Genomic DNA, 72089 nt, shown 5'->3' with positions numbered 1-72089 from the left:
ATGTGTAACGCGCTGGAATTCTTCAGGGCGTCCTTGGCTTTTGGTATGGCTGATTTTTCGCTATCTGCAAAGCCCTTTGGGACCTGGAACAAGAAAGTAGTAATCTAGTGGATGTCAGTTTCCAGCTTAAAACTGCTGTGCAGAGAAATAAGCTCAGTATTGGAATTCTATGTTGTGTTCGTTTTCTTTGCTTATGCAATTTATCCACAACTACATATGCATCCATACCTCTTCAACTTTTCTGTGGTTGTCTGCATAATAGTTTGCAACTGAAATCCACGTTCCCCACCTCGTCAAGACCAGTTCAGGTGGCAGAGGACAGTCACCATGAGCAGTCTTGAAAGCTCTCTCTCTTTGCCAAGGTTATACGGCTGTTGACCTCTGGCAATGACCTCTTCAGCGACTCGATGAACGCCATGAACCAGACACGTTAGATGAATAATTTTAGGGTAAAACACCCAGAGACATTCTGCGGCCTGTAGCATATATGCGGCACTATCTGTCACAATGGCCAAAACCTTGTTCTCCCCACGTTTCTGATCTTCACTTCTCTATAGCACACCTGATAGAAAATCAAAGGATTTTACACATTTTTTTTATTATTCGCTCAGGACATGATGTGAAAATCTAATTATTGGCTCAGGATATGATGTGTAAAACTGCACTCTTATATTACCTATAATATATTTTAAACTATTTATTATTGGTGAAACTTACACAATGGTTTCAGCACTGTGCATGCAATCGTGGCGTGTGTCATTCGTTCCAGTTCTTTGCATGGTATGAGGTGTCCTCATCAGCAGAGAGTTTTCCAACTATGACATGCACCATATACCGACCGCAAGAATCAGTGGTTTCGATATCAGATGGACAGACTGAAGAATCGCCAATGTCTTTCCTAATATTCTACAATTTCTGTAACAGAGAAACTAAATTAAAAACTACACATAAACATGTGGACAGTATTAGGAGACATACACACGAAAACAAACTATATCCAGTTTAGCACCTACCTATATTTTCACTATTTTCTTATTTATATACATTGACCAAAATAATAGCCATTTAATTCGTACAAAAAATTATATTCTTTAAAAATAAATTTACTTCCTTTTTTGCAGTGAACGTTTCGAGACAATCTGTCTCCTTCTCAAGTCCTTTCTTCATTGGTCTTTTCGTTTCTTGAAAAACTTCACTCACTTTAAATTATGTTTCTTTCTTTTTTTTATGCTCGAGTAACAATGTTCATTTTACAAAAATAAACATTCAAACATAATTTAACTATATTGGCCTGTATATATACCAAATTATATCCATTGACTTTCACTTACCTATGTTGATAAAAATTACCGAAAAACATTACCTTTTCATACATTGGGTCACATAGTGCTTTCTGAGCATTGACTCATGAGGAATATCTTTCCCTGTGTATTTTTTCAAGAAGGTCCTTAATCCTTCATTCTCCAGAATATTCAAGGGGATGCTTGCTTTTTTTAAAGCCTCGCAAAGATCTTCATTGAACTCTTTTTTGTCGTTCACATGCTTCGAAAATGACGAGATCAATGATTGCAGTGAAGTTTTTAACCGTGTCTTGGTTATGTTGTTCTGGTGCTGAGATGTCTTTTTATGCTGATCCAGTTGAAATTTTTTCTCAACCCTGACCTAAAGCATTGGAGAAGTGAATAAATATCAATAAGTACATACAATTGTACAACAACGTAAGAGAACAGCGTGTACCCATGAAATGGTCACTCAGAAAAGTGAATTAAGACTACAAATAAGTTTCTAAAAATTGGAACTTTCATCGCCTTACAACATTTAACAATTTTTTTTAATTTGTAAGAACGCCAAAGCTAATTCCTAAAGGTTTCTTTGCTCCTTCTCATTCATACATAGAAAACATGCACGCAAATTTACAAATGAATTTAATAATTGTTTTAATTTCTTGGAAAAATTATCGAAAAAGAAAAACACAAAATTAAACTTATCTCTTTTTCTCATAGTTGACAGAATATTATTTTTCCATCCCTTGTGAAAGCACAATCGCTCTCAATCCATTTCCATACATTATTGGTTTGTGCCTGGGCATATTCGTAATTTGAAGAAGGTAGCAAAGAGTCGATGTGAACAGCACTGAAACACACGCAGTAATGATTCATATTCTGAAAAGCCACCAATAACTAGTAGGGCATTGTTGACGCACTGCAGAGATCAGGTTAGCGACCTGAACACATATTAACTGCGGGCAACAAATTCTGAAGCATGTTTCTACTTTGATAATCCATCTTGCAACAGTGAACTATCACAGGTCCTTAGCATCCTTATCCAAGATACTACCTAAGTGGAAAAACAAGACTATGTCCCTCCATAAGCTACCGACGTTTACCTGAAAGACTTTTATTCTGATGGCTCATCCTGTATTAACTCATTTTGGAAATTTATTGGCCTAATATTCTGGAAGGTTCTTAGGTAGACAGAGAACAAAATGAACCTTAATATGACCTCTAAATTACAAAATATGCATCTTTACGGCGATTTCCTCGAAGTATGACAATAATATGCCCAAACGCCAAAAATATGCAAATATATGCATTTTAAATTTGAATTTAAAGTAGCCTAGCACCTCCAAAATAACACAATTCGTAAAGATAACACCAGGTACCATAAAAAAATGATATGCAAAATCCTGAACTCTGCTGATAAGTAATGAAATCATAAGAGGATGGAAGAAAAGGCAACAAAACAGCAGAGATATTTGGTAAAAATCTATGAAACACTGTGCTTATTCTGGTTTTATGAAATATGATGAAAGTAAATTGGTATTACGTTTAAAGAATTTATCAAACAATTAAGGTAAACAGAAAATGAAAGGTGTCAGCATATATGGAGGAGGAGATGCAGATTATCGGAAAACTGTAACATCTGAATTAATCAGCTTCATGTGTGAAGTTAATATAATTTGGTGCAGCAGTACAGGTATTATGCAGTAAAAACCATCCCGAGTACTAGGTCTTAATATTAATATTGGTATACTAGAAGTGTTGGTGTTCAGTGCAATGAGTATATGGAGATAAGTATCCACCTATAGAAGTGTCATTGTACAGCCTCATCTAACATTAATGAAATACAACTTTAAACATAGTTGTCTGGAGTAATGTGTGAGGAAAGACTTAGCAAGATTTGTATGTATATCGCCCTTCAGGCCAGAATATCAAGAAATTTGATGGAATGCAGTGAAACAACAGTTTTTCTGGGTGATAATTTTGTCTAATCAGTAATGAGAGTTAAGTTTGCCTTAGCATAAGCATCTGCTACTGTGGAGTGTTTTCACTAGAATCAATTTTGTATTGGATAAGTAGAGCAGGTGTTTAAATTGGATAATGATGCACTAATGGAACAATAAAATGATGAATAATGTTAGGGTCTTAATGGTTAGGGAGCCTGTCTCTGTAGTAGGGATATTTTTTGAGAATGCACTCCACTAGCTAACGAGGTAAGAAACGTATGTAAAGTAATTGAGTTGACAGACAAGACTGAGTAATGAAAAAGATAACTGTATATGAATAAATGTGGTGATGAATTTTTGAACTAGGCTGCATTGGGTACTGTGTATATTGCGCAATTCGTGACACTGCAGCTGGGAATGAGAGCTTAACAGAAACAGCAATGCTTTAGTGAGGTAGAAGTCATATAATGCAGCATTATCAGGTCTATAAGTTACCTGAAAACTTTTGTTTGTGATCTGAGGAATTATGAGCTTAAAGTGGCACTACTGGAACGAAGAAAAGTAATATTGCTGCCTAATTGATAGCTGTGGTGTTAGAGTGATGTGAATATTCTGACACATCAACAATTTGGTAACATTTTGTCAGGATTGAATTTTCTGGTTGAATGAGAGTAGAGCTCAGAGTTGAGTGGAGAAGTAGGGCAGTGATTTGGTATGACTTCCATCCCCTTAATTTTGATTTGAGTAATAATTAAGTTATGTTATGCTGACAACTTTTTTCCTTAATGTATTGATCAATAAATCTATGCTATGCACATCTTGAGTTTTTGCTAGAGGTAATATACATATTTTGGACATTAAGGAGATATGAGTCCATAAATCATGTGAATTTCAAACCAGAATTTGGAATTTTAGTGATTTTGTAAATGGAAAAGAAACCCAAATCTTTCAAGTTTAACTAGTTTGAGACAGAATTATGACTTCGTGTAATGTGCACTTGATTTTAAATTTTACTAGTCCCCACCTTTCGTAATATAGGCAGTTTTAGTGTTAATTATTGTGATGTTATGAAAACTATTTATGTATCTATTTATGAAGTAATGACTATTTTTTGCCATTAGTGTGAAACATTTTTCCCTATACTTAGTTAGAAGTGAAAGTGAGTGTACTAAAGGGGGGATATTTTGTCTACTTTTTTCATGTACTGTGGCTGAAGAGAACCACCTCCAAGGGAACTTATAGCAGTGCATTTCCTTACAAACTGCCACTTGGACCTGTTGAAGGTGTGGACAACTTGGTGAGAAAGTGTGCTAAAGCTGTTTAACATATTGAAGATGCTTGTGCAAAATACTAAACATTAAAAAATGAAATTTTGTCTAAAAATGAACTGCAATGTGCAGTGTAATTTAACTTTTGCAACCCATGATCATTTATTCTTCGACGCAATACAGGACTTATATAAAGTGATATGTGTCTTAGAATGTAATCCTTGTTTATCCATAAAGGACTTGTGATAAAGATGCCTAATCTTTATTAAAAATATAACTTGTTGATATTTTGTGCCATTGTACAATATACTACATGTAAATATTTTGTACAAGGAATTTCATATGGACAGTTCATATAAGTAGAAATTTGAAAAGTATATGAACTGTAGTTTCTGATAAGGAGATTTCTTATCTGATATGATTTTGTGTGTAGAATGTTAAACCCACTTTCTGGCGTTACATGTGGTCATTGAGTTGCCCAGTTAGCTATTTCCAATATCTATCTGGTCAATCCAATAAGGAGGTAATGTGTCGAAGCAAGCTGGGATCTTTTTACTTGCTACCTTGTTTTGCCACCTGCCTCCTTAAATTCATTTTTTCGGTTCTTGACTAATTACCATTAACATATATTAGTATAATCTGCATTTTCATAAAAGAGAAAGGTCGGCCCTCAGTCTTAAGTAATATACCACCAGATTTAATTTTGTGCTTAGTTTTAAGAAGGTATGTAATTTATTGATTTATTTTTGGCTATTCCTAGTTAATATCCGTTGTTATAGGGTGAAATCTGTAATTGTTTCGTGATTTAAATTCTATTGTTGACTTATAGGCAAATATAAATTCTGTACCAACTATGAATATTTGGAAGAAGAGCCAGAAGCATTCTTAAAGTATTCATTTGGCTCTGTTCGAAAATATATTAGCAAAGTCAGACCTTAATTAATTCCAAAGTAATTACCAGATTTGTCAAAAGTATTGTTTGTATAACTGTATCTGTTATTTCATCATTTATACAAATAATTCAGCCTAACCCTCTTAGTAGAAGAAACTGTTAAAAAGGAGGAATTTTTCTATATATTCAGCAAATTTCATGAGTTCTGTTTTAATTGTAATTTCTGTAAATTAAACATTGGACAATGCATAGTTTCAGTACCTGTTATTGTGAGGATATATAAAAGGCCGATTTTTTGTCCCGAGTCAATAAGTCCATGACCGATTTTCAGATCAGAAACCTGTATTGGTTAGGTCAACAACAATGCATCAACTTAACCATGAAGTATGTGTAACACAAATAGGTCATGTGTTGAAATAATGACCTGTTCAATAGTGCCACAGGTACCATATTATTCTGCAAGAACTGTGTGGTTATGTTTTTGTCTGCTCATAGATGTTCGATGGCAAACTGTTGTAGCAGTATGCTGACGTTTGTCTGCAAACGATTAATGAGGTTTATAAAAAGTCAACCAATAGTGAACTTGCCATATTAACTGCATAATAGTGGCGGGTTGTGAACAACGAAACTAAAGAACTGTAAAATGCAACTGTGCAACTGTTGGCTACATCATTTACAGTAGTCAGTGTTGAACTTCCACCCCCCCGTTTTTCAGTCAGTATAACAATGCAGTACGTCAACACCATGTACTATCAATGAAGAAATAAAGCAGGCGAATGTCACAAACTGATAATTTAAAAAAATTTATATTAAAATCAAAATTATATTGGATTATAAGGCTTCTGCCTATGTTTAAATGTGTAATTAGATTTGGGAACTAGCTCATGATTTTATAACATAAAATATAAAAAGGTTTGTGTTTCTTTTTATCCCAGAGAGAGTGGTGAAGAGAAACAGTACTCAGGATCTTTTTATTTTTTCATTTATTGGTATTTGAAGTGGACAGGGACATGTCTCAATCTGGTTTGGATCTAGGAAAAAAAAGAGAATTCATCTGGTTCAACAAAGTTTTTATTCAAAGCAAAAACTAAAAATATTGTATGAATTGTAGTTTTTTATTCTGTTTTCCAAATAACAAGAGTTGTATTACTAATTACTTTATTATAACATTAATTTGATGAACTTGGTTTGCCTGTTAATACATAACTCACTGACATCATATTTAAAAAGTCTTTGAATCTGTGTTGTATTCCCAGAAGTAGCAAAGAGCTTTCGCAAAATTCTCCTTGATTAAGAAATGATTCCACGCTGTTAAACAAAACATGACTGATGGATTTGATTTAACAAATAAAAATGAAGGAAATTCTTGTTCTTTGGCATAGGACACTTATGATTGCTGTCTCTGTTCACCCTGCAGTTTCCAAAAACACAATAGTTCATTTTCAGTTAACATAAACACAAGTCATATTAAAGTATACTTTAAAACCGAACATCTGGTTAATGAAATGGGACTGCAAATTTGCTTACCATGTATCCAAATTAAAACAACATAATTTAGATTATCACAAAGTTTAAAGTAAGCAATACCAGCACTACATCCGATGTTGATCCTAGAGTGAAAAAAACATTAGCCGACAGTGTCACCAATAAGTAAATTCACAATTTTCCTGTTAGACTGGTTCACTATCAACTGAATCAAATAAATCTTTGAATACTCCCATTTGTCTTCTGATAAGATAGTGTATAACTTTTTTTTGAAGTTTCGTTTCTCTTCATCCCATTGCTTTTCTTCATCCCATTTTATGGAATTGCATTTTTGCTTGAACACCATCAGTTCATACTTTGAATATTCCTGGTGGTGAGTTATCACGTGTTTATGTGGTCAGTGTGAATATATTCTACATCTGTTGGCTGAAGATGGGTGTTGTGCACTAGGAACTCCTCTCTGGAGGTGTGTCCAAAGCAGCTGTTATTTGTTGCCAACAACTGAGATACCTTTTGGTCACAATGTAAGAAAAACAACAGACAATACAGCATTGTGTGTTGCTACTATACGCACTCTGCTGATTTGAAAAACAAAACTATCCAGGAGGTTGTTGGGAAGCCATCCATCACACACTAATCATTCTGAAATGTTCATCTCTCCCACCCCTTATCGAACACCCTTTTATCGAACACTGCGAAAAAATTCGTTTCTGGACATAAAGCACATACCACTTTGTTTGACATCTTTAACTCAGAACCAGTAGGTTTCTGCAGGCAGAAATCGTTTACCTGAGTATTGCCAGACTGTTTTAGATAATCTGAGAGAATATATTTTGCTGATTGACTAATGTTTACTTTTGTGTTCAATAAATTAAAGGAAAAACCGTTAAAATATGCACTGTAGTAACACAGACGAAATACAACTTACTTACCTCAGCAAACTTAGGATGAAAGTCAACAGTAATAAAACGGGAAGTATCTGTAACACGAGTGTGCCTATATCAGCATAAATAAGTAAACTATTATTCACTTTAGCCTTTGAAACGGCCATATTTACTTGCTGTCCTATGCCATACTCAAGTAATATGGAAATACAGAATTTCATAAATTGTGTATTCATAACAATCAAAAGTTATGTCGGCAGATGCAGGATGCTTTATCAGTAGTACAGTGCCATAAGTTTTTCGCTCTTACGCTGTGAGGTACTGGAAGTTGCGAGATGATATTTGATGGAGAAGTTTCCTTAAGATTTCCTTATCGATCTTCAATGTGATTGATTGTAACTACGTAACAGAACGCTTAAAAATTTAGACTCCAGTAAGACTGGAACTACAAGCCAACACAGCCTTCATTTGACAGGTGACCATGTTACCCCAGAACTAGGCAAGACCTACAGTATCTCTTTCTGACTTACTGCTCCAGTAGTGACTAGGGCAGATAAATGACAATGTGAAGGATGAGATTAGTTGCAATTTCCATGTGGAATGATTTCCTGGACTGAAAACTATAAACTGATAATCTTACATCTCATCTTGATATAAATGACAAATATTATTGAATGACAATCACACGTAAAAACAAGAAAATTTACCAGGACAATTCTGTACCATCCAGGAAGTAACTCGTTGGTCACAGAGTTGCCATACTTACTCTGCGTTGTTTCCAAGGTTTAATTATATTAACAGCTGAAACAATACCACTCAATGTGTGTCTTGAGCAAGCTCAGAAGTGATTACAGCTTATGTCTCAAAGATCTGGCTGTTGAGGGTCAGAATACTGAAAGTATATGTCACAGAGTTTTACTGCCATTTCCATAGTTAGCACAGGGGTGCCCAACCCGCGCCCTGTGTGCGGCATGCAGCCCAAAGCAAGTGCCAGTGTTTCCCAGGAACTGATCATGTATCACAAAAATCTCTCTCTCTCTCCCTCACACACACACACACACACACACACACAAGATGAGTCAAGAGGACGTAGTAACATTAGTGAGTCTGAGCAAAAAACTTGATGTGGATATATTCCTTATTCCGAATAGTTTCCGAGATAGAACACTTTTAATATACAAGGGTCGTCCACAAAGTAAGTTCCGTGGTTCCGTGTCTATTTCTATCCGCGGCAGCGCTACGATCGCAGTTCTGAGCATGCGCGGCAGTTACACTAACTCAAGGAGAAGATATGTACGCCATTTTCAGGTCACTACTGCCAACGTGTGCTTTGTAGTGCTTCTTTATAATTTCAGCCGTAATTGAAAATGCCGGCGCATGAGAAATCAGATCTGTGATTAGTTTTCTAAATGCAAAGAAAGTTAAACCAAAGGAAATTCATCATCAAATCTGCGAGGTTTATGGACAAAATGCTATGAGTGATGAAGTGCACGATGAAGAAAAAATGGACGCCCACCTGTGGTTACTGATGAACTGGTTCACACAATTGAAGAGAAGATTAAGCACAACCATAAATATACACTTAGTGCCCTTGCTATGTAAGTTCCGCAAATCGCAAATTCATGAAACTGTAATTGGAAAACTGAAATTTCGAAAAGTTTGCTTACGTTGAGTACCCAAAATTCTTACTGAACAACATAAAAAACAACGAATGGGCAGTGCACTTCAGTTTTTGACACGCTGCAATGAAGAAGGCGATGGTTTTCTTCCTCGGATTGACTATCCAAAAACTTGGGTATCGTACGACACCCCTGAAACAAAACAGCAATCAATGGAATGAAGGCACACTTCATCCCCAACGAAGGTTACGCCTAAGCCCATCTTGACACCTCGAAAAGTCATGTGCACCGTTTTTTGGGACAGAAAAGGTATTTTGCTGACCGATTTTTTACCATGAGGCCAATCAATCAATGCACATGGTTACAGCGAGACTATTAAGAAGCTGCGCCGCGCGGCGGCATTTTCAATTACGGCTGACATTATAAAGAAACATTACAAAGCACACGTTGGCAGTAGCGATCTGAAAATGGCGTACATTTCTTCTCCTTGAGTCAGAGTAACTGCCGCGCATGCTCGGAACTGCGATCATAGCACTGCCGCGGATAGAAATAGAAACGGAACTTACTTTGTGGATGACCCTTGTACATTTCTATTTATTTTCTGTATTATTCATTGTCATTGTTTACAACGTACCACAGTAATACAGAGGAAGTTGAGACGAACATTTTGATACAGGGCGATTGTTGTCTACCTCAAACTGGCCTACGAAAAGTACCTATGCTACAGCACACGCGCGTCGCGCGAGAGGTCCAATATTCTCGCGTTCTCTCCGCGCAATCTTAAGTGCTAGACCAAAAACAAATAGGACCTTTTTTGTAGCAAATTTAATTTAGTTTAATTGTGTACTGAAACAGGTTTTCGTCGGAGTGTGCGGTTCTCGATTTATTAAAGAAAAACGTACAAAAGTGATATGAAACGTGTTCTATCTCGGAAACCATACGCTATGTCCGAAAAAGCAGTCTTCAAAATGAGTGGCGAAAATTAAACCAGCTAACATGAAAAGAGAAGCACTCGTCACCAGAAGGTGGAACAAGGAACACAGTATTCTTGGCAGTAAAGTCCAGAATAAGTCATCCTTAAGTAGAACAATCAGCTAGTCTATAAATACTAAAAGATCGACAAACGTCATCTACTTGTAATTACCACTTCTTATGATTTGTCAATAAAAGCGAAAAGTGTTAATGTAGCAGTACTCTTAACACAAAAAGAATCTGAAATAACAACTGGTTCACCAAGCTTCATGAACGTGTTGTTATTATTCACTCTGTTATAAGGGGAGTTGGACGCACTATCATGACAATATTAAATTTAATGACTTGGCTTCCCTGTGTTTCAGGGACCACTGTAGCCATTGACTTGAAACTTTTACAAGACATTAAACTGTATGTTCTGAGGCTACGACGATAGTCGCATTTCAGCTGCTGCTTTCAGATATAAATTTTTTTACTTACACAGTTACAATTTTGTGTACTTTTTTGTAAATTATCCAAAATAATTTTAATTACACGTTACATTATGTTGTTCTTTTAGTTCAGTAGACACAGGATATGTATGTCATTACTCCAAGAAAATTTGTATACTCTACTCGAAGTGGTTTCTGAGATTTAGGGGCAAATGTAACCGAAAATGTAAATTTTCGGGAACGGTTTCTAAAGTTTCAAAAGACTGTAATTCACTTAATATATACTTAATTTTTTATTTTCAGTCACTCAGTAGCACCCTGCACCATACTGTATGTCATCCTCTTGATTCTTTCTCTTCTTTTCTTATTTCTGGACTCCCTAGTGGCTAACTGTGCTGCATACTCTGTTTTATCAATGTGAACCTTGTCCACCCATTTAACTTCTCTGATGCAGTTTGCTCCAGGTATAATTCCCATATGCTGTAGCACTTTTACCCTACCAATGTTGCCATCATTAAAAGCAATAACAGCATCACTGCCCCCCACCCTCCCCCCACTTTAGTGCCTTCATCCCAACAAAACATTTTTTGGTAAGCGAGTCCATATAAGATTATTGAACGACTCATTGGGATTTTGAGTCTGACCATGCAGACACTTCTTCAGTTATGCAGGATTTACCAGGTCTCTGTAAATTGGTTCTACAATATCCATGACTTCTGCTGGGATGGAATGTTCATAGCTGTATGAACTGTTTGAGTACTGGTACAGGAGGGCAGAGGTGGTGTATTGGTTTTTCATCAGTCTTTGACAGTCTGTGGAAGGAGGTAGCACATACTGCCTTCTTCATTTTCATCAAATACTCAGTATTATTTCTAATGTCCATCCCATAATACTGCTGTAGTTCATCAATAATTTTGTTTGTCAGCCTGCCTCCAGAAAGTTCCTTGTCTCTCAAACTTTGTTTCAACTTCCTCAACCTGTGCCCATCCTCTTCTGGACATGAACAACACTGTTAACCTTTATAACACAGCCTTCTATATAAAAAATTGCCGATTTTATTAGATCTTGAAGTAAATGCACATAAAAATTTTAATATTTTCAACCGGTGTATATTATATATAAAAAATAAAATAAAATACTTCCCATGTGAGCTTATAAGCGATATATATATATCATTTTATACCGAAGACTGCAAATTTTATAATGAGATAAAAATCCAAAAAAGTGTAATAATTTATTCCATTCTAATTCCTCTTAAGTGTACTGCATGTTAAAAAGCCTTCAACATAGACACTTTCCGCTTTCATTGACAACCAGCTCTACCTGGCTGTGGTTTGCTGTGACTCTGTCTGCTTGAATGGAAAAGAAAGAAAAGAGAAAGCACACTTATGTAATATGTATGGGTATTGAATACAAGTCCTGATCTCCTTCTCCCCCCTCTCTCTGTCCATATCCCCCTTCCCCTCTCTCTGTGCATCTCCCCCTTCGCCTCTCTCTCTCCATGTTCACCTCCCCCCAATCTCTCCATCTCCTCTGCCCCCATCTCTGCCAATCTCCTTCTTCCTGTCTTCTATGACCATTTCCTCCCATCCCTCTGTCCATCCCTCTTCGCCCTCTCTCTAACCTTGAGCCTTGTTTGTAGTTTTTGCACAGTCAGATACTATAGTAGTATTCTGATCATAAACTAATAAACAATAAATCAATAAATACAACTTTCTTGTTTGCTAACAACATTTCACACACACACACACACACACACACACACACACACACACACACACACACACACACACACACATACTGCTTCAATTCAGTGGCAGAATTCTTAAACAATGTGAAGTACAGTAAGACATGAAGCAAGAATATCCAAAAACTACTACTGCTGCTAAAGTAAGATCAGCTATAATGAATTTATTGCACTATAAAAATAAATTTTGAAGTTTTACGTAAACTGTGTGTGTGCGTGTGTGTGTGTGTGTGTGTGGAGATTTACTGGATGAATAAATAACATATAATATAAACACACACATACACACACACACACACACACACAGGGTTTAACAGAAATGTATGGCACAAATCGCAGGACACATTCCTGACACATGGACGAAGAAATTATGTTACTACGAATGTTGGTCTGGAAGTGCATTATTTCAATGTTGCAACTAATTTTCTCCAACTTATTAAACATAAAAAACACAAATAACAGAACGTTACAATCATGGGGAACATGCACTCTTGGTGACGTCTGATTCCATTGTGCACCACAACTATTTTGTTTTACATGTTCCTGTTGCCATGTGACGTACACCAGTGCTTGTTTACAGGAATTAATCAACAAGCTGTTGTCAATAAATAAACAAGAAGACAAATACGCCATTAAACATTATCTGACAAGTTTTGGCAGCAAGTAGCAAATACAAAGAAGCTTCTAAACACATTGAAGCAATTATAAATATAGAGTACTCCTGATTAGTCATGTGCTTGCTATTTGGTTTGCAGATTATTCATACAAAAAAAGATATGCAATATATTTATCTAGTAAACAGCAATAAACAATCTGTCATGTGACAACAAATGCCATTTGCACTGTTTAACCAACTCCCGTGTGCTTACAGTGTACTCAGTCAACTTCTTCCATGTAAATCGAAAACAAACTCAGTTTTCTGCTGTTAATCTGCATTTAAGTGTCAACAAAGCAAGTTAAAAGAAGTCTGTAAAAGAGATGATGGAGAAACAAAAGAAACATGTTGACATTAACACAAAAATTAGAGTTAACTGAAAGATATGAGAATGGGGAAGCTACTGAAAAGCTAAGTGATGATTATTGTACTGGATTGCAGGGCATGATGGGTGCTGGAAAAGTTCAATTTTTCATGAATCTCTAGAGTTAAAGGGAGAATTTAATGCTTCATCTGGCTGGCAAACAAGATTCAAACATCATCATGGGATTCACGAACTTACTGTTCAAGGAGAATGGCTTAGTTGAAATGTTGCAGCAGCTGGTACCTTCCAGGACGAGTTCCATAAATTTATAGAAAGGAGAATTTCACACCAGACAAAAATTTTAATGGAGATGAAAGTAGTCTGTATTGGAAACACCTACAAACCAGAGCCCTTACTTTTAAGAGAGAGGTTCATGCTCCAGGATATAAGTTGCCTAAAGAACACATTACATTTTTGTGCACTGCTAATGATTCTGGGAACCACAAAGAGAAACTACTAGTGGTTGGAAAATCAAAAAACACCGAGCATTCAAGGATTCAGAGCTAAGGATCTCCCTGTGCATTATTACACCAAAAGAAGAATGGATGAATAATGAAATTTTCAAAAACTGGTTGCACACACATTTTGTACCACAAGTTCGGCGATTTCTGAAAGAGAAAGTTTGTCACAGCAGGCTACTCTTGTGCCTGATAATGCCCCTTCACATCATGATGAGAGGATTCCCATTTCTGATGATGGTCCCATCATAACTAAGTTTTAAACCTCGTAGTGCTATTATACAGCCAATGGATCAAGGGGTACCTGCATTGGTAAAACAGAGCTACCAGATAGGTCTACTAAGAATGCCATTTGATGAGGATGATTTGGTGGTATTCTGAAAGTACAATGACATTACTGATTCGAAAGTCATGTGAAAAAAGTCCAATCCTCTCAGAAGCAGATCAACATCACAGACTATTTTAAGAAATAAATATGTCTACAGAACGAAGAATACATGTTTGAAAATATCTCGATTATTCGTGCACCCTCTTCCCCACATTATCCTGAGTAATTGGGAGTATACTATAGTCACCAAGTAGAAATTAATCAAAAGTTGTTCATGGAAAGTAAACACATAAGATTTGCGTGCATTACGAGTTCATCGAATGTAAGCTGAATCTGTGAGACGAATAGGTCAAGAAGGCAACAAGAGTATGGAGTAAACATGCTCTGCTAAGTTAACAATGACTGGCAGTATGCATTTCAGTTCAACAACTACTAACAACATGGTGTAGACGAAGTGATCGCCGGCAACTACACTACGAGCCTGACAACTGCAGATGACGATTCATATGTGGTATACACTACGTTTATATCGGCTCTCAAAACCGGATTTCGTAAACCAATTTCCCAATACTGCTTTTGGTTGGTCATGTAAACACTCCAAAACCGTTTCTGAAACGTGCTTAGGCTGTCAGCCTACGATTTGTTTTAAAAAATTTTGGCTAATTACAGACGAAGTGACTTTTTGCACAGTTCAGGAGAAATAGAAATATCATACTGAGCATGATTCTGTATTCTTCCAATATTTAACTGAAGATAAATAGCTATTATGGCGACTAAATCAGAAACTGGAGCAGTTGATTTCCAGACACCATATTTGACTGGGCTAGCAAATCCGCTTCAGGTCTTAACATGTAAATGTGACAGTGAAAAACGGTTTCCAAAATTCAGTTTTCGTCTTCCAGAAGATGTGTCCCATATAAACATAGTGTGTGACTATGCAGCGCAATCCAATCTATAGAAACACCATGGGTTCTTTTCCTTTTAGATAAGATGAACTGTGGAGTGATGTCTTAATTGTAACCGTTTTTGTCAGTTGATAGTGTGAAATGATTAGGCATAGAACCGGTTACAAAGTCAATTTGTCAAACAATCTTCAATTTAGAAAGAAAACTAGTTGGGGGAATATAGTTCATTACAGAAAGATACAAACAAAAGAAAATTAAATAATTTTTTGTCAGTTAGTTTACAGTAGCACTTTTGTGACTTATTACATTAATATTAGTCAGAAGATTGATGAAATGGCTCTTGTAGAGGGAAATATTACTTCAGAAATAATTATGCAGATGACTGCACAGCAGTCAACAGAATCGATGCAGGCAGTTTTAAATAGATGAACAGAAATAAAAGCAGATTTGAACATAGGAATTTTTAAAATGAATGAAGATTTGATCAAATAGATGAAAAATTTTGTCAAACTGATAACACATTGGTCTTAATTGAAATGAAAACTATCTCACACAGATGATAAACTTGTACATGAGTACATGATTGTTTAGATGTAGTGGAAGAAAAGATTGAAAACAATGTTGAACAGGCAGATAATATCAGTTCAGAAGAGGCTGTTCCAGTGACTGATGGGCAAATGTTAGAAGGAGACTTGTTTGAAACAACTTATAATTTGGAACAAATTTCAGCTAATAATGTAGAAACTGTTACAGTATTTACAGATGAAGTGGAACCACTTATTAGAGAGTAGGATCTAGTGTGAACTGCTCTGATAATGAAGGAACTGATCATATTACAGATGTTATAGTCATATCCAGTTCAATGAAATTCATTATCATCCATTTATCAAATACATGATATAGGATTTGCCATTTAGAAAGAGAGAGAGAGCGCAATTTACATTCTTAACAAAGGAAAAAACATTTTTTAATTACATTTTACACATTTGCACAAAATTGTTGTGTTCCTTACACATATAGGTAGAATAATTATAGTTCACAAAAATAAATCAAATCATAAAACCAGTATGTTTTGATGACAAAGAAATGCATGAACACCATAGTAAATGTTAATTAACAATAATTTCTTTAATTCTTATTTAAACTTATGTAAGTTGTTTGATTTCTTTAAGGAAAGCATTGAACATTATTTTTGGAACACACATCACACTATTATGGTATAGGGCTACTGAATTAATGTCTATGAAAATCTTGCCTGATTCTGCTTTCATAGTTATGTACTTCACTGTTTAGAATAGAGAATTCTTGCTGTAACATAAGAAAACATATTTATAAATGAATAAACTAGTGAGGGTCAAAGTTTTTAATTCCTTAACGAGCTTTCTACATGGCTCTCTGTGAGAATTTGAATGGCTCTCTTTTGGAGCTTAAACAATTTTTTGAAAATTCTGTGGTCCCTCAGAATGTAATACCATACCTTATAAGGCTATGTATATAAGAGTAGTAAGCACAGAATTGCAGTATTCTTTAACTTTTCTTAACATATAACAGCATTTACTAATTTTTTATTCACTAATTCAACATTTCTTTCCCATCTTAAATTTTCGTCCAATCATACATCTAAAAATTTTGTGAAGTATGTTTCTTCTGTCATACAATTCCTTGTTTCTATTTGTCTATTCATATGTTATTTTTTACTTTGTACTTATGTGCCTAAAATTCATCCACGTGTTTTTTGTCATTTATAACCAAACAGTTATCCCTGAACCATTCTGCTGCCTCATTTGTTGTTGCAGTTTTTTTCTTGTATGTCAGCTTCACTCTATCCTTTGATAAAGAGGGTCGTATTGTCTACAAAAAGTATTGATTCAGCTCTTGTTAGATGGTTTGGAAAGTCTATAGAAAAACCAAGAAGAGCAGGGAGCCTAAAATGGAGCCTTGGGGTACGCTATAGTCATTATTCTTGTATGCTGAGTAACATTTTCTGCCACTATGAGTAATTTCAACGCTTTGATACCTGTTACACAGATGTGATTCAAACCAATTGTATGCTTTTCCATCAGCATCATAACAATTCAGCTTCTCTAGCGATATGTCATGGTTAATGAGGTCAAATGCCTTGGATAGATCTAAAAATATTCCACAGTTTAAGTCACCATTATCTATTGCAATTAAAACCTGTTCTAGGAAGTGATACACAGCTGTAATAGTAGACCTGTTTTTCCGGAAACCATTCTGTGCATTGGTAAGAATTTTACATGTGTTCAGGATACTCAACAGTCTCTCATACATTATCCTATCAATAAATTTTGCAAAGCCTGATACTGGTGACAATGGTCTGTAATTTTGTACATTATATGTATAGTAGTTTGTATAATGTGGGTTCATTAATGATTTCTTTAAGCGCAGAAGGGAATTCACAAGTTTTAAAGGATACATTAATAATACCACTTAGTTCAGTTACTATTTTGTCTGAACTATGTTTTATGACACTCTTTCATTTATAGGAATATTTATATTTGTAACTTTTCAGTTGCCTGAGTTTGTGGAAGATTTTGAGGATTTTAATACATAGTCATTAAATATATTAGCAATATTTTTATTGTCTTTTAACATCTTTTCCTTCCTTTTTTATAATGGGAATTTTGTTTGTCAATTTGTATTTACCTGTGTGATAGTTTATGGCATTCCAAATGGATCTGGTTTTATTGCTACCTTTTCTGATACTTAAATCATTAATCAAAATATCCACAGGTATGCTGCCGGTCTATAGTGTCCAACGGGCACAATATTTCGGCGATTATACATGTCGCCATCATCAGGTGAACTGACGGACTGAGCTCCTGTGAACGTGCTGGAACGGAGATCCGTACGCTATGGCTGCTCAGAGGAAACTGGGTTCGGTCGCGGCGGCGGCCGATTTAAATACCCTCCGCCCGCGGCGCGCTACCTCCGCCGTCCGCGCCCCACGCCACGGTCGCGCGGTGGAACAGATTTGAACAGATTGCCGGCACGTTCACAGGAGCTCAGTCCGTCAGTTCACCTGATGATGGCGACATGTATGATCGCCGAAATATTGTGCCCGTTGGACACTATAGACCAGCAGCACACCCATGGATATTTCGATTATCAAATACGCCGGGAGAAACTCAAGAATCACACTTAAATCATTGTTCAGCTTTTTTACTGAATTTATAACCTTTCTATCGACTTTTCTGTGGCATCTAAGATGAGGCTTTAGCTCTGCACTGTAGTTTGTAAGCCTTCTGAGATTCCAAAGATCGCCTGTAGATTTCCTAATTCCTGCAGTTAGCCATGAATTATATTTGGGAGGTAACTGTTTTTCTATGAGGGAAGGCAACATCAAAGTAGTATTTTTATTTTGTGAAAAATGAATCATATTTAGTATCTATAGTTTTGTTTGAGATTACGTCCCATTTAACACTCTGCAAGGGGTTGTGAAAAATCATATGGCTACTTTCTTAATACGTCTCATTTCTATATATTTCACACTGGCATGTTTTTTATCTGCTACTTCAACATCAGAATTACAGGTCTGTTTATTAATAAACATCTTGTAACGCCGGAAATGCATATCCTCTTATTTCCATCTATTGTACTATTATTTTTTTCCTTGTTTTGTTACCTCAAGATATGACATTTCTGTCTCTTTATATATTGTAATTGCTTTACTGTTTGTATATATATTTATGCATTTATGTCGATGTATAATTGGTTTGTTTCGTAAATATTATTTGTATTTTTACGCTGGGTCTTGCCTAGGGAAAACTGCTATCGAACGATTACATCGATAGGTCGTGTGAAGACTCAAAGTGTGTAGGATCTTTGGTAGTGTTAACTCTGCCGCGTGGAGCGCGGGCAGAGCAGTGAGAGTCTGGCTGGAGTAGCGAGTGGAGCAAGTGTGTTGTGTGACGCTCCCGCGAGTTGCCGCGCTTTCGGGGTTTGGCAGCATGTAATTGCGCTCGACTCGCGATGATAGTTTCTGACATGGTGTCGCGGACGGGAAGCATTAGCTGGCGCACATCAAGAGCCCGTTTCGCCTGGTGACCGTGTCGAGAAGAAGGCGCGCCAACATCCAGCTTCTGCAACAGCGACGGCCGACAATGAGTGACTGTCGCCACCTCCTCGATCGACGGCTTCAAACCTTCAATCAACCAACAAGGAAGACTAAAAGCACGTAAAGTTTCAGAACTGTATGGCAGACCTCAGCTTTTCAAATTGTTCCATTTGCCTCGCAAAATTACAGCAACTTAGCATGAACCTTTGTTGCTCATTGTCCCAATTGCATTGCCAAGCAGGGTCCCTTCCTTTTCCGAAATGAACCCGAGTGTCGTTGAAATTCAAACGCCAGCATTAAAATAATATAATTAGATTTCACTGCTTTAATTTCAAAGTTCGGTAGCTGGCTACAATATTTAGGTTACACGAGCACAAATTTAGAGTGCGAGTTTTGTTAGCATATTTTAGCTTACCTGTGACTGCAGCTCAGCTTGGTACGTACTAAATTTTACTATTGTTAATAGTTCAGAATCATTTAATTCAAGTTCAAAGTAAAATCTCTTGTTTCTAAATTGCGTAGAGTCAAGTTGCTTTTGAAATGATTGTTGAGGTAGTCCAAGACTAACCGTATTTTACTGGATTTCGATGTGCTTCAGAAAGAAAGCTCACTATTAACTTCAGTCACTAAATTAACTTTCGATTTTCCGGTTTTATTAATTCTTTTGCTAAATTAAGTCAGAGTGTAGCGAAATTTATTACTTCTGACAAACTTTCAGTTTTCACACTACACGTGTCAACCTTCAGTTGCCACGCTTCTAGTGTTAATTATATGTGTAATAACCTTTCTTTTTCAGTTACTATAGTAATTATCCTTAGGACTGGCGACCGTGATTTCCCCCAAATCTCAAATATCTAATTACCGCTAGTTAATTGTTAACGTAACGGCCGCACATTTACTTTCTTTATTAACTTTACCCCTTTTCAAAATTAATTTCCACCAGTTTCATTTGCATTTTTCCTTTCATTTAGATGTAACCCTTTCCTCCCTCTTTACCGATAGATTAACTTCGGTGACGATTGCTTTTTCCCAAATTTCCATTAGGTACACGCGGTTTAATTTTTCACTGTCATTAAGGTCGATAAGTGAGGGGGGAGGTTACACGTGGCGACCGTGACAGGACAATCTTCAGATTTGAGGTTGTTCTGGACACGAATTTTGCATTGTGCAAATCTCGTAACAAAGTACTGGTTACGAAATGGTCGATACGTCGGCGAGAATATTAGTGTGAGGAATCCTAATTAGATTTGAGATTTGGCATTTATATTGAAAAATATTAAAATGAGTGAAGGCAACAATTGCCAAAATTTGGTAGACTTGGATACGGAACAATCGGTCGAACAGTGGGAAATGCGCACCACGGTACCCATTGTTCAGGGGCAGGCGGCTAGCATGAAAGACGCGACCGCCGAAACGCAACAAAGAGCAGAAATGGAATTCCAAACTTTAGAAATTGTTTCGGAATCGGAAGTGAAAATCGAATCTGAATCCCTTGATGAAGAATACGGGGGGACAATTAAAGAGGAAGCCGCTGCGGAAGTAAAACCGGTAGTTTCCGGGAATTTAACTGATTTATTGAATGTTTTGATTAACGAAATCAAGAGTCAATCGGTCAAGCAAGAAGATCAGGCTGCCAAACAAGAAGCTCAGGCTGCCAAGCAAGAAGCTCAGTCTGAAAAATTTGAACGGATGCTAGACAATCAGAACAAAGCTATTAACGTTGTTATCAACAATGTTGGAGTTGTTAACACAAAAGTTGATAAAATCAAAGAAGATATTGTTGTAATTAATACCGAAATCGGTAATCTTAAACAGGAAATGATAGGCGTTCAGGCGGAAATTGCGAGCATAAATACTCGTTTTAATTCTGAAATTAGCAGAATCGAGAAAAGTGTAGGAGAATCAGTTGCTCCGATCATCGAGAATAAGGTGACGGAACAAATTCAATTAGTGAAAAAAGAGGATCAAAAGAAGGTGGAAACTTTAAAGGCTTTAGTATCCGAAGTAGATACCAAAGTGACGAAGCAGGCTAATACCTGCGAAGAACAAAAAAAGGAAGTAGAAACGCTTGCGACAACCACTTGCCAAGTAATTACGAGAGTGTCGGAATTAGAAAAGAAACTTGACGAAAAACAGAGCTATGTGCCAATCTGTGCACATAGTTCGGAATTGTTGACGAAAGAGGAGCGGTTCGACCCCTTGAAAAAAGGCGGTATACATGCGACGGATTTCATTAAGAATTGTGAAAGAGTTTTACCCAGATCATGGACTAATGAGAGAAAAATTAATGCGGTTATTGATGTGTTGGCTGGTGATGCCAAGCGTTGGGGCTTAAACCTCGACATTACGAACCTGACTTTTGACGAGTTTAAAAATTTGTTTCTGGCTGAATACTGGTCAGAGCAGAAACAGCAAGGTGTCTGGCGCGAATTTGTCGTATCGAGGCCTTTCGATGCGAATTCGCGCGTTTCGATGAAGGAGTTTTGTGAGGGCTGGATCCGCAAGTTGGAATATTTGCGTGATCGCCGCACGGAATCCGAAATAGTCTGGGAACTCTACAAGAAGCTTCCAGATGATACAAAACGCTATGTAGGAAGCAATTACAGGACAATCAATGATTTCCTGGAAAGAGTTGAGGACGAGGACAATTGGCGCAATAATCGCGACAGTGGTGGAGGCCGTGGTAACAACAACAGGAACCACAACAACGATAACTATGGGAATAATGCATACCGCAATCTTGGCAGTAATAACAATAATGGTTCGGGCCGTAATGACAATCGGTACAATGCAAATAATAACCGGAATGACGGAAACCAGTATCATACTAGCGTGATACGGGCTGCGCAGAATAGTAATAACGCCAGAGGATGTGACCAGCCGCCTCAGCAGTATCCGGGGAGCGTATCTGCTGGGACGAGACAGGGAAACCATTAGCCGCGCCGGTGAGGGGCCGACCGGGCGTAGAGAAATTTTGGCGGCCCAATAACAGGAGAAAACCCAGGTGTCGTCGTTATGAAAATTCCGTATGGAATAATCAACGGCGGGAGAGTGTGCCAGTATTAGGAGAAAGGAGTGCGCCCACAAGTAGTAGATCAGCTGTATACACGGCAGTAGAAAATACATTCACTGTCAGTGAGAACAATGTAAGTAGTGTTCCGGAAATAGATTATAAAGTGGCAGCTGTAACACCCACAGTGGAACTGGAGATTGAGTTTAAGAATGATTCGCAATTGTTGAGAGAAGATCAGATGTCGGATAAAACGTCCGTCATCGAGCGAGGGGATGCAGAGAGGGATGAGGTCTGGTTAAGGCAGTTCGGTCGCTTATACGACGAACTAAGAGATTATAGGGGTCTGTATGGGAGAAGTGTTTATGGGGAGCGCGTGCAGTATTTGCCGCGTCTCGTCCCACAGGAAGATAGTATTTGTGAAGTGATTGAAAGTTCTGGCCCTAACCGGCAGACTTTACCAGAAATAGTTGATGTTAATGGGGAGCACGAGCAAGATTCGTCGTGTTTCGTCCCGCAGGAGCTAGATGTTGAAGGAGTAACGGAAAGTTCTGGCCCTAACCGGCAGACTTTACCGAAAGTTATAGTGGTAGAAGTAGCCGACCCATCCGACGCAAACCTCCAGTTTAAACATTGCGAGAGTATTAAGGGGAAAGATTACGAAAATTTTAGTGATAGCCGGACACAATTGGTAGAAAAGCACATAGATTTCAGCGTGTATGAGGTTAGAGCTGACGTTATGCGGTCAGACGGTAGCAGTGTGGGTTGCGCAGATCTAGAGGAAGTAATTGCAGATACTACTGGGCACATGTCTCCAGGTAGATTGGCAGATGAGATCAATCTGATTAAAGAGGAGTCAACGAAGGTGACAATTAGTGAATTGATAGCAAAGCAACACTCACTAGTTGACGAGTTACAGGAAAAGGTTTCGGTATTGGAGGCGACGCTACAGACTAAGCCTCAGGACAAACGTGTTGAAATTAAAACTGTATGTGAACAGAGGCTGAAAAAGCCGCCAGATAAACCGGATTTAGGATCAAAGCCGGATGGTTTTTTCTGGAATGACCTGGATATAGACGAGGATTTACTGTGGGAAAATAAAGAAACAATCGAGGACAAGTGTAGACAGATAGTAGTGTCTGTTAATATGCACGACCTACAACTAAACGTGTTGATTGACACCGGTGCAGAACTGAGTGCTGTATCTGGCAAAATATTTGAGTTACTGAAAGACAGACCTGGCATCGTAGTTATGTCAGTAACAGGAGTGAAAATTATCGGTGCTACTGGGAAGGCCAGTAAACCGGTCACAAAACAGATTTTTGTCAACTTCGAGATATGTGGGGCACAATTTGAGCAAGAGTTTGTCGTCGTGCCAGACTTAACTACGGAAGTAATTATCGGGTTAGATTGGCTATTAAAGTACCGTGCAGTGATTAATTGTGAAAGCAAAACTTTGACATGTACGTCCCAAGATAAAACAATAGTAGTTAGTTTTGACGAGGCAGGAGACGGTGTGCATAGGCAATACCAGCCTATTCGCATTGTTAACTGGCCCAATGGTATTGACGTAGGTATGAATTTGAATTACTGTAATGTGAGGAATCTCGGCATTGACAATAGTATAGAAAGTGAATTGGAAATTCTTGTAGACGGTGTGTCAAACGTAACACACGAACAAAGACGAGGCCTGTATGAAGTAGTAATGAGGAATAAGAGTGTGTTTTCAGACAAACCGGGACTAGTGGAAGAGAGAATCAAATTCCCTCCACGGATTGACATTAGTATTGGTGTGAAAAAGGATCGTTTGCGAGAAGTAATGAAGCTAAAAGCCGATGCTCGCATGCGTCGTCATGACGCTAAAGTGCGTTTTGCTAAGTTTGCAATCGGAGACTTAGTACTTGTAAAAGCTCATGAGAAATCGAACGAGATAGACAGTGAAATCTCTAAATTTAAGTTTGTTTATAAGGGACCATGTAAAGTCATTGGTATACCTCACAGAAATGCTTATTGCTTAGAGTATCCAAGCTCTGGAAAACGATTAGGTATACGGAATATAGTAGACTTGAAATTGTACCAACCTAGAATCGATTAATACCACACAATGCGTAATTTGTACAATATGTAAATATAGAGTGTAAGATTTAAGGTTTGCTAGATTGCCATGCTTTTGCCTGACCAAGAGGACATTAAAGAAGATGTAATTAATAAGTAATTAATCTTGACTAAATGATTTAAGAGAAAGTGATTATTTATCAATTGAAAAATCCAAGCTGCTAGTTTAAGTTTTCAGCTGAGTCACAGTAGATTAAGGAATGTAAATATGATTTTGTAAATAGCTGTAAGATTCCATGAATATGTGTTCTACTAGTCATTGCCGATGTACTTGGACGCTGTTCTAAGTTTCAGGCTAGTACATGGGTGTGATGATGGACAGTGTTGAGTTATCCACTGTGATAGTGTTTATGGACTCCTTGAGATTACTCGGGAGTGAGTTTTACCGAAAGAATTCAGTGAAACGGACGTTCTGGAAATGCCGTTACACAGGCGAGTGAGATCAAGCGTGCCGCACAGGCGGGCGCAACAATACTGGCGAGGCGGTGCCGCTGTCGGCTCTTGTGCCGCTGTCGGCATTCTTTGTACTTGCGAGTACGGAAGGCGGAAGTGTTTTTCTTCCCGGACAGATGATGTGAAAGAATTCTGCTGTCAATACTTATGTTTTTTTCGATCTACTGAATATTATTTTCTTGTTTAGCATTAAGTGGACTCTCATGGCAAGCGTATTAATTACGAAAAGGTTATATAAAATGTGTATCCTATGTAATTAATAATTAATTTGCATATTTTGATCTACCTGTTTTTATGACCATGCAATCTAATTAATTTTGCAAATAGTATTCCATTTCTCATAGTGTTACGAATTTTAATGATTTTGGAATAGCTAAACCATTTTCTATATTTTCTATGAATTTTAATATGTTGTCAACCTGTTTTATTTTGTGCAAGGTGACAGAGTGGAATAAGATTAGGACTGTCTCCACTCAATTATTATGGTCTAAAAATTGATTTATGCTTAATTAGACGAATGCTAAATTTTGTTGATGTTTTGAGCATATGCATTTCCGCTGTTTCTTTTTTGGGACATTTTCTGAGTCTGTTTACGTTACACGAACATCCTCAGACAATGTGGGGCACGTGTAACGCCGGAAATGCATATCCTCTTATTTCCATCTATTGTACTATTATTTTTTTCCTTGTTTTGTTACCTCAAGATATGACATTTCTGTCTCTTTATATATTGTAATTGCTTTACTGTTTGTATATATATTTATGCATTTATGTCGATGTATAATTGGTTTGTTTCGTAAATATTATTTGTATTTTTACGCTGGGTCTTGCCTAGGGAAAACTGCTATCGAACGATTACATCGATAGGTCGTGTGAAGACTCAAAGTGTGTAGGATCTTTGGTAGTGTTAACTCTGCCGCGTGGAGCGCGGGCAGAGCAGTGAGAGTCTGGCTGGAGTAGCGAGTGGAGCAAGTGTGTTGTGTGACGCTCCCGCGAGTTGCCGCGCTTTCGGGGTTTGGCAGCATGTAATTGCGCTCGACTCGCGATGATAGTTTCTGACATGGTGTCGCGGACGGGAAGCATTAGCTGGCGCACATCAAGAGCCCGTTTCGCCTGGTGACCGTGTCGAGAAGAAGGCGCGCCAACATCCAGCTTCTGCAACAGCGACGGCCGACAATGAGTGACTGTCGCCACCTCCTCGATCGACGGCTTCAAACCTTCAATCAACCAACAAGGAAGACTAAAAGCACGTAAAGTTTCAGAACTGTATGGCAGACCTCAGCTTTTCAAATTGTTCCATTTGCCTCGCAAAATTACAGCAACTTAGCATGAACCTTTGTTGCTCATTGTCCCAATTGCATTGCCAAGCAGGGTCCCTTCCTTTTCCGAAATGAACCCGAGTGTCGTTGAAATTCAAACGCCAGCATTAAAATAATATAATTAGATTTCACTGCTTTAATTTCAAAGTTCGGTAGCTGGCTACAATATTTAGGTTACACGAGCACAAATTTAGAGTGCGAGTTTTGTTAGCATATTTTAGCTTACCTGTGACTGCAGCTCAGCTTGGTACGTACTAAATTTTACTATTGTTAATAGTTCAGAATCATTTAATTCAAGTTCAAAGTAAAATCTCTTGTTTCTAAATTGCGTAGAGTCAAGTTGCTTTTGAAATGATTGTTGAGGTAGTCCAAGACTAACCGTATTTTACTGGATTTCGATGTGCTTCAGAAAGAAAGCTCACTATTAACTTCAGTCACTAAATTAACTTTCGATTTTCCGGTTTTATTAATTCTTTTGCTAAATTAAGTCAGAGTGTAGCGAAATTTATTACTTCTGACAAACTTTCAGTTTTCACACTACACGTGTCAACCTTCAGTTGCCACGCTTCTAGTGTTAATTATATGTGTAATAACCTTTCTTTTTCAGTTACTATAGTAATTGTCCTTAGGACTGGCGACCGTGATTTCCCCCAAATCTCAAATATCTAATTACCGCTAGTTAATTGTTAACGTAACGGCCGCACATTTACTTTCTTTATTAACTTTACCCCTTTTCAAAATTAATTTCCACCAGTTTCATTTGCATTTTTCCTTTCATTTAGATGTAACCCTTTCCTCCCTCTTTACCGATAGATTAACTTCGGTGACGATTGCTTTTTCCCAAATTTCCATTAGGTACACGCGGTTTAATTTTTCACTGTCATTAAGGTCGATAAGTGAGGGGGGAGGTTACAATCTGATGAGATATTGTCTCGCACCCATCTCCATACATGGTGATATTGGCTACTGTAGCTTCGAGATTATATGAGGTAAAGAGATTTAGTAACTTGTCCTTTTGTGTACTATTATTAATTCCAAAGTTGATGTTGAAATCCCCCAGCACAATTGTGCATTTTGACCTGTTTCTCAATTTATTCATTAGATCCTCTATATTTAAAAAAAATAAGGGGATATTTCCAGAGGGTGACCTATTTAAGCACAAAATTATAAGACCACAGTCTGTCATTTCACAGACATAATATTCAAATTCCTTTTCTAGCACTTAACATTGCTTAGCTTCATTTTAGAACTGAGATTTTCTCTTACATAAATATTCAGACCTCGACATTTGTGCTTTTCTTTGCAAAAGTTACTAATGGTTTTAAAACTGGGAAGAGGTGCTGTACATATTTGTGATTCATGTAACTAACGTTTACTTACGCAAATAACAGATGTTTGCAGAATGAAATTTTCACTCTGCAGTGGAGTGTGCACTGATATGAAACTTCCTGGCAGATTAAAACTGTGGTCAGATCGAGACTCGAACTTGGGACCTTTGCCTTTTGTGAGCAAGTTTCATATCACCACACATTCTGCTGCAGAGTGAAAATTCCTTTCTGGAAACATCCGGCAGGCTGTGGCTAAGCCATATCTCCACAACATCCTTTCTTCCAAAAGTGCTGGTCCCTCAAGTTTCGCAGGAGATCTTCTGGGAAGTTTGGAAGATTAGATTAGATTAGATTTACTTTCATTCCAATTGATCCGTAGTGAGGAGGTCCTCCAGGATGTGGAACAGGTCAGAAGAACAACAATACATCACAAATATTTACAACTAAAACAAATAAGCTAATGTACCATTCCACAGGTCCCAAGTGGAATGATCGTCATTTTTAATGAACACTAAATGAAAGAGTCATTTTACAAATACTAATGCACTGAACTTAAAATAAAAAAGTTTTATACTTATTTATAAGGTAATTAAACATGTAATACAACTACTATAATACTTATTTACAATGAACACATTACTGCACTGAAATAATTTCATTACAGAATAAATATTTTGGGAAGCAGTAGTTAGTATCCCTAGTTCCCTAAACAGGCTTCTGCAGGATGTTCTTGAGTTCACACCACATGTAACTCTTACTGCACGTTTTTGTGCCCGGAAAACTTTAGCTTCGCTTGATGAATTACCCCAAAAAATAATCGCATATGACATTATGGAATGAAAGTAAACATAGTACGCCAGCTTTTTCATTTTTATATCCCCTATGTCTGACAAAATTTGCATTGCAAACAGAGATTTGTTAAGACGCTTCAGCAGTTCTGTGGTGTGCTCCTCCCAGTTGAATTTATTATCAAGCTGTAATCCCAAGAATTTAACACTGTCCACTTCTTCTATCTTCTTATCATCGTATGTTAGACATATACTCGTGGGACACCCCTTACAAGTTCTGAACTGTATGAAGTGCGTTTTTTCAAAGTTTAGTGACAAAGAATTGGCTAGGAACCAGTGATTAATGTCCACAAATATTTTATTGGCTGATCTTTCTAAGACTGCACTTGATTTGCTATTTATTGCAATGTTTGTGTCATTGGCAAACAAAACGAACTTGGCATCTGGTAATGTTACTGATGAAAGGTCATTGATATACACAAGAAAAAGTAAGGGCCCTAAAATGGAACCATGTGGGACCACACATGTAATTAGTTCCCAGTTGGATTATGCCAGATAGCTTGATACATGTCTCTTTCCTAACGACACTCTTTGTTTTCTGCCAGAGATATAAGATTTGAACCATTTTGCAGCATTTCCTGTTACGCTATAATATTCTAATTTACTTAAAAGGATATTGCGATTTACACAGTCAAATGCCTTTGACAAATCACAAAATATACCAGTTGCCTGCAATTTTTTTCTGATGAATTAAGCACATTTTCACTGTAAGTGTAGATAGCCTTCTCAATATCAGAACCTTTTAGAAATCGAAACTGTGACTCTGACAGTATGTTATTTGAGATAAGATGGTTATAAAGCCGACTGTACATTACTTTTTCGAAAATTTTTGAGAATGCGGGCAACAGTGAAATTGGACGGAAATTTGATGCTATTTCTTTATCTCCCTTCTTAAACAGTGGCTTAACTTCAGCATATTTCAGCCATTCAGGAAATATTCCACTGATAAACGACTGGTTACACAGATAGCTTAATATGTTACTTAGCTCAGAATCACATTCTTTAATTAACTTTGTTGATATTTCATCATACTCACTAGATGTTTTTGATTTTAAAAATTTTATGATGGACATTTTTTCTGTTGGGGTAGTGAGGGTCAAATTCATATTATGGAAGTTACTTGAAATGTCTGGTCTGAGGTATTCCATAGCAGCATCTACCGAACCTGAAAACCCCATCTTTTCCGTAACAGTTATAAAATGTTTGTTAAAAAGTTTTGCAACACTATACACATCTGTCACCAATGTATCTTTTACTCTTAATGCTAATAATGGAAATAATTGCCCAAGAAAGGCAAAGATCACGAGTTCGAATCTCAGTCTGGCACACAGTTTTCCTTTGACAGGAAGTGTCATCATATATTTGACTTAGACTGTCACTTAACAAGACATCTAGTTCACCTAGCTTACTACGTGAGCCCTGTAAATTTTGATATAACATTGTTAATTGATTATGAGTGAACACATACTTGTCTGTTTTCCTGAGGTTGTTTGGCATCATTGCGTGCAAGGTGTGTGGGATCCTCTGTTTGGCACTACAAAGTCTTTGAGGTAACTTGATTGCTGATGGGGTGGCTGGAGCTGAATTTACAGTTGATTATGTTGTTAAAGGAATAACTTCTGCTGTTGTCGGTGCTGTTTTTTGATTGGGTAACACTGCTATTGCTGGGCATGTTGCAGTTAGTGGAGAGCTGAATGCTGAAATGTGTGAAGGTTACTGGGAAGCTGGTGTTGACTGTCTTGGTGCTGGGTTAATTATTGATTTTCTTGCTGGGTTATTTGTTGTTGGTGTTGCTGATGTTGTTTGAGCTGTTATTTTCTCCTGCTGGATTATTGTTATTGCTGTTGTTTGAGCTCTTATTGGACTGTTTACTGCTGATATTCTTGTGATTGTTTCTGATTCATGAGAGCGCATTGCTGATTCTGGGGAATTATCTTCTGGTGCCATGAGTGATACTATTGGCGCAGGCATTGGTGTTGTGGTTGCTTTTCTGATGGAGTGTTAGATTTTGTTGTTGAATCTGCTGCAACTGATTGACTAATTTCAATGTTTTTAGTTGATACAGTGGCCGACATATGTTTACTTGTGCACATAAATTCAATTATTTGATTAATCTTACAGTAGAGGAGTTCTTTTCCACGAATAATTAAGTTCATGCGCCATCTTTTGAAGCATTGATTATTCAGGAATCCCACACCAAGAAAGTTTATTTTCCTGTGTGCTTTACATAATTCACAAAGCTGACTGTTTGCTCTGACAATTTCGCAGTTTACACGAGAAGACGGTATTATACCGTATCTACATCTACTACATCTACATTTATACTCCGCAAGCCACCCAACGGTGTGTGGCGGAGGGCACTTCACGTGCCACTGTCATTACCTCCCTTTCCTGTTCCAGTCGCGTATGGTTCGCGGGAAGAACGACTGTCTGAAAGCCTCCGTGCGCGCTCTAATCTCTCTAATTTTACATTCGTGATCTCCTCGGGAGGTATAAGTAGGGGGAAGCAATATATTCGATACCTCATCCAGAAACGCACCCTCTCGAAACCTGGAAGGTAAGCTACACCGCGATGCAGAGCGCCTCTCTTGCAGAGTCTGCCACTTGAGTTTATTAAACATCTCTGTAACGCTATCACGGTTACCAAATAACCCTGTGACGAAACGCGCCGCTCTTCTTTGGATCTTCTCTATCTCCTCTGTCAGACCGATCTGGTACGGATCCCACACTGATGAGCAATACTCAAGTATAGGTCGAACGAGTGTTTTGTAAGCCACCTCCTTTGTTGATGGACTACATTTTCTAAGCACTCTCCCAATGAATCTCAACCTGGTACCCGCCTTACCAACAATTAATTTTATATGATCATTCCACTTCAAATCGTTCCACACGCATACTCCCAGATATTTTACAGAAGTAACTGCTACCAGTGTTTGTTCCGCTATCATATAATCATACAATAAAAGATCCTTCTTTCTATGTATTCGCAATACATTACATTTGTCTATGTTAAGGGTCAGTTGCCACTCCCTGCACCAAGTGCCTATCCGCTGCAGATCTTCCTGCATTTCGCTACAATTTTCTAATGCTGCAACTTCTCTGTATACTACAGCATCATCCGCGAAAAGCCGCATGGAACTTCTGACACTATCTACTAGGTCATTTATATACATTGTGAAAAGCAATGGTCCCATAACACTCCCCTGTGGCACACCAGAGGTTACTTTAGCGTCTGTAGATGTCTCTCCATTGATAACAACATGCTGTGTTCTGTTTGCTAAAAACTCTTCAATCCAGCCACACAGCTGGTCTGATATTCCGTAGGCTCTTACTTTGTTTATCAGGCGACAGTGCGGAACTGTATCGAACGCCTTCCGGAAGTCAAGAAAAATAGCATCTACCTGGGAGCCTGTATCTAATATTTTCTGGGTCTCATGAACAAATAAAGCGAGTTGGGTCTCACACGATCGCTGTTTCCGGAATCCATGTTGATTCCTACATAGTAGATTCTGGGTTTCCAAAAACGACATGATACTCGAGCAAAAAACATGTTCTAAAATTCTACAACAGATCGACGTCAGAGATATAGGTCTATAGTTTTGCGCATCTGCTCGACGACCCTTCTTGAAGACTGGGACTATCTGTGCTCTTTTCCAATCATTTGGAACCCTCCATTCCTCTAGAGACTTGCGGTACACGGCTGTTAGAAGGGGGGCAAGTTCTTTCGCGTACTCTGTGTAGAATCGAATTGGTATCCCGTCAGGTCCAGTGGACTTTCCTCTATTGAGTATCTGTGAAGTGTTCCTATAATAATTACACTTTCGTTGTTTACTGTATGCAGTGCATCCTTCAATCTGTTAACAGCAATGTTCAATTCATTGCCATAAACATAACTAGCACCACGAATTGTAACATGACACTGGGTATCTGGTTTAGCGCTTTTGTCACAATTTAACTTCTTAACAATTTCATACATGAGTGTCCCTGGTTTTATGTTAGAAATGACATTTAAATTGTGATAATTTAGTGGAAAGTCAGTGAGTCCATGTCCATGGTTGTCGCATAGACGCTTATTTTGGCTGTTTTACGATGCACACTTAAAACCATGTGTTTATCTTCTGCTTTCTGCTGCAGACGTTTATGATTGACCATCCTCTGTGTCAAATTATCGAATACTACATTACTGCATAATGGAGATTTACACTGCTTAACCCTCTAGTACCCCTAGTTATATATATATATAACATAAGTTTTACATGGGTGTTACTGGTCTTTAGCCAGTTCTAGTTCACCAGTGCCCACTGTTACACATTTGTACAAGCCATGCTGCGCATTTTGTGAGGAAAAATTGGAACTACTACAGAAATATTATCTTTGAGCATTTTTGTAGCTTCTCAGGTGCTCCAGGGCAGAAGTTGGCCGGCCATCATTTCGTGCAAGGTATGTGTGATCCTCTCTTTGAGTGGAAAATATGTTCTTAATCAGTATATATTAAATAGTAGGAATCCTTGGGTAATACAAGAAATATTGAATTTAATTGATGAAAGGAGAAAATATAAAAATGCAGTAAATGAAGCAGGCAAAAAGGAACACAAACGTCTCAAAAATGAGATCGGCAGGAAGTGCAAAATGGCTAAGCAGGGATGGCTAGAGGACAAATGTAAGGATGTAGAGACTTATCTCACTAGGGGTAAGATAGATACTGCCTACAGAAAAATTAAAGAGACCTTTGGAGAAAAGAGAACCACTTGTATGAATATCAAGAGCTCAAATGGAAACCCAGTTCTAAGCAAAGAAGGGAAAGCAGAAAGGTGGAAGGAGTATATAGAGGGTCTATACAAGGGCGATGTACTTGAGGACAATATTATGGAAATGGAAGAGGATGTATATGAAGATGAAATGGGAGATACGATACCGCGTGAAGAGTTTGACAGAGCACTGAACGACCTGAGTCGAAACAAGGGCCTGGGTGTAGACAATATTCCATTAGAACTACTGATGGCCTTGGGAGAGCCAGTCCTGATAAAACTCAACCATCTGGTGAGCAAGATGTATGAGACAGGCGAAATACCCTCAGACTTCAAGAAGAATATAATAATTCCAATCCCAAACAAAGCAGGCGTTGACAGATGTGAAAATTACCGAACTATCAGTTTAATAAGTCACAGCTGCAAAATACTAACACGAATTCTTTCCAGACGAATGGAAAAACTGGTAGAAGCCGACCTTGGGTAAGATCAGTTTGAATTCCGTAGAAATATTGGAACACGTGAGACAATACTGACCTTACGACTTATCTTAGAAGAAAGATTAAGGAAAGGCAAACCTACGTTTCTAGCATTTGTAGACTTAGAGAAAGCTTTTGACAATGTTGACTGGAATACTCTCTTTCAAACTCTGAAGGTGGCAGGGGTAAAATACAGGGAGCGAAAGGCTATTTACAATTTGTACAGAAACCATGTGGCAGTTATAAGAGTTGAGGGGCATGAAAGGGAAGCAGTGGTTGGGAAGGGAGTGAGACAGGGTTGTAGCCTCTCCCCAATGTTATTCAATCTGTATATTGAGCGAGCAGTAAAGGAAACAAAAGAAAAATTTGGAGTAGGTATTAAAATCCTCAGAGAAGAAATAAAAACTTTGAGGTTCGCTGATGACATTGACAGAGACAGCAAAGGACTTGGAAGAGCAGTTGAACGGAATGGACAGTGCCTTGAAAGGAGGATATAAGATGAACATCAACAAAAGCAAAACGAGGATAATGGAATGTAGTCGAATTAAGATCCTGAGGGAATTAGATTAGGAAATGAGACACTTAAAGTAGTAAAGGAGTTTTGCTATTTGGGGAGCAAAATAACTGATGATGGTCGAAGTAGAGAAGATATAAAATGTAGACTGGCAATGGGAAGGAAAGCGTTTCTGAAGAGTATAGATTTAAGTGTCAGGAAGTCGTTTCTGAAAGTATTTGTATGGAGTGTAGCCATGTATGGAAGTGAAACATGGACGATAAATAGTTTAGACAAGAAGAGAATAGAAGCTTTCGAAATGTGGTGTCACAGAAGAATGCTGAAGATTAGATGGGTAGATCACATAACTAATAAGGAGGTGTTGCAGAGGATTGGGGAGAAGGGAAGTTTGTGGCACAACTTGACTAGAGGAAGGGATCGGTTGGTAGGACATGTTCTGAGGCATCAAGGGATCACCAATTTAGTGTTGGAGGGCAGTGTGGAGGGTAAAAATCGTAGAGGGAGACCAAGAGATGAATACACCAAGCAGATTCAGAAGGATGTAGGTTGCAGTAGGTACTGGGAGATGAAGAAGCTTGCACAGGATAGAGTAGCATGGAGAGCTGCATCAAACCAGTCTCAGGACTGAGGGCCACAACAACATTATTTCAGTTTTAACAGCACTTTGTCACAACAGCACTTTGTCACAACAGAATGCTGAAGATTAGATGGGTAGATCACATAAATAATGATGATGTATTGAATAGAATTTGGGAGAAGAGGAGTTTGTGGCATAGCTTGACAAAAAGAAGGGACCGGTTAGTAGGACATGTTCTGAGGCATCAAGGGATCACAAATTTAGCTTTGGAGGGCAGCATGGAGGGTGAAAATCGTAGAGGGAGACCAATAGATGAATACACTAAGCAGATTCAGAAGGATGTAGGTTGCAGTAAGTACTGGGAGATGAAGAAGCTTGCACAGGATAGGGTAGCATGGAGAGCTACATCAAACCAGTCTCAGGACTGAAGACCACAACAACAACATTAAATAGTTTCTCTTTATAAGTGCTAGTGAACCAATTCTATGTATTCTTTTGGTTTTGCGTGTTGAAATGAACTCATGCCATGTATATGTAACAATGACCATTTAGGGTTATCTTTATGAATGTTCGTATTGTGACATGTAGGCATTTTCTTTTACTTCCAGTAGCGATTGATGACATTCTTGAGGTTCTAAATAATCCTGATGAGAATGTTGTTTTTGAACTTGATGATGAGGATGATGATGATGAAATTCCGACTAATGGTAGCACGTATCATGACAGCAGACAAACTTCTACTTCACAGGTGTTACAAGAATCAGCTGTTTTTAATTCAGTAAATCCTGAGGATGTTCCAGAAGATACAGAGTTGTCGTGGATCAATGGTGACTTCACTCCAGAAATTCATCCATTTGTACAGCTTCCAGAAGACGAACCCAAAGAAGTGTTGACCAATTTGCAGTACTTCAGATCTCTTGTGACACATGAAATACTGCCACTCATGTGTTCAACAAAATAATATTTACAGTGCTCAAAAATTGGGTACGGCTATTAACATTATCATAGCAGAGCTGGAGCTGATTTTAGTTATTTATTTGTGAATGGGCTTAGCTCAAATCCCTAGTGTGCGATGTTAATGGACAAAACACATGGCATATAATCTAGTTTCTGATATAATGGCTCAAAGCCGCTTTCAGAAACTAGTATCTCTGTTGCATTTCCAGGACAATCTTATATTTATTGAACTAACACAGAAAGAAGATAAGCTACAGAAAATTCACCCTTGGCTTACTTTGTTCTCACAAGCTTGCCTGAGAAACCTGCCTGAACAGAATCAGTGTGTTGACAAAGTAACGATCCCTTTCAAAGGGTGCAGTAGTCTTTCACAATATATACAAAACAAGTCAACAAGAAGGGGATTCAAAATGTGAGCTAGAGCTGGTTCCTCAGGATATCTGTATGATTTTGATGTTTACCAATATGCAGCTTTCAAGGCAACAAAGCACATACTTGGGAAAGGTCTTGGTTGCAATGTTGTGATGAAGCTAACTGCAGCATTGGAAGACAAAGGCTTTTTTAGGATTTATGCAGACAATTTCTTCACATTGTATCATGTTGCTGAGAGCCTACTGAAGAGGGGTATTTATTATACAGCCACAATAAGAGCTGGAAGATTCAAGCAATGTACCCTTCCTGACGAAAAGCAGATGAAAGCAGAAGGACACAGTACTACAGCTTCACAAGTTCACACAACAGGCAAGTTCGTCGTTGTGAAATGGTGTGATAACCTATGTGTTACATTGTTATCTTCACTAACAGATGCAGAGCTAAAGGACATGGCAAAAAGATGGGATAGGAGTAAGAAAGAGCATATTCTTGTCCCAAGAGAATCCATTATTCAAATTTACAATTGTAATATGGTAGGAGTAGATCTTTATGATATGTTGACATCACTATGCAAATATCACATAAAATCCAGAAGATGGTATTTGTATATCTTCTGCCACATGGTAACAACAGCTGTTGTCAATAGCTGGCTGAATTACAAGGCCCTGTCTGAAAAACATGTTTCTCTCAGATAATTTCAAGCTAATCTTGTAAGTACATTGATATCTGCTGGACAATGAAAGTTCAAAAGGGGACTTCCAAGTATTGAAGATATGTCCAGTAAATTCAAGAAACCTGCTACTACAGTAACTCCAGTGCCAGAATGCCAAATGGACAAAATTGACCACTTTCCTCAGTGGAATAACACAACAGGAAGGTGCAAGATTTGCAATAAACAGAATACTTTTGTTCAGAGCCAAAAATGCAAAGCTTTTCTGTGCTTCAACAACGACAGAAACTGGTTCAGTAGATTCCACTACTAAAAGACCTGTATGTAAATACATTTATTATTACATTAGCGTATGAGCTTGTGTAATACACAGATTCAGAACGCAAAACTGAGATTATACGTTTATCACACCAATGCCAATACCGTTATCTGGAGTCCCAGTGTTACATAGCTGTAACACATTGTAAAAAAGTACTAAAAAATTAAAAAAAGCTAAAAGCGATACATTTGTCCTCCAACTTATTGATAACTGTAAATACTACTCTGCTAAGAACAACCTACAATTAATATTAATTGTTGTGGGTTCTAGAGTGTTACCTACATTGTTTTTGTGATGTAAATTACGAACTTTTCCTAACAGAAAAACTATTATGTCGTCTTTATAATCTTTACTGCTTATCTTCTCGTATATATCGAACATGGATTCTTTAAAAACTTTCGATTTCTGCATTTAAACACTGGTTAATCTTCACCAGCGTATAATATTTATCTTTTAGGCTCTGTATCTCATGAAGTAACCGCGAAAATAGTTCATTTATGTCAGATTGTAACAATTTCTGTAACAATTTCGACGCAGCCAGACTTTTTGGCTTCGGCTAGCGCCACTAAAACTGTAATGGTGTACCACTCTGCACTTTATGCAGATCACACCTTTTGAAACATGTTTTTTGCAATACCACTAGTTTTGGTTTGTTATTTCTGTCATATTTCCAGACTGATCACACTACGATGTTGGTGGTGCACACACTATGTTTTGAATTAAATTCGTCACTGAGAATGTAACAATAGTTCCTTACTCTACTTTTTGGGTCATTAGAACGATAAATGCTTTTCCTGTCACACTGATTTGATGACATTAGTACTAATTACTCATTCATATTCACAGTTTTAACTCTATTCGTCGGACTATATTTGCAGTTGCCATCTTGGTTTGTTTTACTACTTATACTATCCTTTCTTCCGCTATACTGTTGATAATATGACACGCAATACACTTACAATCACTCTATATACCGAGATTTCCACGTCTTACATATATTTTTCAAACTGTGAAACTTAAACTGTATTTGAAGAGCTAAAGCTCACGATTAACATTGTCTTCCATCTTGCTCTCATAGATATTGGCTCATCTTCTGTTAACACTTATCAGTCGCAGTTGTCACTTACTACTGATGAACTATTATCTCCACCCCTTGTTAGGACTGAGGTTTTACCAGTGATAGCTGTTATTGAGAATTTGCTAACTTCAGTTATTATTGACAACGTATCTTCGTCTGTTATTACTAACAACTTACTATTTACAGTAACTACTGGCAGGTAAGTATGTTCCTGTTACTAAGAAATTACTAAAGATAAGTTGCTGCCTTCTGCAATTAACGATATCTTCTGTTGCTGCTACACAAATTGGAACTGGAACTTCATTATGCAGTGTTGATAATAACATATGAAAGGTATATTTTGGTCCAAAGAGCTGTATACTACAGCAGGAGAACCATTACTATTTAAAGCTTATATGTAGTACTATAAAGAAAACAGCGAGAATTCAGTTATATGTCACAGATTGAGAGAGGTTACTTCAGTTGTGAATAATATTTCATATTTAATAATACCAGAATCACATTAGGATTTTGTGGCTTTGGACTAAGATGGTCCAGTGCCTCGTAGCCAGGGAAAATCCAAGGCATTCTCAATGCCATGTATTTGTCTGGTATATACACATATAGCAGAATATTATTACGGGATGTGGCACACAAATACTGACAGCAGATATTAATGAATATGAAATAGAAATACTAATCATACGTATTATGAAATGTGACAATTATTAAGGATGCCTTACTTACTAAGTGAATGTCCTACAACTTCAAAATTTAGGATCCAGCACTATCTCAATGATCTTAAAGTATAGCTGGTAATTTGGCGAGAGTAAACATTTGACTATACAACGATTAAAAAAAATATTTTTGAGACAATTATGTCAAAAGTTTCGAAGAATAGTTAAAAAGTTTTATATTGAAGTCTACATTAAGACTTTTTTTACGATTTTTGCCACCCAGGATCGTCTCATGTGGAAACTGTGCAGTATTTTGTGAACCTGTAAGGAATAAGAATGAATCGAAAATTGAAATACAACATGAAACTAAGAATAATTTAGCAATGAGTATATATTATGTTTTTATTGTCACACGTCCTCTTGTGTGGTGCACATTGTAATGGTCGCCTAGTCGTAGATATTGCTATACTCGCGCTATTTCACTCCCATTTACGGAGCTTGTTAGCACTTGATGTTAGGTTGGCGCCATTAAAATGCATTGTGGTAATCGCTACTGCTTGCTGGATCGCTGCTGTCTCTCGATTTGGTTGTCTAGGGTTAAAAAGATGAGGTTCCGTGTTTTTGATGTGCTTTTGATGATAAATAACGAACGAAACCAACAAATATTTAAATTTCAAATATTTATTACTCTGGTGGCCATCTTAATTCTACTGTCCACCAAAGACAATGACACAACACAAAGTAGTACTTCTATTACATGTCCTTTGCATTGTTTATCCACTTCGAACAATAACACACATACACACTTCACCAAAGTGACATTTCGACTGCGCTCCCAACCATTCTTGCTGCTTGTATTTATAACCTTGTCAAAGAACTACTAAAAAGAGATATACTTTATAAGTCACATGTACATCTGTTATCATAATTTGTGCAGAAAAGTTATTAATTTACATCGAGTGACATAATTTAACATGTTATTAAAATGACAGACAGATTTGTTGACTTGACAGAATAATTCTTTGGTACAAAAAGGCCGTTTTTTAGAAGTTTGTCAATTGACTTCTCTAATTTGCATAAATAAGTAAATAACATGAATTATTAAGAATTACATTGGTTTTCATCTAAAATAGGAGTGTTTACGTCAATACTGGGTGAAAACGCTCCTGGTGAACAAATAGGTTTCACTGGGTGATTTTTATTTAAGGAGATCCAAAATACCTAAGTTGGCCACTATTTTTCGTACTTCATATTAATTATTTAAGATGGACTTAGTGTTTTTGCATGATGACATTTGCTGCATTAGTGATCAAGTGGTATTAACTTTTGTGTAGGTCAGTTATTCAGTATAATTTAATGGGTTGACTGTTTATGGAGACATGTTATGCAATCATTGTTAACATATACAATAACTTCTCTATAATCATAAATATTCGTTAAACTGGTTGAATTTGGAAGGTATCGTATACTTTGGTAAAGTAAAGCCTATAATAGGTTCCGTTACAACATGAAATGAAATAAGAATTTACTGTGGAAAAGTTAGATATGAAAACTAAGGAAGAAGAAGTAACATTATCTGCAGGTGAGATAAATGCTTATTTATTGTACTAAGGATTTATTAAGCGCTGTACATTTGAACTGAAAGCAATTTTTAAATTATTATCTACAAAGAAGAAGTAATACAATGTAAATCAGTTAACATGATCATACACTTAAGCACATAATACATCAGATCCTACATGTTTCTCAGCATGAGCTGCAAATAGACTAATCGTATCAAGTATTCACTGTTTACTTCTCAAAACAAAATGGTCAAACCCAGTATGGCAGAAAATAGTAAAGAGACATTAACATTCACATAATGGTAATATATGGCCCATGCTGCATAACAGTGTGTAATGCCACAATGAAGCATAGCCAAGGCACAGCAGTTGAATAAGTGAACGCTCATGCCATCTGTTGGATAGATTCGCAAACAAAAGTACAGGTGCTTCCGCCTGGTGGCAGTCAAATGAAATAGTGCTACGAGTAAGACAGTATCTGAATAGTGCTGCACTCGGACAATGGAATAAAGAAGCATTAAACTAGAATAATATTATTACGTATAGTAAAAATATTAATTTAATATTAGTGTAAGTAGGCTGTTTAGGTTTTTTATGTTGGTAACGCCATGTAGCGCTCTATATGAAAATCAGTGACTGTGCTGTGTGAAGGCTGTGGCTCGTTTGCATTGTTGGAATTTGCTATTGGAGTGTTGGGCAGTTGGCTGTTAACAGTGCGTAGTGTTGTGCAGTAGGAGGTGAGCCGCCAGCAATGATGGATGTGGGGAGAGAGATGGCGGAGTTTTGAGAGCGGATGATCTGGACATGTGTCCATAGGAGACAGTAAATTTGTAAGACTGGATGTCATGAACTGCTACATATATATTATGACTTTTGAACACTATTAAGGTAAGTACATTGTTTGTTCTCTATCAAAATCTTTCATTTGCTAACTATGCCTATCAATAGTTAGTGCCTTCAGTAGTTTGAATCTTTTATTTAGCTGGCAGTAGTGGTGCTCGCTGTATTGCAGTAGATCGAGTAATGAAGATTTTTGTGAGGTAAGTGATTTGTGAAAGGTATAGGTTAATGTTAGCCAGGATTATTGAAAGTCAGATTGCGTTGCGCTAAAAATATTGTTTGTCAGTTTAGTATTGATCAGAATAAGTAAAGAGAGAAATGTCTGAGTACATTCAGTTTTGCTCAGCTGTTTGAAAAGCAAATAACGTAAGGGGTTTATCAGCACAGTAATTCATAATTTTTTCTAAGGGGACGTTTCATATATCGACCCTTAGTCGAGGTTACCTCACTGGAATCTTCTGATTTTTTCTTGTAGTTTGTGTAATTAGTGTAGCTTTTATTTTTTGCTAACTCGTAATTGTAGAGAGAATCTCCTTTGTAGTTGCAGTCTTTCATTGTTGTACAGTAAAACATTTGTGGCATGCATGTAGATTTGCACCAAGTATTTCGCAGCTGCGCTTTTGATTAACTACATATTATTTTCAGTGCTATGTTAATGTGTTTTCTTATTTTTGCTCTTCAAATTGTGCTTGTCTGTGTTATCATGTGAAATACTGTGACAATTATGATGTGTGAAAAATGTAATACTAGGCTCCAAAGTAAACTGAGAAATAACAGTGAAGACGAAAGCATTGTGTTAGCGCCACCATGTAATGAATTAACTAATGTTCAACATAGTAATTTGGTAATTGTGCATAGGGAAATGGAGCAGGCGGCAAACAATTGTGGCGACAGTGAAACAATAAGTGAACAGGGAAGCATTATCGATCGATCAGTCGGCAACAGCTCGCCTCAGGAATCGGGAATGACAGGACACAATCTTGCAAATACTGCAGATTCAGGTTTTGGGCCCTCACCGTTTCCTCAAATGAGTCAAGACACATTTTCTGCTTGTCAAAATGTGAATGTTGCCCGTGAAAATGCACTACCAAACAGCATAGAGAAACAGATTCCAGACACTAATACATTATTATTGCAATTAATGCAACAAATGAAACAAAATCAGAGACAAACACAGCAAAAGTTAGACACAATGGAACAAAATCTTCAAAAGTTAGATACAATGGAACAACACTAGAGACAAACACAGCAACAGCTTCAAAAGTTAGACTCAATGGAACAAACGCTTGAACAAACACAGGAAGATTTAACTGCAGAGTTACTTAAAATCGAATATAAATGTCAAAAAGTCTGTAATGACGTAAAAACACAAATTTGCGAGCATTTTCAAACTATTTTTTCGCGCCATGAAAATGCATTACAGAATCACGAAGCAGCCATAAAAGAACTGCAAACTATTGTTCATGAAAATCACGATACCTTGCAAGCTAAAACTGACTCAGTTGCATCTACCGATTTGGTTACACAACTTGCAAAAACTCAGGAAAACTTAAATGACACAGTAAATACGATTTCACCATAAATGGACACTCTGAAACTTTGTTCAAAAAAACACACTGAGGAAATCAGTTCACTATCGGAGAAAGCAGCCGAACTTTCGGATCAGTTCACTAACTTACCTACAAAGGTAGATGATGATCTGAATGACACAAGACCCGTAACCTTCACTAACACAGAAGAGTATGAACAAATTAGAAAATTCAAACAAAACCAAAATCAAATAAGTACACAGTACAAAAGAGAAATCCGGGAAGTACAAGATCAGTTGACACAGGTAATACAAGAATTACATATTTCAGAGGACACTCGCGCTCCAATACGGGAAGAGGGACATAGAAATACAGAACAGCCACAAAATAATAACACAGGCCACTTCGGAAATTATGAAAGAAATTGGCAAGGTACACCGAATTTGAGATGGAACCGCCGAAACGAAGTAACAATGACCGATATGCGAATCGCTGACATGATGATTTTGACTATAAGCTGTTCATTACTACACATAAATTCAAAACATTTAAGAATTCTGGCAACGACATTCATCCACAAGCATGGCTCCATCAAGTCTCTCATTGTTTTCCTCCCAACTGGTCATTGGAGCACAGGTTAGAATTTATGTGTGAACCAGCTGTAAGAATGCGATCGGTCATTCACGATTGTCACAGTGAAGGAGAATTTTATCATGCCTTCCTCTCAGCATATTGGTCTCAAGCTGCTCAAGCCCGAGTAAAACATAGCATCATAATGATGAAACATTTCAAACAATCTGAATTTTCCAGTCTTGTCAAATATTTTGAAGACATGTTACATAAGAATCAGTATCTTTCAAACCCATACAGCCCCTCAGAACTCATCCGAATTTGTTTAATCAAATTGCCTGAACATTTACGACATAATATCTTGGCAGGACGTTGCAATGACGACATTGAAGCTTTTCAGGGACTGTTACAAGAATTGGAAATTGGCACTGACAATCGCGGAACGCGAAAACAGGAACACAACAATTACAGGTCACATCCGTCACAATTCCGCTATGAAAGAAATAATAACTGGACACGACAAGGCTATTCCTACAACGCAAATCGTGACCAAAACAGACACCACCCGTATGACAACCGTTGGCACAGTAGTAAGAATTACAGAGAAAGATCACCTCTCCGCGGTAATGACTATCACAGAGACAATCAGAGAAACAAACAATATGGGAACCAAAATAATTATTATCAAGGGAGAAATTCTCCACCACATGACCAACAAAAAAGAAACTATGTAAACTACCGACAAAACAACAGACGTGAATTTCATCAGAACTGTTAGGATTCAAAACAGGGCTGGGCCCTCGCGGCAAGCTGAATTTGTAGAGGTTAGGTCTCCTAATCCCAATAACGACGCACGCTAACAAACAGGTAGCAGACAATGACTCGCACTGCAGGCAGCCACATGCACCGGCTGGCTCGGAGAAAAATAACATAGACGCTAACCTTGAGAAAAATTTTAGCATTCTTTAGCGACATATACCGCATGATAATTGCGTTCAAGTTGATTTGCTGCGTAATGAGGAAAGGTAAAGGATTACACCACATTTCACATGTAAAACCGTTTATTGAGAGATAATCTGCTTTTTAACTTAGTCTTTGCTATAAAATTTTTCACTTCACGTTACTAGTACTCTTTGTCACACTTAGAAACTGTTAACATGCAACTATGTTTTAAAATAAACTATCCAGTCTAGAACCTAGGGAACATATTTAGACAGTAATTACGAATGCATTTAGTAGTGAACATAATACATGGTGCTATTGTGTGTACATCTTCCTTGTTCGTTGCACGATTACGTAACGACTATAAGGCTTACAACTTAGAACATATACTGGCACTGCTAATGAGATTTTAATGCAACATTTTGGTTTACTTGAAAATACATTCTGAATTTAAAGTACTTTCTGAGAGATACCAGATGATACAGCGGTTAGTTTATTTGACAGCTACACGATTATATCACGATGCTACGTTACAGTACAGTACTTACTTCATCATGGCAATAAGCGTAACAACTACGATATCTATACGCATAGCAATTCACTTTGTTTATTATGAGGTAAGTACATTGACTTCTACAGAACTTTGCTTACAGACGACGATAATTACGACACTTGGCACCTTTTTTACTCTTAAGTAATGACAGAGATTGTCTTACAACAAGATGCACAGTTTAGCGCTACAGTACACGTATTTGAGTGATTGATTTTGTACGTAAAACATTTATGTTTAAAGATTTTTGAATTACAATGATACAAAGGTTTTCAGTGATACATTTCATTCCACTGCTGTAATCTGTAACACCTGAGGGTATAATTACATTAATCCTCAGGGGCATACACGTTTACTTTGTGTATCATGTGTTTGGCAAGCACAAGGAGCCCTAGCTAATATGGTATTTGCTATTACAACTTTACACATCGGTACCATATTTCTCTAACACAGAATTACACAGCTATCTGATTATTTAACAGAGAAACAAACATTTTTTTTACTATGTCAGTGACACATGTTTACGCAATTACACAGTTGGATAATTTCACACTTATGAAATTGTATTTTGTCTGCACTGTGTGAAATGTTCATATTTTTTCGCAACCATTGTGATACTATGAGAGCTTTGAATGTCTTATTTGGTAAGGGAGCATGATGTTTGAAATACGTTTGAGGTAGATGACTTTATTGAAGGTCTGGAAATTATTGAAAGAAGCTGCAACGATTTTGAGATGTGATTGATCTGTTATGATGTCATTATTACGATGACGATGTGTATTATGCTGCTGAGGCATGTTTATGACCAATAAGATGATGCTACCGTATATGAGGAATGCGATTACGTGTTTATATGTATATGAATAATGAGTAGTGGTTAGGGACTCTGGTTTGTGAAAAAGGCTGTTGGAAACCAAGAATCGTACTTTAAGAGTTATGAAATGTGTGTATATCCGTGAATGTATCACAATGCCGGCGAAAATTTTTTGGACATTGTTATATTTACAGGATTTTGTTTCTACATGTTTGTAATGCAAATTCTCGACCTGTGAAATTTTTATATGAGACTGTCACTGCAGCGGAAACTGCTGTCGTAAATATTTCGGTAAGAAAGGTAAGTGACTTTGAGGTAAGGCGTTTTGGGCGCCCAGCTGAGAGATAGTCGTCAGAAAAAAGAAAGCCGTTCGGTGGAGAAAAAAAGAGGGCATTATACTCGCTATTGACATTTCTTTGTAGAAAGCATCGCAAATACGACACGCTCAAACTTGAAAACATATTATTACACTGTGGAGCTCTTAATTTATGGTATTTACTAAAATGCCTAATGAAATAATGAGAAACATTTTACATATATTGTCTTTCTAGTTGAGAGATTTTTTTGCCTTTGGAGACGCCATTTGCCTAGTGAAAGACGTTTCACGCATTGCTTTGTATATATATTTGCCTATTTTGTTTAATATCTAATTTCTAGTTGCACTGTGCATTGGTTAAAATAAAATTTAATAGATGTACTAATATCACTATTTTCTGTCTACAGACCCAGTAAAGAATAATATTATGATGTACTTTCTTAGAAAAGAGAGCACAAATAGACATTTCCCTTCACAGGAATTGCAAACATAATTTTTTCAACGATTTGGTAACTTGTTTCGTAGAGGAAGTCAAGCTGATGCATCACTCTAGTGTTAAGATGTGACAAAGTTATTAGACATTTCCTATCTTTACTGTAATATTTTTCTGCTTGAGCTATGACATATTTAGGTATAAGTTATTACATTTGCTGCTGCTGTTTGCCAGGCATACTGCTACTGAATTTCACTTTGTCTAACTCTGTTAAGCCAGTTTTACTACTGATTTATTTTTCTTGTTGCTGCACTTTGGCTCATATTAGTTGTAATGTTGCATTTGCTTTGCTAATTTAGATATACTGCTGCTTGCTTTGCCAATTTGCATTTTTTGGTAATTGCTGTTTGTGTTAATTATTTTGTGCTGCTGCATTGCCTCGTCCCTTAGTTTATGCATCTGAGCTCAGTAGATTTAAGTTAGCTTAATATGGGGTAGGCTCTATAAGAGAACGAGTTGTGATGAATTGAAAGAAATGCATTCAGAAACTATAAGAAAATGGTTTGGCCAAAAAAGGATTTTGAAAGAGGATATGAACAAAAAAGTAGGGTTTAGGGACAACAGGTTTAGGTAAAATTTTCTTGGAAATAAATGATGAGGTAAGATAATGGAAAGTAAATAATGAGGTAAGAAATACGTGAACATATAAATACAGAAAGTGTGTTTGGATAGGATTTTTTTGTGGAAACAAATGTTGAAATAAGAGGAAAGATCTATGGAATGAAGTTTTGGGTTGGACTGCGGTAACAAATGTTATGCTGGAAACGAACCCTGTGCTTTCCTTTTGTGTTATTCTGCTATGTGTTTGTGTACCCTTGTGTATTTGTGTTCTTCCTGTCTTTATTTGTTTAGCTGATAAGAGTTATGTTGTAGAATTTTTCTAATAATACGTTATTTACTTTGTAAAGATGTTTAGACATTATTTCTTCTGTTTTGTTGCTCATGTGTGAAGTTGATGTTTCAAAAGTTATTCTGATCTTTTATGTATGTACTTATGTCATAATTCCTGTAACACTGATGTATATGTTATTTCGATTCTTTTGTAAATCCCGTATTACTACAAATGTTATCGGTATTGTTATGTTCTTTAATGGTGCATTTTGTACCTTTGTAATTGTATTCTCATGTTATACAATACATTATCATGTTATACAATCGTAATTGACACCAGTTCATCAAATTAAGTAACTTGTAAGCATTCATTTCACTGCACCCATTTCTTTTGGTCATAGTATATGCACAATATGTGAAAAAAAAGAGGACTGTTAGTGCTCGCACATGTGTTGATAATTCAGAAAGGGACTGGTTAACAGGATATCTGGTTCTAAGGACAATTCCAAAAACTTTGTGAGTGCACAAGTGGTGGTTATGGACTTGCTATATTGTCTGCAAGTCTCTTCGATGGTGATTGAGCACCTGCACAGTCGCAACAGATGACTGCTGGCCATCTCTACAAGGACTACAGTGGCTCTGCACCTTTGATGGCCCACCACTACTATTATCTCTACAAGGACTGCAGTGGGTCTGCACCTTTGTAGGCCCACCAATACCATAATCTCTACCAGGACTACAGTGGGTCTGCTCTGTGATGACCTATCTACCAATATTCTTCAAAACTTCGACTGACTCTGCTGTGGGTTTGCTCTGTTGTGGCCCATTACCTGTCTGCATGTCAAGAGTCAGCACTGTCTTTCTGTTGGAAGGACAACACTACTTCTTCAAGACTGCATGGAAATCCCCTATTTCCGTGTGCATTTTCTTTTACTAATGAGACTTTGTAAAAAAAACTGTAATTACTATTGTGATAAATGATCGGGACTGTCTTTATGCACTGTGAGAACATCTTTGCTTTTGACAAACAGTGTATCAATAAGTGTTTGTATTTGATATTTTTGTTATTGCAATTATGAAAATTTTTTTCAAATCTGTATTGGCCACTGCCCAAAAGAATTTGTAAAATTTTTTGTGGGGAGCATGGGGGCTATGTAAGTAGGCTGTTTAGGTTTTTATGTTGGTAACGCCATGTAGCACTCTATATGAAAATCACTGACTGTGCTGTGTGAAGGCTGTGGTTGGTTTGCATTGTTGGAATTTGCTATTGTAGTGTTGGGCAGTTGGCTGTTAACAGCGCATAGCATTGCGCAGTTGGAGGTGAGCCGCCAGCAGTGGTGGATGTGGGGAGAGAGATGGCGGAGTTTTGAGAGCGGATGATCTGGACGTGCGTCCATCAGAGACAGTAAATTTGTAAGGATGTATGTCATGAACTGCTATATATATTATGACTTTTGAACACTATTAAGGTAAATACATTGTTTGCTCTCTATCAAAATCTTTCATATGCTAACTAAGCCTATCAGTAGTTAGTGCCTTCAATAGTTTGAAATTCTTATTTAGCTGGCAGTAGTGGCGCTCGCTGTATTGCAGTAGTTCGAGTAACGAAGATTTTTGTGAGGTAAGTGATTTGTGAAAGGTATAGGTTAATGTTAATCAGGGCCATACTTTTGTAGGATTTTTGAAAGTCAGACTGCGTTGCGCTAAAAATATTGTTTGTCAGTTTAGTGTTGATCAGAATTAGTAAAGAGAGAAATGTCTGAGTACGTACAGTTTTGCTCATCTGTTTGAAAATCAAATAATGTAAGGGGTTTATCAGCACAGTAATTCATAAATTTTTCTAAGGGGACGTTTCATTAGTTTAATATATATATATATATATATATATATATATATATATATATATAATGACTGTAATTGAATATGGTAATGTTATGGTATGTCCATTTACAAATAGACAACTTGGCATAGTGTAAATTAATGTTTAAATGTGAGGGAAATCCCCGAGAACGCGGACAATGCAGGTTGGCACGTGAATTTGGCAGTAGACAGAGATGTGTTCTGGAACTGTTCAGATGCAGAACAGAGATTACGCGGCGCGAAAGTGACGGTTTAAGTACGGTACGGTAACGTTGCTTATAGACAGTTAAAAGTGAGCTTACAACAAACACGAACTGGATTTATGGTGTGTCAGCAAGTCAAATGGACAATAAGGCTTGCAGGATGCAACATTTCGACAGAGACGGCTTGTGAGTGATATAGTTGCTGTTCCCACTCAAAAAGCACATGGCACGCCTTGTGGAAGGCTGGGTAATTTACGACGGACAGCAGCGACCAGCAGCAAGGTATGAAGTGACCAGTGTCTGCAGCTAATGTTGCAATGTGATCTTACTACCATATGAGATCCATTGATGAGCTCACGCCAGCACAAGCAACGAACTAGTAGTTATCGTACAACAGTGTTTTTATGAACAGTGCATTTTATACCGCCGCCATAACAGGTACATTTGTCCGTAGCGAACCAGTTTATGTATTTATCAAGTCAAGTTCTCTACAGGGTAATGTCTGAGGGAAATAATAAGTTTGTGATTCAAAGTGCATTCCACGAGTGTCATCAATTACTTACAGAAAATAGTTCATTATTATCCCGAATCCATCACTGTGTGTGCAGCAATACCAGTAAAAAGGCTATATTACGTGAGTATCGACGTATTAATGCAACAAGAGGATATAATCGGAATTAACGCCGGATTATACAACTGACAAAAGACGCCAGGTACCATGCCACATTAATTACAGTTGAACTCGATGTGGTGGCTTTTCAGTACATTATCAACATAAAAACTCATTCAGTTTCATTAGAAGAAAATGATTCTAAAGTAATGTTTTTCACATCTCTAGTATCCATCAGTTCTATAGTGTTCATTGAATATTCAATTAAAGAATTTATTGCCACCACTGTACTCATTATACCTTCAGTACAATGCAAATTCAGTAACATTAAAATCGTAACTGACAGTTGGTGTAGATCAATCCAACTTACAGCAAGTTCAAGTGTTTATCATATGTGTGTGTATATTGTGTTACGTAAATGTTGTTTGCCTGCTAGGCGTGATTAACGTACACCAGTTAGTGCATTCTGTTCAGTCACTTCAAAGAGGTTATTTTTGTTAATGAAAATCAGAATTCATTTAACATTCGATTTCTTGTATGCCATCGCCAATATTTATTCAGCAATTCCGTGTAGTAGTCTGAACTACATAGCAAAGCTATTCAGGCTTATTACATGCGATAGCCGGTTTCCAGACGTCCGATGCCTCATGGTCTAAAAATATTACAGTACATTTGGATAGTGGCATCGCAAGTGAAAAAAGTCATCAGTAAATGGTAAGTCTTGGAACTAGCCAGTTAGGATTGTAGCTAGCTCACGCCCCTTCAAATATTATTCCACTGCACATCATTCACTCTGCTCTTGTGACAACATTCAATAATGAAGCATAAACTTTAAATTTCAATGCTACTTCTTTACTGTTCACCTTATGTCAGCACACATTCGCACCACAAATCGAAATAGTAACACAAACTTCATGAAAATATTTGTTTCTGACAATCCACACTGTCTTCACATTACAACACATTCTGTGTCTCTTAAAAGCAAAAAAACTACTGAAAATACTCATGCACTGAAGGTGTGTGAAGCCAAAGACATTCCCAAAAGATATCAACTACAAAGGTATTACAAAACCACACAAAACCATATTGTAGTAATATTACATGCAAAGATTCATGGGAGAGGCAATCATCTCCTATGTTTCACTATTGCCCACTACCTACTTATGTCCACAGCTCGTGGTCTTGCAGTAGCATTCACGCTTCCCGTGCATGGGGTCCCAGGTCCGATTCCCGGTGGGGTCAGGGATTACCCCTGCCTCGAGATGTCTGAGTGTTGTGTAGTCTTCATCATCATTATCATCGTCATCATCATTCATCGCCACTTTGGTCAGAGGAAGGCAATGGCAAACCATCTCCACTAGGACCTTGCCTAGTTGGCAGTGCACGACTCCTGCATTGATCCCTATGCTACTCAGAGTATGGGACCTCATCATCATTATCATCATCATCATCATCATCATTACTTATAATTTGGCCTGTTGCAGATAGGTCGCCACAAAAATCAGTGCAAAGAAACATATTTCATAAATGCCATGTGTGGTGTCACCGCTAGACACCACACTTGCTAGGTGGTAGCCTTTAAATCGGCTGCGGTCCGTTAGTATACATCAGACCCGCGTGTCGCCACTATCAGTGATTGCAGACCGAGCGCCGCCACATGGCAGGTCTAGAGAGACTTCCTAGCACTCGCCCCAGTTGTACAGCTGACTTTGCTAGCGATGGTTCACTGACAAAATACGCTCTCATTTGCCGAGACGATAGTTAGCATAGCCTTCAGCTACGTCATTTGCTATGACCTAGCAAGGCGCCATTATCAGTTGCTATTGATATTGTAAAGAATGTACAGACAAGAGCTACGTTCAACATTAATGGATTAAAGTTAAGTATTCCACCAGCTACATCCTTTTTTTCTAGTCTAACTTCCTTGTCCTGTTCCAGACCTCACGCCAGCCTGCGTGAGCTAAAACGCGTGCCTTTCGGCTTCCTCCCAACTCCGTGGGTTGGCTCCTGCCAATCCACAACACCATGCAATAACACTCAACAGTTCATACAGAACACATCATACTAATGAAAAGTAGTGTATCCTACAAAAGAAAAATAATATCAAGAAATTTAAAAAAAAGTATTTGAAATTTTAGAATATTTAAGTCCCTTCCTTGTGTTCCACATAAGCAACAGTTACACACTCCAAAAGTGCAAAATAAAAACATACATTAATGCTTTCAATAAACAGCCATTTTGGTGATATTATGAAGTTTAACAAAACATGACAAAATTAACAAACCATGTCCTTTGAATGTGACCTTCTCCTCCTTCAGCATAATAAAAACGTCCACCTGCCACACACAAGTGCGTGGTTGCCTTCTCTGTGTCGTCAGCAATGTGGTAGCTGCTCACCACTCCTGACATGTGTTGTCATTGTTATCAAGCAGGGTCCCTTTCCTTTCCAACAAAATGAAATACAACCAGCAAAAATAAACACTAGCATTAGAATCTGACCCACATATCCATCTGCTAACTGAGATGAATAAAGACCTATCATTCCCTAGCCAGACATATCTTAAGCAATATTACTAGTACAAAGTAAACAGTTTATACAAGGCCTGGCAAAGTGTGACTCATCAGACATCCCCTCTAGCGAGTGCTTCTTCCTCCAGATATGATGCCGCAATGGTTTCACTACAGCCCACTATTTGTTTGCTGGTCTGCACTAGATAGAGATTTACCCACTTTAATTCTGCTGCTTGGAACAAAAGGTTTGGATATTTTTATGCTGCTAAAAAGTATGAGGAAACTGGAGGTTTTCTAAAATGGTCTATAGTTTGAATTGATAGTGCACCAGATACGTTCGATAGCAAAAATAGCTTCATTGGTCAATAAAGGGAAAAAAACGGGATGAATTGTTTAACTTTTCATTGAATTATTGATCACAAAGCTTTAAGTGAGAAAAGTATCAGGAAGCTGTCAACAGTGAAAGATGTAATGCAAAATTTCGAATATACTAGTAATACATAGAGCAAACCTATTACCATCTTATTGAAAATTTGAATAGGTTTTGGAAGGAGCTGACGGGGGATAGAGAGACATACTTCCTCAATCCAAAATCTGCTGCCTTATTGCAGGAAAATGTTTAACTTGTTTTTTTATTTGTTATTAGAAGAGAACTTTTCAAGTTTTCGAATACAGAAGTAAAACAGGATGCCACAGAATTTGAAAATAAACTGAAGTATTCGATTTCTTTATCAGATTTAGCACTCCTAACGGATTTTACAAATCACTTAAATAATTTGAATATAAGCTTACAAGAAAGGGAACACACTATTTCTGATATGTTGGCGGATATTAATGGTTCCAGTCCAAACTGATATTGTTTAAATTCCAGCTGAATGAGATTTACTTCCATTGTTGATCAAGTCTTGAAGAGTTTTATAGTATTTTTATAGAATTTATATCTCTATAACTGGATGACATTCTCTTTAATAATTCAATGAAAATGACTCTTGTGAGCATTAGAAGTGATCTTCAAGATGTGTGCAATTTACAATTTGATCCCTTCATGCTATCTACAATGGTAAGAGATGCCACAATTTTTGACGTCCTTCCACATCATCAGTATCCAAAACTCATTGAGTTGGCTCTTAACATTAAATTATTTTTCAAATTGACACACATTTGTGAAAGTACATTTAATATGCTCAGCATAATACAATGAGTGAGCCATTGAAACATCAATTTCGATTCACTACAAAGCAAACTGAAAGTGACATTACAGAATTGTCAAAAACAAGTTAAATAAACCTAACATGTACATGTAAATATTAATGTATGTAAGAGATGAGCAAATACAGTGAAATGAAAATCAGGTCTTAATACAGTAATGGAAAAAAATCACAATACCGAGAAGGAGTTGTGCAAAATAAACAAATGCTGATAGGCATGTTTCTACATTTTGCAACATCGACAGTGCAGATAAAATAACTTTTGCACCATGTTGATAACTTGCAATACACTGCTATTTCTGAATCTGTAAGTTTTATTGCAGGAACTATATTTTATACATAAACGATGTAATAGTCTATTTATTTGTGAATGTATATAACTGATTGCATTATAATGTAAATCTTGTAAATAGTTGGGTAATTGCCTAGGGAACTTTGTTTCAATGTATCGATAGCAACAATGAAATAGCAGTAGGTGTGCCGTTGTTTATCTTTGTGTAAGAAGACTCTCTGTTGCGCAATGATCAGAGATGAAAGCAGCAGCTTGAGTCTTGAAAGAGTGTGGAAGTGTTTGTTAGCCGCCCCTGCAGACCCAGTGTGCAGTTATGATCATGTCAGTGTAGGTGGACCAACTTCATTAACCTGCCAGTATTGAGAGCACCGTCGGTGTGGACCCATGGAGGAAGCTGCAGTTCTTACTATTGTCTGTCCAGTCATTATTTATTTATTACCAGAATGCGTTTTGAAGGCTTAAACCTCCATCAACAGGTGGATTTACGTTTGTTGGTATGACATTTGTGTGTGTGTGTGTGTGTGTGTGTGTGTGTGTGTGTGTGTGTGTGTGTATGTGTGTGTTGTGTTACGATTGTTGGACGAATTTGTGGCACTGTCTAGAGGAGAAAACAAGACACTATTTTAGAACATGGTTTTCTGTTCCTTTTGACAAAAAATTAAATGTATATCTAATGGTAAACATAAAAAAGTAAAATAAAGTTCCTCCAGTGGCCAGAGGTTCCTTTCACTGTCATACTTCGTAAACAAATATGGCATCTGGAAACTATTTGGTGCAAGGGTTGTATAGCAGAAGAGATAACATTATAGCAAAGTACAAAGAATGTACATAGTAACAACATTATAAATATGGATGTGGATCTGTTTGTTTTGAAGTGTCAAATACATGCTTTGAAATAAATACTTCAGATGATAGATATATCCGATTTTGACGAGTTAAAATAGCTTAAACTTCATATTCGTTTATACAATCAGGTGTAAAGTTAAAATAGATTAAACTTCATATTCGTTTATACAATCAGGTAAAATGTTGTAAACTTTAAGTACAATAATTATATTTGCTACAGCAGTAACATTATACATACATTACAATTTTGATTGAAATTAATTGACAGATATGAAAGGCTGGAGGCAGAGGGAGAGGAAGAGAAAGAGAAAGTGAGAGAGAGAGAGATAGTGGAAAGAGTGATTGTGTGAGAGCAAACTTTCCATGGCAAGGGGTCTTAAGATTATAACTGTAACATGTAATAACTGCCTAAAGATTGGACTAATAATTTGGTTAATGATTTAAAATATACTTGTGTTGTTAACATGGTGTTTTGTCTCATGCAAGTGGGTGGCATTGCTGGTGAGTGGTATTTTTTGTTTTATAATGCTGCTGCGTGTTCTTTGAATCTAATCTCAAATGATCTGCCTGTTTGGCCTATGTAGAATCAGTCACAGTCTAAACATTCAATTTTGTACACATCTGCGTGATGAAATGGGTTTCGTGTGCTGATGTTGTGGGGTAGCTTCTGTCCAATCTTGTTGTCTGTGGTAAAGGATATGCTTATGCCTTTTCGTTTGAAGGCATTGGCAATCTGATATGAAATTTGCCATTATCGGGTGTTTTAGGGTGTCTACAATGGAGCTGTTATAATCATTTGCAATAGCCGTTTGTTTTATTATTTCAATTTCTTGATCAGATTTGTCTTCAGAGAATGGTAGTTGGATAGGTCTACTGATAGTGTACTGGAATGCTGCCGTTTTGTTGGCTGTGGGATGACAAGACGAGTTGTGGACTGTAGTGTGTGTTGTGGTAGGCTTCTGAGAAATTTCAAACTGATATCTGTTATTCTTTATTGTAATGGTTAGGTATAAGAAGTTTATACCGTCAACTGTTTGGAGCTGTTGAATAACTGGTTCAGCTCACTGATGTCATCTTTAGTGCCTTTGATTAAAATGATGGTACCATCTACATATCTGTATTAGTAGATGAATTTTTGAGGAGGTGATGATTGGAATTCAGGATTTTGTCTTCCAAGTTACTCATAAATATTTGACATTTTTGAATTCACACTTTCATATAACTATTTTAAATTTAAAAAAAAAAACAAACAAACAAACACATGGTCTGGCAATGGGCTCGAATCTTCCTGGATTGCTAGCAGAAATATTTATAAGTAACTTAGAAGACAAAATCCTGAATTCCGATCACCACCTCCTGAAAAATATCATCTACTACCACAGATATGTAGATGATACCATCATTTTAATCAAAGGCACTAAAGATGACATCAGTGAGTTGAACCAGTTATTCAACAACTCCCATGAAAACGTAAAATTCACACCAAACAGATGACAGTATAAATATTTAGTTATGTTACTATGACAGCTGCTGAGAGCACAATAAATTGACCTCATTTACATATATATCATCACACCAACAACTTCTACCCCTTGTCAGCTTGAAACTATATATATATCATCTACTGGCACAAATTGTAAATCCATCTGCGTATTTTAAAGCGTTAACCAATGTTTTACACCAACCTTTAGGCAGTTATTACATGTAACAGATATAATCTTAAGATCCCTTGCCATGTAATGTTTGCTCTCATACAATCACTCTTTCCACCATCTCTCTCCCTCTCACTCTCTCTTCCTCTTCCTCTCCCTCTGCCTCCAGCCTTTCATATCTATCTATTAATCCCAATCAAAATTGTTATTTATGTATAATTTTACCACTGTAGCCAATTTGATTATTGTACTTAAAGTTTGCAACATTTTACCTGATTGTATAAACAAGTATGAAGTTTAAGCTATTTTAACATTTCACCTAATTGTATAAATGAGTATGAAGTTTAAGCTATTTTAACTTGTCGAAATCGGATTTATATACAAACCGAAGTATTTATTCCAAAGTATGTATTCGACACCTCAAAACAAATACCTCCAAATCCATATTTATAATGTTGTTACTATGTACATTCTTTGTATGTTGCTATAATGTTATCTCTTCTGCTATACGATACTTGCACCCAATAGTTTCCTGACTCCATATTTGTTTACGAAATATGACAGTGTACATGTGATGTGTTATGAAAGCGAAAGGAACCTGTGACCACTGGGGGTACTTTATTTTACTTCTTTTATGTTTACCATTAGATATACGTTTGATTTTTTGTCAAAAGGAACCGAAAACAATGTTCTGAAATAGTGTATTGTTTTCTGCACTAGTTCCCAAGTTCCTCCAAAAAATCGTAACACAACACACACACACACACAAATGTCATACTAACAAATGTAAATCCACCTGATGATCGAGGGTTAAACCTTTGAAACGCATGGTGGCGATAAATAAACAATGACTGGTAACACTAAACTTGTTGTTACATTTAATATCAATAAAAGTCACAGCAAAGCCTAACCAAAAATGTACGCATTTAAAGTATTGCCTGTCCCGTAACTATCCATGGCTCTGGAGACAACTCGTGGCTCCCTACCAACAGCACTGTCATCAGCTACATTCTTTCTCATCCACATAGCTACAACATTGTAAGACTGTTTACTGACGCAGTATAACTAACATATAACTAACATATAGGCATTTCGTTAACAAACTTTAATGAATAACTTTCTTGTATAATTACCTGCTACAGTTAAGACTTGTAGGGCACCTGTGTTGTCATTGTCCTGAGTCATTATTTCCAAGCAAGGTCCCTTTCCTTTCCATGCAATCACCAAGTGTCGTAAAAGTGTGAAAATTGATTATCTATTTTGCTGCCAGTTTTGTTTGTTAGCTAATGACCAGTTTCGGTCTAAATTTTGCTGCCTCAGTAACTGTTCATTCTTGTACTGCATTACAGAGGCTTAACTAAATTGCAGTTTTGAATATTAACTTCAGTTACTTAAAGTAAGGTAAAATGTCACTGGAAAAACTAATAACTAAAGATACAGCACAAATTAAGATTGCACAATTTCATTGTTTCCGTATTTAGCTTAGTGAGTGAAGTCTGCTAGCTCAGAACAGATTTTATTGTTCTTATGTTAAAAGTAAATCACTTGTTTGTTCACTTAAATTCAGTTCAACCTTTCAATAAGTAAAAGTGAATTGCTGGTTTATTTCCAAATTTTGCATTACATTTATGCTGAGGTTACTGATAGTCATTTTTTGTGTAACAAAGTTTCAGTTACAGTCTGTGATTTATGTAACCACCAACTTCATTTAACTTTGTTTCCAGAATTTAATATTTCTCGTGAACTGTTGTGTTGTAGAAAAGCATGACAACCTTCTTTTTTGCTACGCATTTATTATTTGTTTAATTTTCTTTGCGATCACCTTTCTTAGGATTCTGAAATATTCACTTGCTTGGTGGGCTGCTGACCATTTTATCGTCCCCTTTTTTGGTGATAAGTATTTTTTGTATCTCTTTTAGGCAACACTCGGACGAATGTGGTTAAAGTTCTGTGCCCTGTCAAATGTTTTTACAAAGATTTTAGGGAGAGGATTTTAATTTGCTCACTGTGTGACAAGCTCGCCCATATTTTATGTAAGTGGCCAGCCAATAACAATTTCCTGTGACATTCTTGTTGCTATGTTTCCCTTTCCTTAGGTTTTACTTTCTTATGTAGCATTTTCCTTCTTTTCCTGCTTTCTTTGAGTGTGTGCTTTAGTTTTCTTAGGTCTGTCCACATTCATTCCTTTTAATGTGTGTCAGGGCGCTGATGACCTCGATGTTGAGCGCCCATAAGCCGCAACACACCACCACCACTATTACGTGGTACCATTTTGCCCGTGAGGTTTATGAATGATTGCAGTAAATTCCATCCATTTCTGAATTATTATCAGTATTTAGATTAGGTTTACAACAGATTCTTCCTTCAGAAGGGTCTGTTGTACACTTTCCTCAACCTAACAGGAATTATTTTCCTTTGGTACCAATAACCTTACTCACCATAAAATTTCTTTAGGCATATGCAATCATGGTCATTTATATCACAGTCCAATAGGCTGATGAGGAAGGGGAGGTTACACGTGGCGCCGCTGGTAGCAGGACAATGTCAATTTGGTATTGTTTTTCCACGATTTTTGAACTGTGCGGATTCGTAGCGAATTAAACCCTTTTGATATGAATGAAGTCGCTCCCTTACATTAATAGTAAGTGGTGGAAATAAGCCACAAAATTTCTAAACTTGCATTAATCAGTAGAATAGGCAACATAATGAACATAAATGAAATCGGTAATTTGATTGTACTTAACAGGGAACAGTCGACAGAACAACGGAGAAAAATGGCAGCAGAACCCATTGTCGATGTGACTAGTATTTCAGACGCACAGGAACTGACAAAAACGGAATTACTGGCATTTGCAGATGCTACAGAATTCGGAATAAACATTAAGACAAAATACATTGACGATGGATACAAGGAAACCATGAAGGAAGAACCAGAGTTAGTGTCAAAACCAGTAACATCTGGAAACATAAACGATTTGTTGAGCATGTTGACCAGTAAAATTAATGCTCAATCCAAACGAATAAAAGCTCAATCCAAAAGAATTAATGCTAAAATTAATGATCAGTCTGAGTCAATAAAAGCACAACTGGATCAATTAACAGTAAAATTGATGTACAGTCACAAAAAATGGATCATCAGATTAAAGCTATCAAGATTGTTGACACTAATGTTGGAGCTGTTAACATGAAAACAGATGAAATCAAGAAAGAAATAATTGTATTGAATACTGAAATCGGTCATCTTAGGCAGGACATGACAGAGGTACAGTCAAAAACATGAACCACAACCAGTTGTTTGAGGAGGAAGTAGGAGAGGATCGAACAGAAACTGGAACAGATTGTTGATTCCATTATTGGAAATAAAGTAATTGAAAAGGCAGAATTATCTCAAAAAGCCGATAGGGAAAACGTAACAAATTATCAAACTTCAGTATCAAACGTAGATACCAGAGTGAAGAAACAGTTAACTAAGTATGATGAGAAAAAGAGGCAAGTGGAAACATGTTAGTGACGATCACTTGCCATATAGTTACAAAAGTAATCGAACTAGAAAGGGATTAGATGAAAAGCAGCACCGTATTTCATGCCATGTACATAATACCGAAATCTTAGTGAAGGAGGTGCATTTCGATCTCCTCAAAAAGTAGGATGGATTGCACGATACCGACTTCATTAAGAATTGGACGGCTAGGACAAATATTAACTCTGTTATTGACATGCTAGCAGGCAAGGCTGAGCTATAGCGCTCAACCCTTGATGTTGCGAAGTTGAGCTTTGAAGAATTTAAGTATGCATTCTAGAAAGAGTATTGGTCAGAGCAGAAGCAGGAGAGTGTATGGCGCGATTTCGTTGTGTCAAAATCCTACGGAGCAAAGTCACATGGCTCAATGGAAGAATTTTGCGAAAATGGGATCCGCAAATTAAAATATTTGCGTCATTGGCAGACTAAATTGGACATTGTCTGGGAGTTCTGGAAGAACCTTCCAGATGATTCCAAGAGATACATAGGCAGTAGTTACAGAACAATTACTGCAGTCTTAGAAAAGGTTGAAAATGAAGATAGTTGGCGAAATAACCCACAAAATTTTAAAAGCCATGGTAATGGCAACAGTTACCACACTAGCGACAACCATAATAACAATAGCAATGGCGGTAATGGTAACCACTACCTTGGTAATAACAACTCACACCATTATACCAATAACTGTCATAATGGGAACAATAATAGTAGAAATGACAGATACCAGTATCAAGTGAATATGGTACGTGGTTTTCTGCAGAATGATAATAGACAGGAGCAAAATCAGCAACTGTGACAGCCTGATAGAAATAGGCCTGTCGTACTTAATCAGGGAATCGATTAGCCATTCCAGCTTGAGGCCCACTGGGCATGGGAAGACCTTGGTGGCCCAGAAGAAAGCCTAGATAACGTCGTTATGACATATCTGAATGGATAAATTGGCGATGGGAGAATCTGCAAGAAGACAGACGAGTACCCACACACATGAAAACAATAAATGAAGTTGAAAAGGCAGCCAACAAAGTGATCACTGTCCGTTATAACGATGAAAATAAGAGCACCAGTCCATAAGAAAGAGCCAGCTGCTGTTAAAGCAAAAATGGCACCGCAGACTCCAATACAGTGTGATTCGCAGACGGAATTAAAGAACTCAATATAAAACTACCGTTATCGCTCAGGGCAAGGCAGAGTGCAAGGAGGTGTGGCTAGATCGTTTCAATCAGATACACGACAAACTGAGGAATTATAGAAGATTCTATCAGTGTGCTAATGGGGAGAGCAGATAATATTTGAAGCTTCTGAATTCGCATGAAATTAAGCTTTATGAAGAAATGGAAAGCTCTTTACCAAAGAGGCAGGCTTGTCAAAATGTAGTAACTGAAGTAGCGAACCCCAGCGACGCTCGTAGTAAGGAAAATTGAGGCTAATTTTCTGTTTTTGATTTGTGGAATTACATAATGTATTGCACTCAAAGTTCCAAAAGAGTTCTGTGTGTGGATGGTGCATCCATCATGTATGAAAACATTAACCAACTATAGAACCACTGCAGTAACATGACAAATGAAATTGTTCAGTACTTCAATGAAAGTCACTTAAATGTGAGCAGTAGTAAAAGATGTCTCATGGAGTTTAACAGCAGTTGTTTTAATGATGAGATTAAACTATACATAGGCAATGAATTAGTAAAAAAAGAATTTAGTGTAAAATTCCTAGGTTCAACAATTAAAAGCAAGCAAAGATGGGGCACACACGTTGACACTCTAGCATGTAAGTTGTCTAAGAATATATTTGCATTAATATAATTACCAAGTTCTGCAATTACACTATCGTCCTTGTTAAAATTGGAAATAAAAATTACGAAGTTCGTCATATCTGTGATGCTTTATATCTTTGGCATGTAAGACAAGTTGAATCTGTGCTGTGGAAAACTGCTTTTTTTTTCCTCTTTCTCTTTTACATCTTGGTGTTCGAGTATGTAATGAAACTGTTAGCTAGTCGGAAATAAAGAATCTTAACAGGTTATGGGCCCAGACCGCGCATGAAAAGCCGTGAGGTGTTTGTTTTCGCTCGCCCGTGAATGTATAACGAATAACGAGAATCTGCTCGTTATTTTTTTGTGTGTTCAAGGTAAATTGCATCCTGCGTTGGTGATTATATGACACATGTGGACAAGCTTGAAGCGCCTGAAGACTGGGCGAAATGAAAGTGGCATATATTGATGCTGTTGCGAGCATATGCACTTGAAGACATCGTCACAGGTATGTACAAGTGTCCTGAAGTGGGAGAAGACGCGACCGCGGAAGAAAGGGCGGCACATCACCAGTAGATGAAAGACGATGCAGGAGCGGCTAGTTTATTAGCAAGTGCGCTAGGGAAGTCAGTAGCCGAACTCGTTTTAACATGCACTCATGCAAGTGAAATTTGGGACAAATTACGTGTGCGGATCTTGCGTACTAGTATGCAACGACTGAACATGTTGATAAGAGTCATTTTTTGTGTTCAACGCGACAACAAAGAGGATATTAGCACTCAAGTCGCGAAATTACAAAAACTTTATGTGGACTTGAGAACGACGAAACGCAGAAGCACGAAGAAAATGTTTTGCCTGAAAGAATCTTAAATGGCCGAATTTTATCCACACTAGCAAAGAAAATGACAACTTTAAAGACTTGTGGGACACAATTCCGTCCGAAAATCAAAGTGTGAATCTTCTGATTGAAAAATTGTGCATCATTGAATTGCTTGATCAACGTACAGTTGAATCAGCTACGTTCGTTGTACGCAGTAGTCCTAAGAAGAAAATTTTGCAAAATAAATGTGACGATAGTGAAAAATCGAAAAAGAATGAGGAAAGGGCATTGGGCAGCAGTGTGTTCAGTGAAAAAGATAAAAACATTCGCATCAATCAGTCTGAAAAGAATGTTGCATTTCTTGCACATGTTTTTGGTGCCTCAGTCAATAAAGGTTTTGAAGTCGACAGTTGGTATTGCGATAGTGGTGCCACAAATCACATCACTGCAAATACAAAATTCTGAAGAGGTTTGGAATGGCTGAAGCTAAAGGAGTTTCTACTCCAATTGGATGTGAAGAAAGTGATGTCAAGGAGAAGATCACAGCCAAAGTTCCTTATCGTGAAGCAGTGTATTTGAGTACAGTCTCCCATCCAGATATTGCTTTTGCAGTGAACAAAGAGGCTAGAGCAATGGAAGATCCTACAGTTGAAGACCGGAATTGTGTGAAAAGAATTTTTAGATGCCTCAAGAATATGATGACTTGTGGAATTATTTACAAGAACAACAGAGTTTGTTTAAAAGTCTACAGTGATGCTTATTATGCTGGTGACAAGGACACAAGGCGTTCAACAACAGGTGTTGTCGCAACACTCACCCCTTGGGGCTGTTTCATGAACCAGTCAATTACAAAAGACAGTGGCAACATCCACTATGGAAGCAGAAATAATATCAGCCCAAGAAGGAGCAAACGAATTGCTCTTACTGAAAAGGTTACTGTACGAACTGATTGGAACATCCAAACAAGTGATGCCTCCCACACTCTATATTGACAGTGCAAGTACAGCGAAGTTGTCTAAAAATCCAACGCATCATCGAAAGTCGAAACGCACTGAAGTCCGCCACTTTTACGTGAAAGAGAGATTTTTGAATGGGATCTTGGATTAGAACACATGGACGGGACATATCAAATAGCTGATCTACTAACCAAGCCATTGGAAAGGGTCCGATTCGAGATGTTGCGTGAAGGAATTGGAGTGCAGATTATTTCCATGTGACTTTTAGTGTTTTTTAAATATTTTTTATTTGGAGGAAGTGTTAAAATTGGAAATAAAAATTACGAAGTTCGTCATATTTGTGATGCTTTATATCTTTGAGATGTAAGACATGTTGAATCTGTGCTGTGTAAAACTGTTTTTTTTTCCTCTCTGTCTCCTATATGTTGGTGTTCGAGTACGTAATGAAACTGTTAGCTAGTCGCAAATAAATAATCTTAACAGTCCTAAGGACTGCATACCAATCTCTACTTACCTCTCACTTGAATTAGAATAGGAATTTGGGAAGCAACAATCGAAGCATATCAAAATAAGCTACAGCCATTTCAAAAAAGGGCTATAAGAATCATCTGTGGAGTAAAATACAAGGAATCGTGCCATGGCTTGTTTCCAAAAACTAGTGTGGTAACCATAGTAAATATGTATATTTTAAAATCCATATTCTTGTTAAAAGACTGTAAGCCTATATTTGTTCTGATTTGCGTCAGTACAATACCGAAATAAAGAAAAATTTTACACCAGCACTCACAGAACAGCACCCTGTGAAAAGGGTCTACAGTATGCAGGTTTAAAGTTAGCCAACGCACTGCCCAGTAAAGTTATGACCCTACCCACAATGAAGCTTAAATTTCAGCTAAGCAAATTTCTGTTACAAAATACCTTTTACACATTAGAAGAATACCATAGTTAAATACAGAATAAGAGGTGCTTCAAAAAGGTATGTAAATAGTGTTAATCAATGACGTATCCAGGAGAATGTAATATTGTGCTGTGTATAAAGAACATGTAACCTGGTTTTAAACATAAGCAATGAATTATTCAATGTTGAATAAAATATTATTACTATAAAAGAAGCAAGACGAGTTTGCTGATGATGATCAGGTACGACTAATTGAAACCCATGTAGGTTACAACATTTATAGGGTTAAGGCTGACGTCATACAGTCAGAGAAGATCGGTGTGAGTTGCATGAGCTCGAGAGGAGAATTAGAAGCAGAAACAGAGCGCATTTCTCCAAGAAATTTGGAGGATGATAGCCATCTTTACAAAGAAAATTTATCTGACTTGAGAGGTACCGAATTGTTGGTAAAACAATGTTTGTTAGCCAAAGAAATTGATAAAATGGTTAGAGTGTTGGTGTCAAAATGGTTTTAACAATCGCAGGACAGGGAAATATAAATTAAGAATGTCCAAGAACAAAAAATAAAAAAAAACACCAAATAAACTGCTATCGGTATCAGAGAACGCGGATTTTTCTGGAATGACCTTGATGTGGATGAGAATTTGCTATGGGAAAAACCAAGAGCTAGACACAGGTAAGTGTAGACAAATAATAGTGACGTTGACATCCACGGCCTACAAATGCATCTTGTAATTGATACCAGGCAGAGCTAAGTGATATGTACAGAAAAAATTTTAATTTGTTAAAAGAAAGACCAGGAGTAGCAGTAACGGCCGTAATAGGGAGTTAAAATAATCAGTGCTACCGGAAAGCATAGCAGACCTATAATCCATCAAATATTTGTCTGTTTCGGAATTCAAGGGGACGTATTTTGAACACGAATTTATCATTGCGCCAGATTTGAGCACCGAGATAATAATTGCGTTAGATTGGTTATTGAAATACTGCGCAACAACTGACTAAAACAATAATGTGCATTTCAAAAGGTGACTGAAAATAACATGAGTTTTAATGAAACAGGTGGTGATGTTAGTAGTCAATACCAACCTATTGACAATGTTACTCAGCCTGAAGAGATTGGTTTAGCCACAAATTTGGAATACTACAGAATGTGGAATCTAAATGTGACAATAATTTGCAAAGCAATTTAACGGGACATCCTCCTGTAGCATTAGTTTTCCTGAACAGTACGGTAGTTTTCGATACCACTATTACTTTTCGAAATTTTGATTGGTCAATATTATCTCAGTTGTTTTTCTGAAAACTTTTATATAACTTTACACACAGTATGTTACATTTGAAGATAAAATTTATGAAAATGAATTACTTTACAAAACATTTTAGTCTCGATGCTATAATCGATAAGTACTAATTCCGAATGTACAGTTGAAATTATTTTTTTAGAAACATTTGAAATACGAATTATTGGCACACTTAAAAATTTCTATTATTAATTATGCAATACTAGTTACTATGTTTATTTCTGGATTAATTTATGAAATAATGATCGAAAGTAACAAACTTTTTTGTAATTTGTGTGAACAATGCAAATTCGGCTTTGTTAACATGAAAAATAAAAAAGGCTGTTGTTGTTGTTGTGCTCTTCAGTCCAGACTGGTTTGATGCAGCTCTCCATGCTACTCTATCCTGTGCAAGCTTCGTCTCCCAATACCTACTGCAGCCTACATCCTTCTGAATCTGCTTAGTGTATTCATCTCTTGGTCTCCCTCTACAATTCTTATCGTCTACGCTGCCCTCCAATACCAAATTGGTGATCCCTTGATGCCTCAGAACATGTCCGACTAACCAGTCCCTTCTTTTTGTCAAGCTATGCCACCAACTCCTCCCAAATTCTATTCAATACATTATCATTATTTATGTGATCTACCCATCTAATCTTCAGCATTCTTCTGTAGCACCACATTTCGAAAGCTTCTACTCTCTTCTTGTCCAAACTATTTATCATCCATGTTTCACTTCCATACATGCCTACACTCCATACAAATACTTTCAGAAAAGACTTCTGGACACTTAAATCTATACTCCATGTTAACAAATTTGTATTCTTCAGAAACTCTTTCTTTGCCATTGCTAGTCTACATTTTATATCCTCTCTACTTCGACCATCATCAGTTATTTTGCTCCCCAAATAGCAAAACGTTTCTACTACTGCAAGTGGCTCATTTCCTAATCTAATTCCCTCAGCATCACCAGATTTAATTCGACTACATCCCATTATTCTAGTTTTGATTTTGTTGATGTTTATCTTATATCTTCCTTCCAAGACACTGTCCATTCCGTTCAACTGCTCTTCCAGGTCCTTTGCTTTCTCTGACAGAATTACGATGTCATCGGGAAAGTCAATGTTTTATTTCTTCTTCATGGATTTTAATTCCTACTCCGAATTTTTATTTTGTTTTCTTTACTGCTTGCTCAATATAAAGATTGAATAACATCTGGGATAGGTTACAGCCCTGTCTCACTCCCTTCCCAACCATTGTTTCCCTTTCATGCCCCTCAACTCTTACAACTGCCATCTGATTTCTGTACAAGTTGTAAATAGTCTTTCGCTCCCTGTATTTGACTTCTGCCACCTTCAGAATATGAAATAGTGTATTCCGATCAACATTGTTAAAAGCTTTCTCTAAGTCTACAAACGCTAGAAATGTAGGTTTGCCTTTCCATAATCTATCTTCTAAGATAAGTCACAGGGGCAGTATTGGCTCACGTGTTCCAACATTTCTACGGATTCCAAACTGATCTTCCCCGAGGTTGACTTCTACCAGTTTTTCCATTCTTCTTCCTCTTCTTCTTCTTCTTCTTCTTCTTCTTCTTCTTTATCGTCTCCTTGTCCCACGTCATGTAGGGTCGGCGTTGCTCTTCTGGATCCTTTTCCTCCATAGTACTCTATCCATTGTCTCTTCCTTCTTCCATCCTTTCTCCCTTAGGTCCCCAGATATCTTATCCTTCCACCTCATCTTCGGTCTCCCTCTCCTCCTCGCTTCTTCAATCTTTATATCTTCAACTCTGTTTCTGATATATTCTTCCCCTTTTCTCTGTAAATGTCCGTACCACCTTAGTCTGCTCTCTTGTATCTTTTTCCCCATGGGTCCCACTTTCACAGCTCCTCTAACAAATTCATTTCTAGTCCTGTCCTACCTTGTTACCCCACACATCCACCTCTGCATCCTCATTTCCGCCACTTCCATCTTCCTTTCCTGGGCTACTGTGATTGGCCATGTCTCTGCCCCGTGTATCATAGCAGGCCTTACCAACGACTTCTACACTTTCCCTTTCAACCCAATGCTCACCTTCTTGTCACACAACACTCCACTCATTTTCCTCCAGTTGTTCCAACCGAAATTTATTCAGTGTTGTATCTCACTTTCCAGGCCTCCGTCCCTCTGTATGTACGACCCCAGGTATTTAAATTTGCAGACCGATTTCAGCTCATCATCCGGGATCTTGCAAGACCTCATTTGCCCATCCTTCAGTACTAAATATTCTTTCTTTGTCCTGCTAATTTTCATCCCTCTTTCTTCTAGTGCCTTCCTCCAATCCTTCAGCTTTTCCTCAAGTCTGTCAATGTTCTGCTCACAAAGAACCACATCATCCAAAAACATCATATTCCACGGCGCTTCCTTCTTCACATCTTTCATCAGCACATCCATAATCAGGTCAAAGAGGTAGGGACTAAGTGCAGACCCTTGATGTAACCCTACTTTTACTGAAAACTCCTTTGTCATGCCCACACTACTAATCACCTGTGTCATTGCTCCGCTGTACATTTCCTTCACTAACCTCACACACTTCTCTGGCATGTACTGCTCTCTCATGCTTCTCCATATTTTGTCCCTTGGGACTCTGTCATATGCTTTCTCCAAAACAATGAAAGCCATATGTAGATCGGCTTATAGCTCCCCGTGTCTCTCCACTATCCGCCTTAAAGCATGTATTGCATCAGTTGTTCCTCTTCCAGGCATGAACCCAAACTGTTCTTCACACACCACAGTCTCCTTGCGTAATCTTGCTTCTATAGCTCTTTCCCAAATTTTCATTGTGCGTGCCATCAGTTTAATACCTCTATAGTTACTGCAGTCTTGCACATCACCTTTCCCCTTAAATATTGGGATCAGTACACTAGTTCTCAACTCGCCTGGCATCTCCAACTGTCGCCAAATCTTCTTCATTAAAGCCCAAAGGAGCTCAATTCCCTTTTTACCGAGACACTTCCATACCTCAACGGGGATCTGGTCTGTGCCAACTGTCTTCACATTTTTCATCTTTTCAACTGCCCGTTCGACGTCATCTCTACTTATATCCATCGTTAATCCTTCGTTTGCCCCTCCTTCTTCAGTTTTCACTCTTACATTTTCTTCATTCAGCAATTTCTCGAAATAATTGAACCACCTTTAGATCATTTTTCCATGGTCATGCAGAATTATTCTTGTTTCATCTTTCATTTGTTTTATTGCTGTTAGATCCTTAGAAGCTTTATCTCTTGATTTGCCTATCCATATGAGTTGTCCCATATTCTGATTTTTCTGTAGTTGTTTGTATGCCCCCCCTTACTGATTCAGCTTTAGCTTTAGCCACGGCTCGTTTTGCCTCCTTCTCTGTACTTTTGTATGCTTGCCCATCTTCAGCACTTCCGTACATATCCCACTTCCTCTTAACGTCTTTCTTTTCCTTCACAACCTTCTACACCTCTTCATTCCACCACCATGCTACCTTATCTTTTGGCACCCCTCTCCCAGATGTTAACCCAAACACTTCCTCCCCGGTCTTCCTTATAACAGCACTATTTATTTTCCACCACTCCTGCACACTCTCTGCCAATTTCACCTTTCCCAGTACTTTCTCACTAAATTCCTCTCTCAAATTTTTATCATTTGATCTCCACCACTTAATTTTCCTTTCACATTGATTTACGTGCCTCTGTCTTTTACATACTTCCATCTCACAATCCACCACAATCAACTTATGTTGTGTTGCTAGTCCTTCACCATGTGGAGTTGCTAGTCTCCCATCGGGCACCTCCCCGGGTGGCGGATAGGGGAACGTTCACCAGATATGGTGGGTACTGGGGAAATAAAATACCCAGGTTGGACCAAAACTAGCAAGCCTCTGCTCCCATAACAAGGGAAGGGGGTTGGCGGCAGGAAGGACATCCGGCTGTAAAAACATTACCAAAACAAGAGGAATGATGGACCAGTTTTTCCATTCGTCTGTAAAGAATTCATTTTAGTATTTTGCAGCCGTGACTTATTAAACTGATAGTTACGTAATTTTCACATCTGTCAACACCTGCTTCCTTTGGGATTGGAAAAAGACTGTATGGTATACTAAAATGTGAAAAAACATATACACGTGAAAACAAAAATTCTGCAACAACAATCTTCAAATGTATTTAGTTTAATTCAACCATGAGGACCTAAAATGTGAAAATTATAGCTTCAAGAATCAGACCCCTAGACAAGAAGAACTAGAGCCAACTCAACATGACAAGCTAAGTAAACTAGGAAGTTTTCTGCAGTCTTCACACCTCTCAAATTTTTCACAAAAGACTTTGCTTATAGTGGACAATAGCTGCAAGAAGGAAGGAGGAGGTAGATTACAGCGAGTTACAGAATATTGTGGACAGGGCACCAAATGCTACACCTGAACAGAAACGAGACTTGTATAACCTAACTGCGAGAAGTAAAAACGAGTTTTTGAATAAACCAGGGCTTGTTACTGAATATCAATGCAATTAAATGTTACGCTCCACAAATTGTTCTTTGTCCAACAGTACGTAGTTCTGCTGTCCAAAAAGGAAGCTGTACAACTAGAAATAGATCGAACGCTGGCATGGAATGTTATAGAGAGGATTACCCATACCAATAACAATCCCTTGATCATTGTAGCAGAAAGAGATGGGTGTGTCAGATTCATGACAGATGCACGTACGCTGAATAAAGTTGTTCAACATTAAGTGGATAGACCAGAAGTATGGAGCAGATACTGCAATTATTTTATAAAGTAAAATTTATGACTAGCCTCAACCTCATGGATAGCTACTGACAGATCGCTCTTGAGGAAGAATCTAGGAAATATACCGCTTTTCTGTATGTGGGCAATTGTTACCCTAAACGGTAGTACTATTCTGACCGAACATATCAGCGTCTGTCTTTTTGAGGGCGTTCGTGAACGTACTTGGGGCGGCCGTAAGTTCCAGATTGACAGTGTACGTAACGATTTTCTGTTGGCAAGTGGGACATGGCAAGAACATTGCGATCTTTTTGACGAGATTTTAGTGTGTTATGCAGAGGTGGAATGACTCTGAAACTGGAGAAGTGTGACTTTTTGAAGCAAAAATTGAATTTTCTTGGCCATGTAATTACTACAGCATGAATCACCAAAAATCTACAGAAGTTAGAGGTAATTAAGAACTGTTCACCTCTGAAGACTAGAAAATAATTAAAAAGCTTTCTAGGATTAACTATCCAAACGTAGACAATTTATTAACGCAATAATACACTGTTTGTGTGGACCAACGAGTGTCAGGAGAGTGCGAAAAGCGAGTTGTTACAGAGTACCTGAACTTTCGTTACCATTTCACATGAGAATGGATTCGTCACATTACGGATTAGGTGTGGAACTGTTTCAGGAGACGAGAGAAGAAGAGAACAAGGAACACCAGAAGGTTGCATTCGCAAGTCGTGCCCTGACGAAAAAGTGAGCGAAACTATACGATTTCCAAGAAGGAAGGTGTTGCAATCTTATGGGGTTTTATGAAATTTTAAAGTTACTTATGGGAGCGAAAATTGATAATTCACACAGACCATAAGGTGCTCATTTATCTCAAAGATTCTCACAGCACGAAAGATTGATGAGATGATCTCTTTGTTTACATAATTTCAGTTATATGTTACATAAAAGGTACAGACAACTGTGTAGCAGCCGGCCGGTGTGGCCAAGCGGTTCTAGGCACTTCAGTCTGGAACCGCGTGACCGCTACGGTCGCATATTCGAATCCTGTCTCGGGCATGGATGTGTGTGATGTCCTTAGGTTAGTTAGGTCTAAATAGTTCTAAGTTCTAGGGGACTGATGACCTCAGATGTTAAGTCCCATAGTGCGCAGAGCCATTTGAACCATTTTTGAACCAACTGTGTAGCGGATGCATTGTCACATTTACCTGAAACCGACCAGTGAATAGTGGAAGACGACTTGGAAGGAGTTATGAAATTGTTCTACTTTCAAGACATAGAAGGACGAAAGAAGATAGACAGTATTTGTAAAAATGTGCTTTGTCATAAAAACGAGGACGAATTCTTGAAAATAGTGAAGATAAAATATGATGAAAAGAATAAAGACGGAGAAATGTCGAGGAAGTGTTACCCGATGTACAACAATATCCTGTATGTACGCAAAGATGAGTGTAGTGACACTTGGCCGGTATGTTGATGCACCAACTGCATCACCGAAATGGTAAAATTATCACATAGCCCATCGTTATTGCGTACCAGCGAAATGTACAGAGAAAATGGCTGAAGCTGTGAATTTTAACATGTTAAAAGAAAATAACAGATACAATAAAGACTTGCAAGAAGTGTCAGACTGTGAAAGTTACAAACTGCACAAATCGTGGTCTATGCGGAGCGTAAGATCTGACGATGTACTAGTGTGCGTGGATTCTATGGCCCCCTGCCAAAGACCTCAGGTAATTTCGCCTAAAT

The 72089-nt window shown here is 37.5% G+C and overlaps 3 protein-coding genes across 3 annotated transcripts; 1 reads left to right on the top strand and 2 right to left on the bottom strand.

Moving 5' to 3' along the window:
- Positions 1-18318: 18318 nt before the first annotated feature.
- LOC124596477 lies at positions 18319-27693 on the bottom strand. The gene is made up of 2 exons (XM_047135619.1): positions 27126-27693; positions 18319-18808 (listed from the first exon to the last, which is right to left on the bottom strand). The coding sequence occupies exons 1-2, from the start codon at positions 27393-27395 to the stop codon at positions 18701-18703; spliced, it is 378 nt and encodes a 125-aa protein (XP_046991575.1). The 5' UTR covers positions 27396-27693; the 3' UTR covers positions 18319-18700.
- An 8128-nt stretch (positions 27694-35821) lies between these two features.
- LOC124593959 (piggyBac transposable element-derived protein 1-like) lies at positions 35822-36727 on the top strand. Its single transcript, XM_047132307.1, has 2 exons — positions 35822-36020; positions 36132-36727. Exons 1-2 carry the CDS (start codon positions 35822-35824, stop codon positions 36725-36727), a joined length of 795 nt encoding a protein of 264 aa, XP_046988263.1.
- A 31554-nt stretch (positions 36728-68281) lies between these two features.
- Positions 68282-69029, bottom strand: LOC124593958. The gene is made up of 2 exons (XM_047132306.1): positions 68881-69029; positions 68282-68780 (listed from the first exon to the last, which is right to left on the bottom strand). The coding sequence occupies exons 1-2, from the start codon at positions 69027-69029 to the stop codon at positions 68282-68284; spliced, it is 648 nt and encodes a 215-aa protein (XP_046988262.1).
- Positions 69030-72089: the final 3060 nt, after the last annotated feature.

Source organism: Schistocerca americana, chromosome 2 (assembly GCF_021461395.2).
Source record: "Schistocerca americana isolate TAMUIC-IGC-003095 chromosome 2, iqSchAmer2.1, whole genome shotgun sequence".
Classification (NCBI taxonomy): domain Eukaryota; kingdom Metazoa; phylum Arthropoda; class Insecta; order Orthoptera; family Acrididae; genus Schistocerca; species Schistocerca americana.
Note: the sequence above shows the minus strand (reverse complement) of the source record. Positions and strands in the feature narration are given on the sequence as shown.

Bases quoted from the DNA above. Each gene is read 5' to 3' on its own strand.
- LOC124596477 (XM_047135619.1), bottom strand. From the start codon at position 27,395: ATGACAGACTGTGGTCTTATAATTTTGTGCTTAAATAGGTCACCCTCT. The intron at 18,809-27,125 runs ATTGTAACCTCC...CGGCGTTACAAG, and splicing joins GCGAGACAATATCTCATCAG to ATGTTTATTAATAAACAGAC.
- LOC124593959 (XM_047132307.1), top strand. From the start codon at position 35,822: ATGGCTCAAAGCCGCTTTCAGAAACTAGTATCTCTGTTGCATTTCCAG. The intron at 36,021-36,131 runs GTAGTCTTTCAC...ACCAATATGCAG, and splicing joins GATCCCTTTCAAAGGGTGCA to CTTTCAAGGCAACAAAGCAC.
- LOC124593958 (XM_047132306.1), bottom strand. From the start codon at position 69,029: ATGTACGGAAGTGCTGAAGATGGGCAAGCATACAAAAGTACAGAGAAG. The intron at 68,781-68,880 runs GCAAATCAAGAG...AATGATCTAAAG, and splicing joins GGGACAACTCATATGGATAG to GTGGTTCAATTATTTCGAGA.